Raw genomic sequence first — 72,089 nt, 5'->3', positions numbered from 1 at the left:
AAACTGTCGCAAAGCGGAAGGTCCCGATGGAGTACCTGGTAAGGCTTTGAAAACATGTGCCAACCAACTAGCGAGAGTGTTCAAGGACATTTTCAACCTCTCACTGCTTTGGGTGAAAGTTCCCACTTGCTTCAAAAAGGCAACCAGTGCTTTAGAAGAATAATGTGGGCTGCCTTAATGACTATCACCCGGTAGCACTCACATCGACAGTGATGAAATGCTTTGAGAGATTGGTCATGATTAGACTGAACTCCTGCCTCAGCAAGGACCTGGACCCACTATAATTTGCCTATCACCACAATAGGCCAACAGCAGATGCAATCTCAATGGCTCCCCACATGGCTTTAGACCACCTGGACAACACAAACATCTACATCAGGATTCTCTTCAATGACTATAGTTCAGCATTTAATACCATCATTCCCACAATCCTGTTTGAGAAGTTACAGAACCTGGGCCTCTGTACCTCCCTCTGCAATTGGATCCTCAGCTTCCTAACCGGAAGACCACAATCGGTGCTAACATATCCTCCTCGCTAACAATCAACACTGGTGCACCTCAGGGGTGTGCGCTTAGCCCACTGCTCTACTCTCTATACACATGACTGTGTGGGTAGGTATAGCTCAAATACCATCTATAAATTTGCTGACGATACAACCATTATTGGTGGAATCTCAGGTGGTGACGAAAGGGCGTACAGGAGTGAGATATGCCAACTAGTGGAGTGGTGCCACAGCAACAACCTGGCACTCAACATCAGTAAGATGAAAGAGCTGATTGTGGTCTTCAGGAAGGGTAAGATGAAGGAACACATACCAATCCTCATAGAGGGATCAGAAGTGGAGAGAGTGTGCAGCTTCAAGTTCCTGGGTGTAAAGATCTCTGAGGATCTAACCTGGTCCCAACATATCGATGCAGTTATAAAGAAGGCAAGACAGCGACTATACTTTATTAGCAGTTTGAAGAGATTTGGCATGTCAACAAATACACTCAAAAACTTCTATAGTTACACCATGGAGAGCATTCTGACAGGCTGCATCACTGACTGGTATGGAGGGGCTACTGCACAAGACGAAAAGAAGCTGCAGAGGGTTGTAAATCTAGTCAGCTCCATCTTGGGCACTAGCCTACAAAGTACCCAGGACATCTTCTGGGAGCAGTGTCTCAGAAAGCAGCGTCCATTATTAAGGACCTCTAGCACCCAGGGCATGCCCTTTTCTCACTGTTACCATCAGGTAGGAGGTACAGAAGCCTGAAGGCACACACTCAGTGATTCAGGAACAACTTCTTCCCCTCTGCCATCCGATTCCTAAATGGACATTGAATCTTTGGCCACTACCTCACTTTTTTTTAAATACGCAGTATTTCTATTTTTGCACGATTTAAAAAAAAATCTATTCATTATACATAATTGATTTACTTGTTTATACATTACTATTATTTTTAAAATTTTATTTATTATTATTTTTTTCTCTGCTAGATTATGTACTGCATTGAACTGTGCTGCTAAGTTAACAAATTTCATGTCACATGCTGGTGATAATAAACCTGATTCTGATTCTGATAGTATAGAGCAATGTCCTTCTTGTCTGTCACTTGAACAGACATCTTGAAGGTTCAGATAATCCTTTCATATAACCCACTTGTTGCTGGATGGTGAGGAGATGACTTGAAATGTCAGATGCCATTTTTCTTCATGAACAGTCGGAATTTTTTTGACATGTTTTGTGGTCCGTTGTCACTCACAGTTTGTTCTGGTAAGCCGTCTCTGGCAAAGGTAGTCCTCAGGGCGGAGACAGTCTTTGCTGATAGGGTTAACTCATTGGAATAACCTCAAGCCGCTTCGAATAAGCATCCATAGCAATCAGAAACATGGACTCCATGAATAGCCCAGCAAAGTCAATATGTTTCCTTTGCCATCGTGATGACAGCCATTCCTACTGGTGCAACAATGCCAGTGGGGGTGCATTTTGAACTTTTTATCATCCCAAACAGTTTTTGACCAAGTCTTCAATCTATTTATCTAATGCCAGCCACCACATGTAGCTCTGGGCAAGACTTCATCTTGGCTATACCCATGTGTCCTTCATGCAGATTCTCTGATACTCTGGTGCAGTTTAGAGGGAACCAGAAGAGGAGATCCACACATCAGTGTTCTTTGACATACCAACAGATGGTCTCATCTCACTGACAACTCTAGAAACATAGGATTATCATGAACTGGCCATCCTTGCATGGTGATTTCATAGACTTTTGACAATGTTCATCATTCCTTGTTTCCCTTTGTATTTCAGAATTTGTTACTGGCAATTGAATGTATTCAGAAAGGCTTTTATCTTTTGACTGGTTCCTTGTGTAAAATCTAAATCTCTCAGCAATTACCAACGGTTTAGGGCTCAAGTGATTTTGAAGAATTGCAACAATTTCATTAAACATCTTGCTTGCTGGCTTTTCAGGAGTTACTAGATTGCGTATGGGACCCACACAAAATACTGAAGGAACTCAGCAGGCCAGGCAGCATCCACGAAAAAAAGTATAGTCGACATTTTGGGCCAAGACCCTTTGGCAGAACTAGGGGAAAAAGATGAGTAGATTTAAAAGGTGAAGGAAGGGGAGAGAGAAACACAAGGTGATAGGTGAAACCAGGAAAGGGAGGGATGAAGTAAACAGCAGGGAAGCTGATTGGTGAAAGAGATACAGGGTTGGAGAAGGGGGAGTCTGATAGGAGAGGACAGAAGGCCATGGAAGAAAGAAAAGGGGGAAGGAGCACCAGAGGTAGTTGATGGGCAGGCAAGGAGATAAGGTGAGGGAGGGAAAAGGGGATGGGGGATGATGAAGGGAGGGTGGTCAAGAAATCGATATTTATACCATCAGGTTGCAGGCTACCCAGATAGAATATAAGATGTGTTACGTACCCCGTAACTGGGTTGCCAAACCAGCAGAAATGGATCACTCAGTTGGAGTCTGGAGTACTAGAACTAAGAAAGTTTTATTAAAGAAACAAGCAACACAGTAATCGAAAGGATAATAAATGCAACAATTCAATAATGATAACCACACATGTGCACAGAATTAAGATAACAGCATCAATCAAGCTCTATCGTTGTCTAGGGGGTAAATGACCAAATTTCAAAATGACTCAAAGTTCAGTCCAGTTCAGTTCGCAGTAATCGTTGCCATGGCGAGGGACAACGTGGGGGGAGAGAGAGATAGAATAGGAACAACTGATCATTCAGAACACTGCTTCACTCACAGACCAGCGAGATGGCTCACAGACCAGCGAGATGGCTCACAAACAGCTTTTGGGCGGGTCCTTGGTGATGTCACCTGAGGTCACCGACTGTGACCCCTCCTCCAGATGCGGTCGATCCTCTGCAGTGAACCCGGCACCCAGGCAAGGGCGGACACACACCGGGTTCCCGCTGATCGTACCTTTCCACCCTTGTCGTTGTCTGGTGCTTCTCACCCACTCGTGAGAGGCGCACCGCTTCCAGGGTCTCGTTACCTCGGGTGGCGTGTGTCCCTGTCTTAGCGAACCTGTCCCTTTTTATCCCCCTGCTGGGGTATCGCCTGTCCATCACTTCAAACAGTTCAGGGTTCAAAGGGGGGAGCCGCTCCAGACAGCTCTCTCTCCCACATCCCTTCATTACACATCTCCAGACGCTGCTCCATTGTTCCTTATCTCTCCTTCCCCTGAGGGCAGGTGGCAGACCAACTGCTGATGCCACTGATGCTAGCCCAGGCCAGCAAACATCTTAATTTTATGTGTATTCTCGTAACACTTCCCCCCTTTAAGGATTTTTACCGGGAGGTAAAAATTACAAACATGACTACATTATCTGACACATACACAATATACATCTTTATCAGTTATTTAGCTAATACAGAGAATTTGAAGCTGTCAACACCTTGACAGACAGTCATCACATTTTCTGTTCCTTTTACACGTGTTATTAATAATCCCTTAGACCAGGCTCCAACTCAGCAAACTTCATAATGGCCAAAAACACTGATGAATTGCGACCAATGTAACCTCTCATTTGGTTTTGTCCCGGACCACAATAACAAGGGTCGTCCCATTCCGACTCAGTCTTCTCTCGCAAGGGCTTAGTAGGAGGGGGACGGGTATTGACCGCAGAGTTATTGCAAAACTTCCTGCAGTACCCCACCATCTCCAAAAGCCTTCTGAGGGCCCTCTTGTCTGTCGGGGTTGGGAGGTCAGCGATAGCCTGCACTGTAGCTTGCATCGCTGCCAGCTGCCCCTGTGTCACCACAATTTCCAGGTAAGTGACCCTCGTGTGGCCGAATTCATTTTTTTCAAGGTTCACTATCAAGCTGGCTTCAGACAGCCGTATTAAATTGCCAATACACACCTCTGTGGTCATCAGCCCTTTAGTCACTGAATTACTCAATATATATGAGTGTTCTTTACTGGGCTGCCCTATTGTAACAGACATAACCCAACGTCCCAGTCCTTTGCATTTCCTCGGGACAATCAAACACATAGGTGCGAGTCGTTTAATTACTCCTTCTAAAGATTCGCTTTGTTCGGGGATTAAGGGAGAGACCTTATCAGTAGACCTGGCCAAAACAATAGCCTTCTCCCATCTGACCGATCCCATCCTAATCTTTTCAAAATGGTTCTTTTCTCTTATCAGGGGGCCCCTAGCTTCATTGATTTCCACGCTAACACCGACTAGGTTTGTTAGCATATCAAAAGCCGGTGACCGTCTCAGTTCGCGTCGGTCATGATCAATAACATTTTTCCCCCTGGGCAGCCGGTAAATCTCTTTCATGATTCCACCAACTGTTTCCTCCAGCACCGCAAGATGTCCACCGGGGGGTACCTCGTGGGCCATGTTAAAAACCTCATTCCCATAACTCTTTTGCACCACCCCCCATTCCTCATCTGCGGGTACTGTACTTGATTTCCCTTTCTTCCTTAGCACTTCCTCATCCGCACAATAGCTTGTCAAGGCTGTGTCAGAGAGAGCGGTCTCGGCAAAAACCATCAGCCCCTCGTCTCGCTCCTGCGTCTGCACAAATTCTTTCCTGGCTACTGCTACGTCCGTCCCAGCTCCCTCACTACCTCTTATCTCACTACACCCTGTCTCATACAAGGTTGGCAGAAATGTTTCAGCCAAATTCACCATCGCGGGCGGGGCCTCCATGCTGGCAGGCTGACCCGTCAATCTCACGACTGGGAACACGATTCCTCCGGCGATGTCATTACCGAGCAAGACTTCCACGTCTTTCATCGGTAATTCGGACCTCACCCCGATCGTGACTAGTCCAGAGACCAGGTTGCTCTGTAAATGTATCTGGTGCAAAGGGACTGACTCTGTCCCTTCCCCAACACCTTTGACCTCTACCTCCCCAGTCTGGGTCTCTGAGCTAAACTCTAATACACTCTTCAGTATTAGTGACTGACACGCTCCCGTGTCTCTCCAGATCCGCACTGGAACTGGTTTTAACCTCTCCTTCACTGACACCAGTCCGGCCGAGATAAACCTCTCGCGCCCTTCCTGGACTTTTTCAGACCTGTCCTTCCCTAGCGGTTCGCTTAACAGCTCAATACAGCCATTCAAAATTTCCGCTTTTCCTTTCCCCGTCTCCTTCCTTGGGGCAAAGCACCTGGACGCAAAGTGTCCGACTTTCCCACAATTATAACAGACGACCCCAGGAGACTTCCTACCAGACTGCTCCCGGTCTACCTTATCCTTTTCACTAGTCCCCAGCTTACTTTCTGACTTTTCCGGCGAACTCTCCCCTCCGTCCTGACTACCCTTCTGGTAGCCTTTACTCGGGGCAAACTTCATTTTATGCGTCAACGCATACTCATCCGCTAACTTAGCAGTTGCGGCTAACGTGGCTGCCTCTTTCTCATCGAGGTAGGGTCTCATACCCTCAGGGACACAACCTTTAAACTGCTCAATCAGAATCAGCTGCAGCAGTCTGTCATAATCCCCCTCTACCCCTTTCGAGGCGCACCAACGCTCACAATATGTTTGCATCTCATGAGCAAACTCCAAATACGTGCGGTCCCACCGATTCCTCGCATTCCGGAACCTCTGCCGGTATGCCTCCGGGACCAACTCATAAATCCTGAGGATGGCCTCTTTCACCACCTCATACCTCTGGGCATCTTCCGCAGACAAAGCTGAGTAAGCTTCTTGGGCCTTCCCTTTCAGTACACTCTGAAGTAAAACAACCCACTTATCCCTCGGCCAGTCCTGACTTATAGCCACTTTTTCGAAATGGAGAAAGTACCGATCCACGTCGGTATCGTCAAATGGGGGAACCAGCCTAACCTCCTGGGTCGCCCGGAACCCTCCACCTTGGTTCGGCACGAGCCCCTGCTCGGCCCTTATCTTTAACTTCTCCAGCTCAAATTCCCTTTCCCTCTGTTTCTCCTCTCTCTCCAACTGTCTGTCCCTCTCTCTCTCTTCTCTCTCCAACTGTCTTTCTCTCTCTTGCCTTTCTAACTCTCTCTCTTTCTCCCGCCTTTCTAACTCTCTCTCCTGCCTTTCTAACTGTCTCTCTTCGTGTTCTAACTGCTGTACCCGGAACTCGTGCTCGAGTCTCAGTTTTTCAAGCTGTACCTGTACCGCGTCTCCAGGTTTTTCAATAGACACCATCCCCAGCTCACCTTGGGGAAACACACCTTTAGATACATAGTGCTCTACAATAGCTCTGTGTATCTCCTCTCTCCTCATTGTCGACTTCACCTTAGCAAGATTCACCCGTTTGGCCACAGCTATCAATTCCGATTTCCTGGCATCCTCTAATGCCTCCAAGGTCGGCGCCTTTATAAATTCCTCAACCTCCATTTCTGCTGTTTGTCTTTTCTTTCTTTCGGGAATTTTAACCCAATCAATTTACTCCGTCCCAAATTTAGCGTTCAAAATCGCGGACGAGAACCCCACTTATGTTACGTACCCCGTAACTGGGTTGCCAAACCAGCAGAAATGGATCACTCAGTTGGAGTCTGGAGTACTAGAACTAAGAAAGTTTTATTAAAGAAACAAGCAACACAGTAATCGAAAGGATAATAAATGCAACAATTCAATAATGATAACCACACATGTGCACAGAATTAAGATAACAGCATCAATCAAGCTCTATCGTTGTCTAGGGGGTAAATGACCAAATTTCAAAATGACTCAAAGTTCAGTCCAGTTCAGTTCGCAGTAATCGTTGCCATGGCGAGGGACAACGTGGGGGGAGAGAGAGATAGAATAGGAACAACTGATCATTCAGAACACTGCTTCACTCACAGACCAGCGAGATGGCTCACAGACCAGCGAGATGGCTCACAAACAGCTTTTGGGCGGGTCCTTGGTGATGTCACCTGAGGTCACCGACTGTGACCCCTCCTCCAGATGCGGTCGATCCTCTGCAGTGAACCCGGCACCCAGGCAAGGGCGGACACACACCGGGTTCCCGCTGATCGTACCTTTCCACCCTTGTCGTTGTCTGGTGCTTCTCACCCACTCGTGAGAGGCGCACCGCTTCCAGGGTCTCGTTACCTCGGGTGGCGTGTGTCCCTGTCTTAGCGAACCTGTCCCTTTTTATCCCCCTGCTGGGGTATCGCCTGTCCATCACTTCAAACAGTTCAGGGTTCAAAGGGGGGAGCCGCTCCAGACAGCTCTCTCTCCCACATCCCTTCATTACACATCTCCAGACGCTGCTCCATTGTTCCTTATCTCTCCTTCCCCTGAGGGCAGGTGGCAGACCAACTGCTGATGCCACTGAGGCTAGCCCAGGCCAGCAAACATCTTAATTTTATGTGTATTCTCGTAACAGATGCTATTCCTCCAACCTGAGCATAGCCTCATCGTGACCGTAGAGGAGGCCATGGACTGACCCATCAAAATGGAACGGGAAGTGGAATTAAAATGGGTGGCCACTGGGAGATCCCGCTCAGTGAAGCAGTCTCCCAATCTACGTTGAGTCTCACCGATGTACAGGAGGCCACACTGGGAGCACCAGACGCAGTAAATGACTCTGGCGGATTCACAGGTGAAGATTTGCCTCACCTGGAAGGACTGTTTGGGGCCCTGAGTGGCAGTGAGGTAGGTGGGGTAGGGGCAGGTGTAGCACCTGTTTCACTCGGTGCTAGGTGGGAGATCAATGGGGAGGGATGAATGAACAAGGGAGTCATATAGGGAGCGATCCTGTGAAAAGCAGAAAGTGGGTGGGTGTGGTTGGTGAAGATATGCTTGGTGGTGGGATCCCGTTGGAGATTGCAGAAGTTCTGGAGAATTATGTGCTGGGCACAGAGGCTAGTGGGCCGGTAAGTGAGGAAAAAAGGAACCCTATCCCTGGTAGGGTGGCAGGTAGATGGGGCAAGAGCAGACATGCATGAAATGGAAGAGGTACAGTTGAGGGCAGCATTGATGGTGGAGGAAGGGAAACCCTTTCTTCAAAAAATGAGGACATCTCCTTCATTTTGGAATGCAAACGAAGATCAGATGTGGTGGAGATGGAGTAATTGAGAAAAGTGGATGGTCTTTTTACAGGTAACAGCAGAGGAAGAATTATAGTCCAGGTACCTGAGACAGTCAGTGGGTTTGTAATAGACTTCAGTAGATAAGCTATCCCCAGAGATAGAGACGGAGAGATCGAGAAAGAGGAGAGAGGTTTTGGAAATGAACCAGGTAAATTTGAGGGCGGGGTGGAAGTTGGAGGCAAAGTTGATGAAGTCAATGAGCTCCACATGGATGCAGGAAGCTCCACCAATGCAGTCATCGATGTAGTATAGGAAAAGTGGGGGACGGACGTGAGTGTAGGCTTATAATACATACCTTTGTTAGCGACCGTGACAGCCTTCTCTGTACAATTTAACTCTCGCTGTTTCGTCCTGCAATTGTGCTGTAATTGTTAGTGCAGTTCATGATATTTTCTGACGTTCATTTTCGTAGTGGTTCTCAATTTGTTGTGTCTGTTCTCAACTACATATCAATTAAATAAAAGTACACACGTGGGAGATGGCTTTAACTGGTGTGTTCACCTTGCTGAGAGAGAGAGAGATAGAACAACGTCTATGTGTAGACAACAGTGCATGCACAGACAACAGAACAATGCATAGTGTTGGGAAGGGGGTCATTCCTCTAAAGGAAACAAATCCAAACATTTCAAAGGTATAGTGAAATCCTGAGTTTGCAAGCAGTCTGTTTCACCAGAGATGGAGGCCAGGAGTGATATGGAACTTATGCCCAGTGAAGGAAATTCAAAGATTAACGATCTGAAAGATTAGCGTTACTTTGCACATGAACATTAGAACATTGAAACATACAGTGAAATGAGTCTTTGTGTCCATGACCGACATAGTCTGTGGGTGTGCTGAGGGCAACCCGCAAGAGAGGCATTGCAGTTTGGGAGGACCAACCAGCTGTTACATTGAAATTGTACAAGACATTGGTGAGGTCAAATTGTGTCCTGCTTTGGTTACTGCCTGCAGGAAAGATGTAAATAGCATTGAAAGAGTGCAGAGAAACAAGGATGTTGAGAGGACTGGAGGATCTAAGTAATAGGAAAGGTTGTCTAGGTTAGGACATATACCATTATTTATTCCGGAACGCAGAAGACTGAGGGAAGATTTGATAGAGGTATACAGAACTATGAGGAGTATAGATAGGGTAAATGCAGGCAAGCTTTTTCCGCTGAGGTTGGGTGAACTACAGCTAGAGGTCATTGGTTAAGGGTGAAAGGTGAAATGTTTAAGGGAACACCAGAGGGAACTTCTTCACTCAGAGGATGGTGAGAGTGTGGAATGAGCTGCCAGCGGGCTCGATTTCAACATTTAAGAGAAACTTGGAAAGGAATGTGGATGGTAGGGGTATGGAGGGCTGTGGTCTAGGTGCAGAGCAATAGGATAAAGCAGATTAATGTTTCAGCACAGATCAGATGGGCCTAAGGGCCTATTTCTGTGCCGTAGTGTTCTACGACTCTAAGTATTGCCATTCTTCCAGTGTCAACATAGCACCCCCACCGCTTCCAAACCCCCCACGTCTTTGAAAAGTGGGAGAAAACCCGAGCACCCGGAGGAAACCATTTGGTCAATGGCGGTATAAAACCGAATATCTATACTGTACATAAATACTTGGTGCTTATACTCAAAAGCAATTGTTATGTACTTTGAGAAAGAATGAACAAACTTTGGTTATTTTTAAATTCAGGGCACATCCCAGATTGTTCACAAGTGGGGCAGTACAGTGCTCCTGTGCACTAATGATTTGTGCATGAGTCATCACATCAAGCACACAGCTCATGCTGAAATCCTCAAGGCCACATTCAGTCCTATGTTTAGAGATCCAGAGTAAGAGGTATATAAACACTTATCAGTCAGCATGGAGAACAAAAATTGAGATTCAGTGTTTTACTTAACACTGAGCTGATCATCCAGAAGGCACATAGGCACTGCTCAATTAACCTTAGATGACACCCTTGGTATATTCAAGATGGTCAAATCAAGGTTAACTGCAGAATGCATGCTATCCTAATACATCACTGTAACATAGTTATTTTTGGTGGACTGAAACAGTAGATACACTTAAACAACATCAGTTTGAGTTATTAACAAGGTGAAATCTGACAAATTTCCTCAATTATAGATGAACATCCTTTCATTTCATTGTACACCCTGACCTAGTTATCATTTTGCTAGATTCAAAAATTCCATTTACACATAATCTGATGTTAGATTTTTTTATATTACAGTGAATTTATCTCAACACAATGTTGTTGTCTGTTTATTTATAATGGGCCTAGGAATTCTGCGCTGAAAACTGAATCTTTTACAGCTTATAAAGGCAGTTCCTTGTTCCACTGCATAAAGCATGGCATATGTTTCCTGTAACTATCACATTCATCCTGTAATCCAGTGACAAAAACAGCAGCCAGTATCAGAATTAAAACAAGGTATGCGTTCTGTACATTACAACAAGAAAAACACACAGTATATTCTTATCTGATGAAAAGTCTACAGTCTGAAGCATTAACTGTTTCATTCATCACAACATTCTCTGACCAGTGAGGACTTGCAGCATCATCTGCTTTTATTTAATACTTTCAGCACTTGCTGTATTGCAGAACTGACACAAAACTGGGTCCTTAATCCCCTACTATATTTTTATAATGACATTGTAGAAATGATGGGACACCACAGCAGCGTAGTAGTTAGCACGATGTTACTCCAGCTCAGGGTGTCGGAGCTCGGGACTCACTTCCAACATTCATAAGGAGTTTGTACACCCTTTCTGCAAACACGTGGGTTTCCTCTGGGTACTCTGGTTCCCTCACATAGTCCAAAGATGCACTGGGTAGTTGGTTAATTGGCCATTGTAAGTTGACCTGGGATTGTGTAGGTTTTCCGTCGTTTCCAACGATGGCGTAACCCATGTGGGAGGAGTTATATAGTGAAAAATCCGTTGCACTGGGGCAGTTCCCCTCAAAAACCTTAGTCCAATGGTAAGGAAAATCACCACGATTGGAGACCTCCTCAACTGCAGTGGATAACCACGATGCTTCTGTGTCCCGTCATGGCCTTTGTTCTCCAGGAAGGGATGCTGCACCGCCTTCTCAGCCCTTGGATCTTGTAGTTGATCTTATCCGCACAGTCCGCTGGAACTGGCTTCGCATGCTGGGGTAGGCGCGTCACTAACTCACCGGGGTTGAAGGCTCCCGGCTGCCCTCACCAGGTTTAGCCCACCTGTCGAAGCAATGTACCGGGGTGTGGCAACTGTCACATGCAGACAGTTACTTGGAGCCACAGGTGAGAGCTGCATGGCAGGTGGGGACCAAACTTAGATGAGCTGCCCCTCGGCAGAGCACAATAAACCCGCCACCAGAGGTGCTACCCCTCCCTGGACACTCCATACACCCTAGTCCTATGATTAGGCTAGGGTTAAAAAAGAGGATTACTAGTTGGGCTGGAAGGGCCAATTCCGCACTGTATCACTAAATAAAATAAATAGAAATTAGAAGTGTTGAGTTGGTTCATTGTTTCCATACTGGTTCTTCTGAAAATTAATCCAATTTTTCCCATTCCCTGTCTCCTTATTTCCATGCAACTCTCTCACTCATGCCTGCAAACACCCCTTTTTTGATTCTGTTTGCTATTAATAAACAGAGAAGTAATTTACAGTGCTCAATTAACTTACCAGCAAAAACACCCAGGAAAAAAAGCCCCAAAGTCATGGAGATAACATGCAAACTAATATTTGAACACAATTCCCTGGGTGCATGATGCATGTCTTAAAAGTCATGTTTAATTGCTTGTAGAATTATTATGTGAACATTTATCCTGCATATCAATGCATATAATGTATACATAATAATGCTTGATTGCAATATTCTATATAGGGTGTCAGAGCATGAAAGGAATTTAAACACACGTCTATGTTATCACTGCATGTTTAAGTAACCCTATGATTATTTTTGTTACTTTAATGACTGCTATCACAGACTTTAAAGCAAAGAGCCCATCACAAGAATGCATGGCACTAAAAACAGCTGATGTGGTCATCAAAAAATGAACTTATTTTATTCCATTCACAAGAAATTATATCGTTATGGCATTTGGCGGCACATCGAAGAGAATCAGGTGTTGTTAGCACTGGTTACCTTCAGATGTCAAATTAATTGCTGTCTCTGTGCATCATAAAACTAGCCCACTTGAATAGGTGAACATGATTGACACAGACTATCTTGACTATTGTCTAAGATAATCTCCAGCAGGGATCAGATATTTTAAGGGCTGAAATTATGTATCCAAGAAAGGAAGCATCAAAGCCCATCACTATCCATCTCCTTCCCAACCTTCCCTCTCACCAAAATAAGCTAAGCCATATTGCCCAATATGGATAACTAAAGAAGAGTAAAGAATTGAGATAGACGTGTACCATTGTAGCCGTACACTGAGACAGGCATTCCAATACCATGAAGGAACCTAGTTTAAAACAAAAAAAACCTCTTTCTTTGGTAGAGTTTTGATGTGTTCAGGAAGTCTGAAGTGGACGATAATTGCTACTAACTGCCTCACTGTCATAAGGAGGTGGCTGGGAACGAACTCAAGTGCAAGACACAGACACTGAAGTACTAGGGACAGGACTAGGATACAGGGCGATGACAAGGACATGGACAGGAAAACCAGGAACCTGGAAAAGGACTGAACAAGAGAGCTAGAAGCCCGGGCTTGGACTCTGAGCCAGAGACTGGACAAGGACCCACTACCTGGGTCTTGCCTCTGGCTCGGACCCCAGAACTAGACAAAGACAAGGCTTGGCAGGCAGGCAGGACGAGGCTGGAGTCTTCAGGCTTGAGGTTAGAGAGTAGAGGCAAGGCTTGGCAGGAGGCAGGAGGCAGGAGGCTGGAGTCTTCAGGCTTGAAGCTAGAGGCTAGAGACTTGGCTTGGCAAGAGACTAGAGGCTAGAGGCTGGAGTCTTCAGGCTTGAGGCTAGAGGTGAGACTTGGCAGGAGGCAGGAGGCTGGAGTCTTCAGGCTTGAGGCTGGGCAGGAGATAAGGCGAGGTGAGGCTGGAGGCTGCAGACTCCAGGCTTGAGGCTAGGCAGGCTCCTCTGGGGCAGGGCGCGGTTCAACTGGGCAGGGCGCGGATCACCACCCAACAGAGGCAAGGAACAGGAAGGGACAGAACCAACCACAGGTAACGGCGAGACGGCCTGGCTTACCTAACGGAGGCAAGGGGCAGGAAGGGAGCTAGGTACAGGATGGCTCCAGGACAAGACTGCAGGTGAGATGAGGCGAGAGTTACCAGCAAGATAAGGAAAGGTTTCAGGCATGGTAAGGCGAGACAAGAGCTTCAGGCGAGGTGAGAGTTATCAGCAAGACAAGGCAAGGCATCTGGCAAAGCAGGGTGAGACAAGAACTTCAGGCGAGGTAAGAGTTACCGGCAAGACAAGACAGGGCTTCAGGCGAGGAAACAGAAGGCAGGGGAAGGGATACAAGGAGTAAGGACAAGAACAATCCAGCCCCACACCTGGGTCTCTGAAGGTATTTATGCAGCCAGCCCCATCGAGCATCAGCTGCCTAAATTAGCTCAACAAGAACAGAAACAGGGTAGATAGGAAAACCTGGAGCAAGGGTCGATAGACCGGACCGTGAACTGGAATACGGACTTCACCGACTGGACCATGACACTCACTTACACAAGATAATCAATTCATAGAACATAGAATAGTACAGCACATTACAAGCCCTTAGGCCCACAAAGTTGTGCCGACCCTCAAACCCTGCCTCCCATATAAGCCCCCACCTTAAATTCCTCCATATATCTGTCTTGTAGTCTCTTAAACTTCACTAGTGTATCTGCCTCCACCACTGACTCAGGCAGTGCATTCCACGTACCAACCACTCTCTGAGAAAAAAACCTCCTTCTAATGTCCCCCTTGAACTTCCCACCCCATACCTTAAAGCCATGTCCTCTTCTATTGAGCAGTGGTGCCCTGGGGAAGAGGCGCTGGCTATCCACTCTATCTATTCCTCTTATTATCTTGTACACCTCCATCATGTCTCCTCTCATCCTCCTTCTCTCCAAAGAGTAAAGCCCTGGCTCCCTTGATCTCTGATCATAATGCATACTCTCTAAACCAGGCAGCATCCTGGTAAATCTCCTCTGTACCCTTTCCAATGCGTCCACATCCTTCCTATAGTGAGGCGACCAGAACTGGACACAGTACTCCAAGTGTGGCCTAACCAGAGTTTTATAGAGCTGCATCATTGTATCGCGACTCTTAAACTCTATTCCTTGACTTATGAAAGCTAACACCCCATAAGCTTTCTTAACTACCTTATCCACCTGTGAGGCAACTTTCAGGGATCTGTGGACATGTACCCCAGATCCCTCTGCTCCTCCACACTACCAAGTATCCTGCCATTTACTTTGAACTCTGCCTTGGAGCTTGTCCTTCCAAAGTGTACTACCTCACACTTCTCCGGGTTGAACTCCATCTGCCACTTCTCAACCCACTTCTGCATCCTATCAATGTCTCTCTGCAATCTTTGACAATCCTCTACACTACCTACAACACCACCAACCTTTGTGTCATCTGCAAACTTGCCAACCCACCCTTCTACCCCAACATCTAGGTCGTTAATAAAAATCACGAAAAGTAGAGGTCCCAGAACAGATCCTTGTGGGACACCACTAGTCACAATCCTTCAAGCTGAATGTACTCCCTCCACCACGACCCTCTGCCTTCTGCATGCAAGCCAATTCTGAATCCACTTTGCCAAACTTCCCTGGATCCCATGCCTTCTGACTTTCTGAATAAGCCTACTGTGTGGAACTTTGTCAAATGCCTTACTAAAATCCATATAGATCACATCCACTGCACTACCCTCATCTATATGCCTGGTCACCTCCTCAAAGAACTCTATCAGGCTTGTTAGACACGATCTGCCCTTCACAAAGGCATGCTGACTGTCCTTGATCAGACCGTGATTCTCTAAATGCCCATAGATCCTATCTCTAAGAATCTTTTCCAACAGCTTTCCCATCACAGACATAAGACTCACTGGTCTATAATTACCCGGACTATCCCTACTACCTTTTTTGAACAAGGGGACAACATTCACCTCCCTGCAAACCTCCGGTACCATTCCCGTGGACAACGAGGATATAAAGATCCTAGCCAGAGGCTCAGCAATCTCTTCCCTTGTCTCATAGAGCAGCCTGGGGAATATTCCGTCAGGCACCTCCTCTCCTTTAATACCAACATGCTCCAGAACATCAACCTGACTCATATTGTCCTCACCATCATCAAGTTCCCTCTAGTTGGTGAATACCGAAGAGAAGTATTCATTGAGGACCGCACTCACTTCCTCAGCCTCCAGGCACATCTTCCCACCTTCATCTCTAATCGGTCCTACCTTCACTCCTGTCATCCTTTTTTTCTTTACATAATTGAAGAATGCCTTGGGGTTTCCCTTTACCCTACTCGCCAAGGCTTTCTCATGCCCCCTTCTTGCTCTTCTCAGCACCTTCTTAAGCTCCTTTCTTGCTTCCCTATATTCCTCAATAGACCCATCTGATCCTTGCTTCCTAAAGCTCATGTATGCTGCCTTCTTGCACCTGACTAGATTTTCCACCTCACTTGTCACCCATGGTTCCTTTACCCTACCACTCTTTACCTTCGTCACCGAGACAAAGTTATCCCTAATATCCTGCAAGAGATCTCTAAATATCGACCGCATGTCCATAGTACATTTCCCTGCAAAAACATCATCCCAATTCACACCCACAAGTTCTAGCCTTATAGCCTTAGAATATGCCCTTCCCCATTTGAAAATTTTCCTGTCCTCTCTGATTCTATCCTTTTCCGTGATAATGCTAAAGGCCAGGGAGCGGTGGCCACTGTCCTCCAGATGCTCACCCACTGAGAGATCTGTGACCTGACCCGGTTCATTACCTAGTACTAGATCTAGTATGGCATTCCCCCTAGTCAGCCTGTCCACATACTGTGACAGGAATCCATCCTGGACACATTTAACAAACCCTGCCCCATCTAAACCCTTGGAACTAATCAGGTGCCAATCAGTAATTAGGGTTGTTAAAGTCACCCATGATAACAACACTGTTCTTTTTGCACCTTTCCAAAATCTGCCTCCCAATCTGCTCCTCTGTATCTCTGCTGCTACCAGGGGGCCTATAGAATACCCCCAGTAGAGTAACTGCGCCCTTCTTGTTCCTGACTTCCACCCAAATTGACTCAAAAGAGGATCCTGCTACATTACCCACCCTTTCTGTAGCTGTAATAGTATCTCTGACCAGTAAAGCCACCCCTCCTCCCCTCCGCCCCCCCCATCCCTTTTAAAGCACTGAAATCCAGGAATATTGAGAATCCATTCCTGCCCTGGTGCCAGCCAAGTCTCTGTAATGGCCACTACATCATAATTCCATGTATGTATCCAAGCTGTCAGTTCATCACCTTTGTTCCTGATACCTCTTGCATTGAGGTACATACAATTCAGCCCTTCTACCTTACTGTCTTTACACCGTTTATTCTACTTCTCTTTCCTCAAAGCCTCTTTATATGTTAGATCTGGCTTACTCCATGCACTTCTTTCACTGCTCTATCGCTCTGGGTCCCATCCCCCTTACAAATTAGTTTAAACCCTCCTGAACCATGCCAGCAAACCTACCTGCAAGGATATTGCTCCCTCTCGAGTTCAGGTGAAACCCATCCAATCTGTGCAGGTCCCTCCTTCCCCAGAAGAGATCCCAATGTTCCAAAAATCTAAAACCCTGCTCCCTGCACCAACTCCTCAGCCACACATTCAACTGCCATCTCCTCCAATTCTTACCATCACTGTCACGTAGCACTGGCAGCAATCCTGAGAACGCCACACTTGAGGTCCTGTTCTTCAGCCTTCTGCCTAGTTCCCGAAACTCACACTTCAGGACCTCATCCCTCTTCCTGCCTATGTCATTGGTACCAACATGTATCACGACTTCTGGTTGCTTTCCCTCTCGTACCAGGATGTCGTGCACCCGGTCAGAGACATTCCAGACCCTGGCACCTGGGAGGCAACAAACCATGCGGGTGTCCTCATGTCCACAAAATCTCCTGTCTGCTCCCCTGACTATAGAGACTCCAATGACGACAGCTCTCCTCTTCTCCGCCCCACCCTTCTGCACCACCGGGTCAGACATAGTGCCACCCTGGTTCACACCTGGTCGGTTGTCCCCGCAAACAGTATCCAGGACTGTAAACTTATTATTCACGGGAATGGCTACAGGGGTGCTCTGCACTACCTGTCTGCTCACCTTCGCTTTCCCCCCTCTGACTGTCACCCAACGACCTGCTTCCGACAGCCTAGGTGTGACTACCTCCCTGTAGCTCTCATCTATGACTGCCTCATTCTCCCTTATGAGTCGAAGGTCATCCAGCTGCTGCTCCAGATTCCTTACACCGTCTTCCAGATCGCCCAGCCGTATGCACTTCTGGCAGATGTGACTCTGCGGGAGAGGGGCGTTCCCCCAAGACTGCCACATCTCACATGAGAGGCACATCACTGTCTCAGGAGACATTGTAAAGATTAACTGCGAGCTGGCTTGTCCTCCACCTCTTCTCGTCAAAGCCTCAAAGCTCCACTCCTTCACTGGCCCACTCACTCACTGGCTGCTTTCCATGGGCCGCTTGGCTTGAGCTACCCCTCTATTTATCTGTTTGAGCTTTTCGAAATGTTTGGTCACCTTACCTCGATTGCCCAATCAGCTGCTTTCTGCTGAGTCTGAGCTATTCAAATCTTGATTGTCTAATCAATGGCTTTCTGCTGATCTATTCAAATCTTGATTGACTTGATTGCACAGACCAACTGCCAAAACTGCCAGAATCTCTCGAGTCAAAGCCTCAAAGCTCCACTCCTTCACTGGCCCACTCACTCACTGGTCGCTTTCCATCCCCAGCTATCACACAAATTCTATTTTTGCACATGTCTTAAGCCAATTTTATCTACAAGTCAGAAAATACTGTATACAAAAGTTAATCGTCCACCATATTGTAAAGTCTGGCATCAAGGGTTCCTTGGCCATCAACATCTATCCTGGGTCAAGCATATTGATGAAATTGTGAAGAAGGCATATTAGAAATGATCTTGCTTGTCTTAGCAAAGTGTTCCAAAAGTTAAATTCCATTTAGAAAAGGGAGAAAAACTATGCAACAATCATTGGTTCTCAGAACATCAGAAGGCTAGGAGGAGCACAGTAAGGATTTGTGGAGTCAGTCAGGTTTGCATGGAGAATGTATGTGGCAATCATAAGCTGTAGAAAAAGTGCAGATGCAAAATATAAATAACAATAAGATTAATTTGTTAATGGGACTGGATGATATGACAAATTACTCTGCTGCTTTGCTAAATCCTGGAAACCTATTCTTATTCACTTAAAGCCAAATAGGATAACATTTAAATTCTTCCATATTGGCTGTAAAAGATAGAGTGAGGTAATAACAAGGTCAGCCCTGCCGAGATATCTCTCCTGGCTGAAGGAATAGTAGTGTCATTGAAGAATGCTGGCAACAGATTCTAGGTCAGTCCTAATTGTCAAGTGGGATATATACCTGGCTGGAGAATAAATAATGGCAATGAAATTTGAAAACTGAAACAAGAGCAGTCAGGAGACAGATAAAAGCTAGTCTTCTTTTTACCGATTTTCTTCCCAGAACTCTTTCAGAAGAATCTCAATCCAAAACTTATTTTACTGTAATCTTCTGAACACAGATATGTAATTCCTACATTATCACAATAGACATATAAGGGCAGTATAATAAACTTTAGCTATTCCAAAGACTAGTTTATTATTATGTACTCAAGTGCAATGAAAAACTTACAGCAGTATCACAGGCACAGAGCATCATATAAACAGCATTCACAAGAAAAAACAAATTAAACACAAAGCATACAATTCTGTTACAAAACAAAAAAAAAGAGGTCCATTTTAGTGCAATATGGGCAAAGTGTTAATAAACTCTAGTGATTAGGATTTTGTCAGTTGATTTAAGAACTGAATGGATAAAGGGAAGTTGCTGCTCTTGAGTGGTGAAATAAAAGATGATGCAGGGCATTCGTGCAACAAGCACAATTAGAAACAATGTTGGATTAGAAAGTTACAGGGAAAGATCAAAGAACAAATGGGAGAAACTTTCACACAGACAGACAAGAAAGATGGAGGCCAAGTGAGGGGAAAAAAAAGAGACAAAGAGACACCTAGTCAGAGAAAGCAGGTGATAAACAGGGAGTCACAGATTCAGAGTGAACGGAGACAGAAAGAGACACAAAAACAGAGATTTGATGACAAATGTGATCTCCTTTTCTTTCTTTTTTTGGGATCATATTTCAAAATATTTTTTTCTGTCATGAATGAATGAAGAATGAAGTCCACTGAATTTTGCTCTTGACTTTGAACAGTGAATGACAAAATCTTCTTTCGGCCTCTTTTCTGACACTTTCATGCCTGCTTTAGACAAAAAGATTGATGAGTTTGTGCTTGTTATCACTATGCCTATTAAGGTGTCTGGAGCAGGAAAGGGAGGGTGATAATTGGGGGATTTTATATATAAGAGCAAGTAAACTTGTTAAATGATTAACTCAAAATCTAACCACATTATACTGTCAAAAAAGAATGAAATACCACTTGATCAATTGCAATGAAAAGCTCCACTCAGCAATATATGAATTGCTTAACAGATGGCTGATTCTAATGTGTATTTATTGCTGTTGCCTGATATGCATATAGCTGCCAGTGGGGAATAATTTAATGCCTGCAAGGAATGAGTGAGTCATAGTAAAATAAAAACTATTTAGTTGGATTGAAGGTGTCTTGAAAGCTGGTTCGACAACAACTGGGTAATGAGCCATCTGAAGCACTTTCTATTTTTTTAAATCTACTCTTAATCCTTGGATGAATAGAAGTGGCTATTGTGTGACACAATGAGTACACCTTTCAAAAGGAAGTATTTTAAAAACAGGGAAAGAAACACATGTCAAACCTTTGTTCTCAAAACATCAAAGACCAGGGAATAGTTCAATAAGGATTCATGAAAATAGACAAGCTTTTCTATACTACTACTACTACTGCCAAGAACAGAAGGAATCTGAGAGCAATATAAATGCTTCAATATTTTTCATTTGGAGTTAGTCAAAGCCTGGTACTTCTGTACCATGAATGTTTCTGCTAGTTTTCAGTTAAGTCTGGGTTTAGATGGGGCAGAGTTTGTTAAGTGTGTCCAGGACGGATTCCTGTCACAGTATGTAGATAGGCCGACCTGGGGGAATGCCATACTAGATCGAGTACTAGGTAATGAACCGGGTCAGGACACAGATCTCTCAGTGGGTGAGCATCTGGGAGACAGTGACCACCACCCCCTGGCCTTTATAATTATCATGGAAAAGGATAGAATCAAAGAGGACAGGAAAATTTTTAATTGGGGAAGGGCAAATTATGAGGCTATAAGGCTAGAACTTGCAGGTGTAAATTGGGATGATGTTTATGCAGGGAAATGTACTATGGTCATGTGGTCCATGTTTAGAGATCTCTTGCGGGATGTTAGGGATAAATTTGTCCCGGTGAGGAAGATAAAGAATGGTAGGGTTCAGGAACCATGGGTGATAAGTGAGGTGGAAAATCTAGTCAGTTGGAAGAAGGCAGCATACATAAGGTTAAGGAAGCAAGGATCAGATGTGTCTATTGAGGAATATAGGGAAGCAAGAAAGGAGCTTAAGAAGGGGCTGAGAAGAGCAAGAAGGGGGCATGAGAAGGCCTTGGCGAGTAGGGTAAAGGAAAACCCCAAGGCATTCTTCAATTATGTGAAGAAAAGAAGGATGACAGGAGTGAAGGTAGGACCGATTAGAGATAAAGATGGAAAGATGTGCCTGGAGGCTGTGGAAGTGAGTGAGGTCCTCAATGAATACTTCTCTTCGGTATTCACCAATGAGAGGGAACTTGATGATGGTGAGAACAATATGAGTGAGGTTGATGTTCTGGAGCATGTTGATATTAAGGGAGAGGAGGTGTTGGAGTTGTTAAAATACATTAGGACCGATAAGTCCCCTGGGGCCTGAAGGAATATTCACCAGTCTGTTCCACGAGGCGAGAGAAGAGATTGCTGAGCCTCTGGCTAGGATCATTATGTCATCCTTGTCCACGGGAATGGTACCGGAGGATTGAAGGGAGGCGAATGTTGTCCCCTTGTTCAAAAAAGGTAGTAGGGATAGTCCGGGTAATTATAGACCAGTGAGCCTTACGTCTGTGGTGGGAAAGCTGTTGGAAAAGATTCTTAGAGATAGGATCTATGGGCATTTAGAGAATCATGGTCTGATCGGGGACAGTCAGCATGGCTTTGTGAAAGGCAGATCGTGTCTAACAAGCCTGATAGAGTTCTTTGAGGAGGTGACCAGGCATGTAGATGAGGGTAGGGTAGTGGATGTGATCTATATGTATTTTAGAAAGGCATTTGACAAGGTTCCTCATGGTAGGCTTATTCAGAAAGTCAGAAGGCATGGGATCCAGGGAGGCTTGGCCAGTGGATTCAAAATTGGCTTGCATACAGAAGGCAGAGGGTTGTGGTGGAGGGAGTACATTCAGATTGGAGGATTGTGACTAGTGGTGTCCCACAAGGATCTTTTTGTGATTTTTATTAATGACCTGGATGTGGGGGTAGAAGGGTGGGTTGGCAAGTTTGCAGACAACACAAAGGTTGGTGGTGTTGTAGATAGTGTAGAGGATTGTCAAAGATTGCAGAGAGACATTGATGGAATGCAGAAGTGGGCTGAGAAGTGGCAGATAGAGTTCAACCCGGAGAAGTGTGAGGTGGTACACTTTGGAAGGACAAACTCCAAGGCAGAGTACAAAGTAAATGGCAGGATACTTGGTAGTGTGGAGGAGCAGAGGGATCTCAGGGTACATGTCCACAGATCCCTGAAAGTTGCCTCATAGGTTGATAGGGTAGTTAAGAAAGCTTATGGGGTGTTAGTTTTCATAAGTCAAGGGATAGAGTTTAAGAGTTGCGATGTAATGATGCAGCTCTATAAAACTCTGGCTAGGCCACACTTGGAGTACTGTGTCCAGTTCTGGTCACCTCACTATAGGAAGGATGTGGAAGCATTGAAAAGGGTACGGAGGAGATTTACCAGGATGCTGCCTGGTTTAGAGATGATTATGCATTATGATCAGAGATTAAGGGAGCTAGGGCTTTACTCTTTGGAGAGAAGGAGGATGAGAGGAGACATGATAGAGGTGTACAAGATAATAAGAGGAATAGATAGAGTGGATAGCCAGTGCCTCTTTCCCAAGGCACCACTGCTCAATACAGGAGGACATGGCGTTCAGGTAAGGGGTGGGAAGTTCAAGGGGGATATTAGAGGAAGGTGTTTTACTCAGATAGTGGTTGGTGCATGGAATGCACTGCCTGAGTCAGTGGTGGAGGCAGATACACTAGTGAAGTTTAAGAGACTACTAGACAGGTATATGGAGGAATTTAAGGTGGGGGTTATATGGGAGGCTGGGTTTGAGGGTCGGCACAATATTGTGGGCCGAAGGGCCTGTAATGTGCTGTAATGTGATAGACATGAAGGAAGGAAGGGGAGGTGGGGTGGCGTTGCTGGTTAAAGAAGAGATTAACGCAATAGAAAGGAAGGACATAAGCCGGGAAGATGTGGAATCGATATGGATAGAGCTGCGTAACACTAAGGGGCAGAAGACGCTGGTGGGAGTTGTGTACAGGCCACCTAACAGTAGTAGTGAGGTATTAAACAGGAAATTAGAAATGTGTGCAATAAAGGAACAGCAGCTATAATGGGTGACTTCAATCTACATGTAGATTGGGTGAACCAAATTGGTAAAGGTGCTGAGGAAGAAGATTTCTTGGAATGTATGCGGGATGGTTTTTTGAACCAACATGTCGAGGAACCAACTAGAGAGCAGGCTATTCTGGACTGGGTTTTGAGCAATGAGGAAGGGTTAATTAGCAATCTTGTCGTGAGAGGCCCCTTGGGTAAGAGTGACCATAATATGGTGGAATTCTTCATTAAGATGAAGAGTGACATAGTTAATTCAGAAACAAAGGTTCTGAACTTAAAGAGGGGTAACTTTGAAGGTATGAGACGTGAACTAGCTAAGATAGACTGGCAAATGACACTTAAAGGATTGACGGTGGATATGCAATGGCAAGCATTTAAAGGTTGCATGGATGAACTACAACAATTGTTCATCCCAGTTTGGCAAAAGAATAAATCAAGGAAGGTAGTGCACCCGTGGCTGACAAGAGAAATTAGGGATAGTATCAATTCCAAAGAAGAAGCATACAAATTAGCCAGAGAAAGTGGCTCACCTGAGGACTGGGAGAAATTCAGAGTTCGGCAGGGGAGGACAAAGGGCTTAATTATGAAGGGGAAAAAAGATTATGAGAGAAAACTGGCAGGGAACATAAAAACTGACTGTAAAAGCTTTTATAGATATGTAAAAAGGAAAAGACTGGTAAAGACAAATGTAGGCCCCCACAGACAGAAACAGGTGAATTGATTATGGGGAGCAAGGACATGGCAGACCAACTGAATAATTACTTTGGTTCTGTCTTCACTAAGGAGGACATAAATAATCTTCCAGAAATAGTAGGGGACAGAGGGTCCAGTGAGATGGAGGAACTGAGCGAAATACTTGTTAGTAGGGAAGTGGTGTTAGGTAAATTGAAGGGATTGAAGGCAGATAAATCCCCAGGGCCAGATGGTCTGCATCCTATTAAGGAAGTAGCCCAAGAAATAGTGGATGCATTAGTGATAAATTTTCAAAACTCGTTAGATTCTGGACTAGTTCCTGAGGATTGGAGGGTGGCTAATGTAACCTCACTTTTTAAAAAAGGAGGGAGAGAGAAACCGGGGAATTATAGACCGGTTAGCCTAACGTCGGTGGTGGGGAAACTGCTGGAGTCAGTTATCAAAGGTGTGATAACAGCACATTTGGAAAGCGGTGAAATCATCGGACAAAGTCAGCATGGATTTGTGAAAGGAAAATCATGTCTGACGAATCTCATAGAATTTTTTGAGGATGTAACCAGTAGAGTGGATAGGGGAGAACCAGTGGATGTGGTATATTTGGATTTTCAAAAGGCTTTTGACAAGGTCTCACACAGGAGATTAGTGTGCAAACTTAAAGCACACGGTATTGGGGGTAAGGTATTGATGTGGATGGAGAATTGGTTAGCAGACAGGAAGCAAAGAGTGGGAATAAACGGGACCTTTTCAGAATGGCAGGCGGTGACTAGTGGGATACCGCAAGGCTCAGTGCTGGGACCCTAGTTGTTTACAATATATATTAATGACTTGAATGAGGGAATTAAATGCAGCATCTCCAAGTTTGCGGATGACACGAAGCTGGGTGGCAGTGTTAGCTGTGAGGAGGATGCTAAGAGGATGCAGAGTGACTTGGATAGGTTTGGTGAGTGGGCAAATTCATGGCAGATGCAATTTAATGTGGATAAATGTGAAGTTATCCACTTTGGTGGCAAAATTAGGAAAACAGATTATTATCTGAATGGTGGCCGATTAGGAAAAGGGGAGGTGCAACGAGACCTGGGTGTCATTATACACCAGTCATTGAAAGTGGGCATGCAGGTACAGCAGGCGGTGAAAAAGGCGAATGGTATGCTGGCATTTATAGTGAGAGGATTCGAGTACAGGAGCAGGGAGGTACTACAGCAGTTGTACAAGGCCTTGGTGAGACCATACCTGGAGTATTGTGTGCAGTTTTGGTCCCCTAATCTGAGGAAAGACATCCTTGCCATAGAGGGAGTACACAGAAGGTTCACCAGATTGATTCCTGGGATGGCAGGACTTTCATATGAAGAAAGACTGGATGAACTGGGCTTGTACTCGTTGGAATTTAGAAGATTGAGGGGGGATCTGATTGAAACGTATAAAATCCTAAAGGGATTGGACAGGCTAGATGCAGGAAGATTGTTCCCGATGTTGGGGAAGTCCAGAACAAGGGGTCACAGTTTGAGGATAAAGGGGAAGCCTTTTAGGACCGAGATTAGGAAAAACTTCTTCACACAGAGAGTGGTGAATCTGTGGAATTCTCTGCCACAGGAAACAGTTGAGGCCAGTTCATTGGCTATATTTAAGAGGGAGTTAGATATGGCCCTTGTGGCTACGGGGATCAGGGGGGTATGGAGGGAAGGCTGGGGCGGGGTTCTGAGTTGGATGATCAGCCATGATCATAATAAATGGCGGTGCAGGCTCGAAGGGCTGAATGGCCTACTCCTGCACCTATTTTCTATGCTTCTATGTTTCTATTCTATGTTCTATGTTGTCCATAACTTGTTGCATTCCAACAAGGACAGCTTTACTATATAAGGAACTGTGGACAGAACAGAACACCATACAGTCCTTAATCTGATGCTGAAAGGACGGTCGCTGACGAAGAATCTTTGGTTAAATGGACCTAATTGGCTTTCACAAATTAGTCTGGAAAGAAATGAACCAATGACTCTAATGATTAGTCACAATCAAAACCATCTTCCTTCATGCCATTTGCAGATTCTACCTAATACAGCACAGATGCAACACTCACCACCAATTGTAGTATCTGCAGGAGCTACTGCCTCACGAAGGCAACATCTATCAAAGAGCCACACCATCTGGGCCATGCCATCTTTGCGCAGCTATAATCAGGCAGGAGGTACAGAAGCCTGAAGCTCCACACCATCAGTTTCAGAATAGCTACTTTCCTTCAAACATTTGGTTCTTGAACCAACCAATCAAACCCTAATCACTACAGTTTAGCAGCACTATGACCATTTTGCACTAAAAAGGACTTACTTAGCTTTAATTGTGTTATTTTTTATAATTTATTATACATTTGTGTATAATTTATGTTTTTCTTGTGAATGTGCCTATGAGCTGCTGCAAATAAGTTTTTCATTGCACTTGTGCATATGGTAATAAATTTGACTTTGATTGGTCACTTATTGGTATGTTTTCTCCCTGATCTTCACTTGGCTTCATTTTAACTAATGGTCCAATTTTTGGCCACTATTTATCACCAAAGAAGTTACGAAAAGAACATTTATTAAAGAGTAGGATTGTTCAACAACGACTTTATCACTAGATCATAGTCCAAGAATTAAAGGATCAATGCCTATCCAGCTTCAATTTAATACCTGCACTTCACCAGTAAAGTGCCGACTAAAAAGCCTTTATGTTGCTGGAGATGTTCAGAAACACTGGTGGATTTTGTCTGCTCACAAAACCATTCAAATATTTGGCAGTTCCTGAAGCGCCTGGCGATTTGAGCTGAACATGTAATTAAATTAAGTTATTGTACATATTGAGGACTAAAATCTATGAGGATGCAAATTCAAAATTATTTTTGAAAGCACGTTTTTTCCTGAGTGATAGTCTTACTAATGAATTATATGACACCCAGTGATTCAGAACCAAAGGAAGGCATTTAACCCACCTGTCCCAGAAGGTTCTCTGAAAATGCTTTCCAATTCAATTCTTTTCATTACTCTTTCCCTACTGCCTGCAACTTATTCTTTTTCAAACACTTAGCTGTTTGCCTTTTTAACACAGTAGTAAGTAAGCTTCTATCACCTTTTCAAACTGTACACCATATTATTTTGCTATATAAAAATTCTTTTCAAAATTTGTCTTGTTCGTTTTCCCTCAAGTCTTAATTCTTTGGTCACTGACCCTCCTGCCTTTGGAAACAGTTTCTCTTCAACACTATCAAAATACTTTTCTTGAATGTCTCCATGAAACCATTTTCTGCTTCACAGGGTTCCATAATCACAACTATTATTTTCACTGCACATTAAAAATAGCTCCATTACCCAACATGCTTTCCGGCAAGAGTTGTCAAACAAATTCTGGCCTCATGTCACATAGGGAGCTGATAGGATAATCAATAGCTTGGTGTAGGGACTAGGAGTTAAGGCAGGAAAGACTTAACAGAATCGAAAAGTTCAGGGGTAAATACTCTAGAACTTAGGACTTTCTCAATCAAATATGTGGCTACAAGAACACTATGTACATACATCTATTGATGCTTCTGGACACATCTTCAGTGATGTTCCTGGAATCATCTGGTGTTTCAGGTTTTTCAACATCATACACCCTCCTCCAGGTGACCCAGCCGGGGCTGATCAGACCCCAGCTTGTGTCCAGATGGCTAGCTACTTATGACTCCATGGCTCCCCTCTTTTGAGCCACAGCCATCGTGAGGCCCTCTCTGCCACATCGGTGGTACTGCGGATGGCCCTCCTCTTCCTCTCTCCCTCGATGCCCAAAATGCTGAAGGCTCTAACTAAAGAACGGGCTATGAATCCCCTACAACCAACCTCCACTGGGAGACACCCCGCTCTCCATCCAGCCTGCTGACAGTTGCTGACCAGTCCTGCGTACTTGGAGAGCTTCCTTTCAAAGCCTCTTCCAAGCTGTCTTCCCATGGGACTGTCAGCTCCAGCAGCACCATTTGCTTAGTAGACTCAGACACTAGGACAATGTCTGGTCGCAGGGTGGTGGCTGCGATATAGTTGGGGAACTTCAGCTACCCTTCAAGGTCCACCAACAGCTGCCAGTCTCTTGCAGAGGTCAGAATGCCTGCAGATGTTCTCTTGGCAGGTATTGGCTGCTCCCCAGCTCTGACAAAGGCAATGGTCTGCTTGGAGGGTCGGGACCGCTTTGCCCACTCAACTCCTGCGCTGACGGCTTCAGCGATGGTCTTCAGGACCTGATCATGCCTCCACCTGTACCGTCCCTCACCAAGTGCCCTTGCGCAGCCGCTGAGGATGTGCTCCAGGGTTCCTCGCTTGGAGCACAGTGGGCACGCAGATGACTCTGCCTTGCCCCATGTGTGCAGGTTTGATGGGCTTGGAAGCACATCGTGCACTGCCTGGACGAGAAATTGGATGCGGTGTGGTTCGGCTTTCCAAAGATTAGCCCAGGTCACTTTCTTCTCAACCGCATTCTCCCATCTTGTCCAAGCTCCCTGTTGCTTCATTCCCACCACCTTGCAGGCTCTCATCTCCTCCACTACTGCTATCACCTCCTTCTGAACTAGACGATGCCTATCCTTCCCTCTGGTGTCCATTTGGGGAGTTGGAAAGGATCCTAGCCCAGCTCGGCCTTGTGTGACCACTCCCACCAGCCTCCTGTGACACAGCCTCGCCTCTGCCTCCTGAACAGCTTCCTCTGCCCTCCACTTCCTGCCAGTACTTACTTGGATCCCTGCTTTAGCCACCTTCGGGTCACTTGAGTCCCTATACTGTAGCACTTCTCTGGCTCTTGTTACCTTGAATTCTTCCTCCAAGGATTTGAAGGGCAGTTGCAGTTTGTTGTGGTGTCCATAGAGTGCAATGCTGCTCAGGCTCTTTGGCAGCCCCAGGCATCTCCTGAGGTGGTTGCTAACCCTCCTCTCTAAGGTTTCGACTGTCGAGGTCGGAACTGCATAGACGAGGAGGGGCCACAGGATTCTGGGAAGAATGCCATGCTGATACACCCAGGCTTTAAACTTTCCAGGTAGGCCAGACTTGTCCACAGATTTCAGCCAGCCATCCAACTCAGTGCAGGTTGCCTGAATGGATGTTGTGTCCCTTAAAGAGCTGTCAAAAACTTTGCCTAAGCTCTTGACTGGCTTTTCTGTGATGGTTGGAATGGCTGTGCCTGCGACGCTGAACCGGAACTTGTTCTCCACCTTCCCTTTCCTCAGCACCATCGATCTTGATTTGGCAGGTTTGAAACACATCCGGGCCCACTCCACCAGCTTTTCGAGCCCTTGCAGAATCCTGCAGCAGCCTGGGACTGATTCTGTGGTGACTGTGAGGTCATCCATGAATACCCTGATAGGTGGTTGCCGTTGGGTGGAATTCATTCTGGGTCCTCTGCACTCTGGTTCAGCAGACTTAGTGAGCATGTTCATGGCTAGGGAGAACAGTGTCACTGAGATAGTGCACCCTGTGATGATGCCGACCTCCACCTTGTGCCAGGTTGATGTAATTGCTCCTGAAGAGACCCTCATCCTGAAGTTGCTGTAATAATCAGCAATAAGGTCTCTGATTCTGCTGGGGACGTGATAATTGGTCAGAGTGAGCTACACCAGCTTGTGCGGAATGGAGCCATATGCATTTGCCAGGTCGAGCCACAACACTGATAGGTTGCCCTTGTCCTCTCTGGCCTCCCTGATGAGCTGTGTCACCACACCGATGTGCTCCAGACAGCCTGGCATCCCTGAAATGCCACCCTTCTGGACTGATGTATCAATATAGGTGTTCTTTGCTAGGAAGGTGCACAACTAAAAGCACATAAGAAAGTAGAGCAGGCCACCAGGCCCCACTTTGCTGGCCTGCTCCTGCTCGTATTTTCTTGGAGCTCTGATGTAACCTGGAGACTGCCTGCATGGAACTGGAAGAGAGGAGGAGTAGGTCGGCCACGAACATACAGAGAACAAAATAAACCAGGAACCATACGCGGTCAGGATGCTTTTTTTTCATTTTCTGTATGTTTGTAGCTGCCCTGTCTATCTTCCTTTCCAGTCCCATGCAGACAGTCTCCAGGTTATGTCAGAGTTCTGTTCCAGAGCACTGTCTGCAACCCAAACAGTTCCTATGTTATCAGTGGACAAGTGTGTGTGGGAGAGGGCCACAGAAACGGTTCTGATAGGAGCGAAAGCACGTACAGGAAGAACAGCCACCAGCTGGCTTCACTGACTCAGTGAGTGAGTTAGTTCTACTTAGTTTGATCCAGCTTGGGAAAGGGGTGGAGGTTGAGGAGAGAGGCATACTGAAATGTCCCATTCCAATCTAGCCCAAAATGCCTGAGAACAGGCAAATCCATTCCCACCTATCCCACTAGTGTACCAAATGCTCATCTGCAGTGTCTATAAGTTGGGTTCGATAACCTGGAGAGGACTGTTATGAACCTCAGTTCCTCAGTGGAGCAATAACATTTGAGAATGTTGAAGGGACGGGGAGTAGAAGAGCAAGACCTTAGAAGTTTTATTGGATGCAGGAAATCACAGAGATCATGAGGAAAGAGTCCATGGTGCTATGTTTGAGACCAAGGATGGAAACTTGAACTGATTGTGTCATTCATAAATCAAGAACCATTACAGGTCAGCAAGCTTACTCTTTATTTTATTTTGAGATACAGCATTTAACAAGCCTTTCTGGCCCAACGAGCAGCATCGCACAGCAAACCTGCTAATTATCCCTAGCCCAATCACGGGACATTTTTACAATGAACAATTAACCTTCTAATCGATGCGTCTTTGGACTGTGGGAGGAAACCGCAGCACCCCTGAGGAAACCCATGCTGTCACGGGAAGAACATACAACCTCTTACAGACAACACCGGAAATGAACTTTCAACTTCAAATGCCCTGCGCTGTAATAGTGTTGCACTAACCGTTACTCTACCATGGCACCCACTTGAAGGGTGATAGGTGAATGAAGCAGAGGGTAGTGAACCAGGAGAGATTAATTGGTCAGCTCCAGAATAGGTGGAACAAAGACACAGGCAAGAATATCAGTAGCAGTGGACTGGAAGCAGGGAACAGTGCAGTTAAAGATATAAAATACAGTGGTCTTAGAGACGAAACAGACTTATTGCCAAGATAAATGATCTCAGGGTCATATGAAGCTAATCTCTAAGCTTAAGTGTTGTTTCCAAGGGGCAACAAGTAGATGAGAAATGGGAGGAGCCATAGATAATTCCTTGAGGGACACTAGACAAAACCATATGGCCATGAGAATAGAGACTAAAAATATTTGGCTACTGCTGGATCCCCGAATCCCAGATCTTGTAAATTCTCCACCTTAGCTCTGTATCTCTGATACCATCCTAGTAAATCACTTCTGCTGATCTCCAAGGTTGTGAAGACTTATTGAAAATATAACATGCAGAAAGCCAAGGAGAAACCTCAAACTAGACCGCAAAGCTATGACTTGGACACACTTAAGAGCTGAACTGGGAGGTTACCTAACATATATGTGCATAAAATGGAAGGATAAGGATAAATGTAGGCAGAAGGAATCAGTTTAGTGGGCAGTTGACAACTAATTTCAATAGATTGGTACAACATTGTAGGCTGAAGGGTTTATTCCACTGCTGTACTGTTCTTTGATTGATGTTCCAACTTTATTTGATGCTCTTTCACCATGAGTGAGAAGAAATAAACAGAAACCTTAAAACCTTATAGTGACACAATTCTCACGGTGGCAACTCTGCTATGGATCATCAAATGCTCCCTACTGCACAAATTATGAAAGTCAAAAGCAAGCAAATAAATATTCATTAACTAATTGTCAGTGTTTAAACTTAACATGAAAACAAATTATATAAAACAAATACATTACATTAACATGTTTTTCAAATGCATTAAAATGCATACAAAATATTCTTCCTACTGTACATGATGAGCTATGATCTTAATGGGTTGTGCAAGGCATTGGTGGTGAACAGTGGGACTAAAGCAATGGTGATGTATCCTGTCAGTTTATTCAGAACTTCCTGAACTGCTAACCAATCATCTATGCCATTTCCCCTCCTACACCAGCCAGCACATTTCATCTACTTCCCCAAAGTGAGGTTCATGAAAAATAATCCTTTGAATATTCAGATCTTTTAAATTTACTCCTCATTTTTTTCCTCCAGTCCTGCTGAAGGGTCTCAGCCCAAAATGTCGACTGTACTTTTTTCAATAGATGCTGCTTGGCCTGCTGAATTCCTCCTGCATTTTGCGTGTGTTGCTTTGGATTTCTAGCATCTGCAGAGTTTCTCTTGTTTGTGCTTGCTCCTGGCATTCAGCAGTACTGGGCCATGTTATTGCCGTTTCAGCCATGCAGAAGAGAATGTCCAGAAACAATGACAAAGTGACGCAAGGACCCTGCTTGGTCTCAGCAGTCATCCAATTTGTATTTCCTAGACTCCACACAGCTTGTATTACAATTGTATTTCAAAAGAGCAAATGTTTGAACTCTAGCAACCCCTGAATTAATTGTATATGATGTGGTAGTTCTAATAAAAAGGATTCCCAAGTCTCACTTCAGTCTGGAAACATTGAAACATAGAAATCTACAGCACATTACAGGCCCTTCAGTCCGCAATGTTCTGCTGACCATGTAACCTGCTCTGGAGACTGCCTAGAATTTCCCTACCGCATAACCCTCTATTTTTCTAAGCTCTATGTATCTATCTAAGAGGCTCTTAAAGAACCCTATTGTATCTACCTCTACCACCTTCGTTGACTATGTATTCCATATACCCACCACTCTCTGTGTGAAAAACTGACCTCTGACATCCCCCTTATGCCTACTTCCAAGCACCTTAAAACTATACCCCCTTGTGTTAGCCATTTCAGCCTTGAGAAGAAAGTCTCTGGCTATCCACATAATCAATGCCCCTCATCATTTTATACACCTTTATCAGGTCACCTCTCATCCTCCATTGCTCCAAGGAGAAAAGGACTAGTTCATGCAACCTGTTCTCATAAGGCATGCTCTCCAATCCGGGCAACATCCTTGTAAATCTTCTCTGCATTCTCTTCTGAATCAAAGATTCAAAGTACATTTATTGTAAAAATCTGTATGCAGTATACAACTGTGAAATTAATCTTTCTCACAGCCAGCCACAAAGCAAAGAAAACTATGCAACCCAATTCAAAGGAAAACGTCAACTCTCCCCACCTCCCACACATGCAATAAAAAACAAATCATGCAATAGGGCAACAAAACAAAGAGCAAAAAGCAAAGAATAAAAACACAAAATTGAGAGAGTCCATGTTCAGTTCAGCTCAGTTCATTGTCTGCAGGCTGCAATGATCAAAATTGCCCAAAATAGTAACAAAAAAAAGGAGTGGCCAGAAACCAGATAGACATCATAGCGTGAACCACAGAGTCCAATCCACAAACCGCATCAGTTAAACCTTACCCAAGACCCAGCATTCAGGCACTATCCTCGGACAGCATCAAGGGAGAGAACATCCAAATATAAGGACCTTCCTAAACGATAGCACTGTGAGACTGTGACATCATGTTGATCTTCACCAATCCAAAACACCATCAATGGGGCAAATTTGAAACCTGCATTCTTTGGTGTATCCAATGAAATTAAAATCACAAGTGCTAGATATTTTTTCAATCTCCTGACAGCACCTTTTTTTATGCATCCAATCTGGATCATATAGTCAATATTAATCACCTTTGCACATTCACCGTGCCTGCCCCCCACATGCTTCTGACCACACTACCACATCTTTAATGTGTGGTCCCTGTGGCTGTAGCTCAGCTGGTAGATGGTTGCTTTCTCTTGACATGGAGCAAGTTGCAGATGGCCCGGAGCAGACCGTCCAGTTCATCTTCTCGGCCTTTTGGCTAAGATCAAGTGTAGTATCTGTTCTTATCAGACCAGAAGGGGGAGGAGAAGAGTTCGCGCTGACACAGGGGAGGATCCTAATGCTGATTGGCCTCCAATCTAACATCCCATACCAGCGACGACAGCAGTGAGGAAGAAGATGGCAGCAGCGAGCAGTGCATCGGCTCGAGGCCCGGGTATCAAGAACACTGTCAGGCTGACAGTGCGAGACCGGAACAGGGGCACTGGCTTCACCCAAGAGACCTTCATCCGGAAGGTCTTGATGGAATGCTGCGGATTTATGCTCGACGACATCTACTGCGTCCAGGACTTCGCAGGTTTCTTCGATGTCACTTTCCGGCAGGCTGCAGGGTGGCAGAAGCTGTACCAGCAGCTTCAGCTGAAGGGGACAGAGGTGCCGCTGTCGCTGCTGAAAGCACAGGCCCTCTTTTCAACAGCTACGCAACAGGAACGGACAATCACGGTGCATATGTTCAACCCGCACGTGCCAGGGGTGGACGTTCTTACATTCCTTGCTCGGTATGTGGAGAGCGTAGGAACACCAGCGGACGTGAAGGACGGACTGGGAATCTGGACCAGCAAACGGCAGGTCAAGGTGAAGCTGAGGTTGGATTCCAACGGCGGCGTCATCCACCCCCCCTCCGTCTTCGCCATCGGAGGGAACCGAGGGTACACGGTGTACGCGGGGCAACCCAGGGTGTGCCGAAACTGCGGCAAGGCAGGGCACATCGCAGCCCAGTGCAGGGTGGTGATGTGCAAGAACTGTAAAAGCGAAGGCCACCTGACCAAAGACTGCACGCAGGCCAAGTCCTGCAACCTTTGCGGACAGGCTGGCCACCTGTACAGAGCCTGCCCGAGGCGTGGGGGCACCTACGCACAGGCGACCAGGGGAGGTGCTGGCCCTGAAAGGGCCCAGGCAGTTTCGGACGTACCCGCCAGCGCTGTAGACGAGGCATCTGACAGGACGGATAACGAAACCAGGGAGGAAGGTGCAAGCAGCCCAAGACCTGCCACCCCCCTGCAGACATAGAAACATAGAAACATAGAAAATAGGTGCAGGAGTAGGTCATTCGGCCCTTTGAGCCTGCACCGCCATTTATTATGATCATGGCTGATCATCCAACTCAGAACCCCGCCCCAGCCTTCCCTCCATATCCCCTGATCCCCGTAGCCACAAGGGCCATATCTAACCCCCTCTTAAATATAGCCAATGAACTGGCCTCAACTGTTTCCTGTGGCAGAGAATTCCACAGATTCACCACTCTCTGTGTGAAGAAGTTTTTCCTAATCTCGGTCCTAAAAGGCTTCCCCTTTATCCTCAAACTGTGACCCCTTGTTCTGGACTTCCCCAACATCAGGAACAATCTTCCTGCATCTAGCCTGTTCAATCCCTTTAGGATTTTATACGTTTCAATCAGATCCCCCCTCAATCTTCTAAATTCCAACGAGTACAAGCCCAGTTCATCCAGTCTTTCTTCGTATGAAAGTCCTGCCATTCCAGGAATCAATCTGGTGAACCTTCTTTGTACTCCCTCTATGGCAAGGATGTCTTTCCTCAGATTAGGGGACCAAAACTGCACACAATACTCCAGGTGTGGTCTCACCAAGGCCTTGTACAACTGCAGTAGTACCTCCCTGCTCCTGTACTCGAATCCTCTCGCTATAAATGCCAGCATACCATTCGCCTTTTTCACCGCCTGCTGTACCTGCATGCCCACTTTCAATGACTGGTGTATAATGACACCCAGGTCTCGTTGCACCTCCCCTTTTCCTAATCGGCCACCATTCAGATAATAATCTGTTTTCCTATTTTTGCCACCAAAGTGGATAACTTCACATTTATCCACATTAATTTGCATCTGCCATGAATTTGCCCACTCACCCAACCTATCCAAGTCACCCTGCATCCTCTTAGCATCCTCCTCACAGCTAACACTGCCACCCAGCTTCGTGTCATCCGTAAACTTGGAGATGCTGCATTTAATTCCCTCATCCAAGTCATTAATATATATCGTAAACAACTGGGGTCCCAGCACTGAGCCTTGCGGTACCCCACTAGTCACCGCCTGCCATTCTGAAAAGGTACCGTTTATTCCCTCCAGGACCAGGCAAACGACGAGCAGGAGTCCATGGAGGAGGGGAGAGCTGAGGTGGAAACGGAATGGAAGGTCGTGAAACGCAAGAAGACCCAAAAGGCGGCGGCCAAGCGACAGAAGGCGGAGCAACACAAGAAAAGGGCAGGGAACCACACGGCCTCTGGTACCCTGTCCTCTTCAGAGGAGGAATGAGTTGGGGGAGGCCAGCAGCCCCAGCGGAAGAAGCGGCTGGCAGAACAGGTGGAGAGGAGGAGAGAGGAGGGAGAAAGTCTGCTGGCCACCCCCCAAGTACAGGAAGCGGAGAGCAGCAGACACACAGAGCTCCGGAAATCCAGGAGCAGAGCCACGGCTGGCACCCAGCAGCTGGAAGGGGAAGTAGCCCAGGAAGTCAACAACCCCCCCGGGCCCAGAACCAGAACGGCCACACCCGGAGGAGTACTACCAGCAGTACCTGAGCCCACAGAAGGTGGAAAACTTCACAAAGGCGGTGGGAATGAAGGCTCAGGATGGCAAGGGTGAGGACGGAGAGCAGCCAAAATAAAAGACTTACAATGATGGCAGACCTTAAATTGGCATGCTTGAATGTGCGAAGTTTGAAGAGTACCGGGCGATACGTCGGCACGCTCCAGTACCTGGACACTGTAAAGACCGATGTGACCTTCCTCCAGGAGTGCGGACTACCACATCTCCGTAACTACCGGAGGTGGTCACGGTGGTGGAAAAAAGGTTTGTCTGTGTGGTCGGGGGGCAACGATTGTCGCGCTTCCGGCCCGAGGATTCTGCTGCGGGGAGGCAACTTCTCAATCACCCAAGTTAAAGAGGTGGTTGCGGGGCGCCTCCTGGTAGCAGACGTCAAATACCGGGGCACTCCGCTCCGGCTGATCAACGTGTACGCCTCCCCCGTGCGGAGCGAGCAGCTGGCCGTCTTCGAGCAGCTCCCACAGCTGCTGGTGACGTCCCAGCCGGTCATTCTGGCCGGAGACTTCAACTGCACCATTGATGCGGCTGGAGGTCCCGGCAGGCTGGACAGTACCTCTAGACTCCTGAGGGAAACGGTGAAGACAGCCAAGCTGCGCAACGCCTGTGGCACCCCCACAGGTGGAGCACAGCTGCAAGCCACCTGGACACGATCGGACGGCTCAGCCCGCTCCCGGATCGACTTCCTCTTCCTGCCTGAGTCCCTCAAGGTCAGGTCCACCGACATCACGCCGGTGTTCTTCTCTGACCACTGCCTTCTGAGAGCCACCTGTCACTTACGGGAGGACCAGAAGGCCAGACAGAGTTGCAGCAACTTCTCCTTCTGCAGTCGAAGGGGGTGGATGTCAGGGAGGAATTGCGAGAGGTGAAGAGCCGGCAAGCCCAGCACCTCACCGCTGAATCCTCCAAGATCATCTTCCGATCAAGGGTCCGAACCGTGGAGCAGGACGAGACGTGCTCACGCGTCTTCTTCCAAAAGGTGCACAGGGGGAGCTCTGTGAACCACAATCTTAAGGAAGAGGACGGCTCAGTCGCATCCTCACAGACCGACATACTGAGGATCTGCAAGTCCTTCTATGCTGGTCTGTACGACGAAAAGGCCACAGCCTCCCGCAACTTCCTGTCATCTATCACGCAGGTCTTAGACGATGGCAAGCGGGAGAGTCTGGATCAGCCACTGACCCTGGACGAGCTGACAGGCTCCATCCGTTCCTTTGGGTCGGGTAAGACTCCCGGAAGCGACGGCTTTCCGGCTGAGTTGTACTCGGCTCTGTGGAACTGGATGGGCCCAGACCTGCTGGAAGTGTACAACGCTATGCTTCTGGCCGGCAGTATGTCTGAGTCCATGAGGAAGGGCATCATCACCCTCATCTATAAGCAGAAGGGGGAAAGGGAGGACATTAGAAATTGGAGACCCATCTCTCTCCTGAATGTGGATTACAAGGTCCTGTCCAAGGCTATCGCCAACAGGGTCAAGTCTGCTCTGGGACAGGTGATCCACCCAGACCGAACTTGTGCTGTACCGGGCAGGAAGATCTCAGACAGCCTCGCGCTGCTGAGGGACACCATCGCCTACGTGCAGGACAGGGGGGTGGACGCCTGCCTGGTCAGCTTGGACCAGGAGAAAGCCTTCGACAGGATATCGCACACGTACATGGCAGACGTGCTCTCTAAAATGGGATTTGGGGAGGGAATCCGGAATTGGATTAGACTGCTCTACACAGACATCCGTAGTGCAGTGCAGGTCAACGGGTGGAAAACAGACAGCTTCCCCATCAGGTCTGGAGTCAGGCAGGGCTGTCTCCTCTCCCCTGTCTCGTTTGTCTGCTGCATAGAACCCTTTGTGGAAGCCATCAGGAAGGATGAGGGCATAAGAGGGGTGACGCTGCCAGGCAGTGGAGGGACCCAAGTGAAAACCTCCCTGTACATGGACGGCGTCACCGTCTTCTGCTCTGATCCGAGGTCAGTTCGCAGGTTGATTGGCACCTGCGAACAGTTCGAGCTAGCGTCGGGGGCCAGGGTCAACCGCACAAAGAGCGAAGCCATGCTCTTCAGCAACTGGCCCGACCGATCCAGCGTCCCCTTCACCATCAGGTCTGACCACTTGAAGGTGTTGGGGATCTGGTTCGGAGGGGCTGAGGCGTGCAACAAGAACTGGCAGGAGCGGACTGCCAAGGTGAAACAGAAACTGGGACTGTGGGGAGGGCGCTCCCTGTCGATAACAGGCAAGAACCTGGTCATCAGGTGTGAGGTGCTCTCAGGGCTGCTGTACTTGGCACAGGTCTGGCCCGTCCCCCGCTCCTACAACTCGGAAATCACCCGGGCTGTCTTCAGATTCGTCTGGGGATCCACGATGGAGCGGGTGAGATGGACCGTCATGCACAAGTCCCTGGACAACGGGGGCAAGAACGTCCCCAATGTCGCCCTCCCCCTGATGGCCAGCTTCGTATGTGGCTGCATCAGGTTGTGTGTAGAACCCAGGTATGTGGGCACCAAGTACCACTATGTGCCCAGGTTCTACCTGTCACCCTGGATATGAAGGATGGGTCTGGCCCCACTCCCGCGCAACGCCCCAGTCAGCTGGTCGTTGCCAGCATACCTGTCCTACGTAGCAAAGTTCTTCCAGGAGAACGTCTTTGACCACAGGGCCATCAGGCAGTGGTCAGCACGTAGTGTCCTGCAGGCACTGCAGGAGAAGGACGTGATGGACACAGTGGGGTGGTTCCCTGAGCAGACTGTCCAGTTCATCTGGCAAAATGCCTCATCGCCAGATCTCACCAACAGGCACCAGGACCTCGCCTGGCTGGCGGTGAGAGGGGCCCTCCCAGTCAGATCCCTCCTGTACATCCGGAACGTCGTCTCCACACCCCACTGCCCACGGGAGGACTGCAGTGAGGAGTCTGTGACCCACCTCTTTGCACACTGTCAGTTTGCAGAGAGGGTGTGGAGGAGGATGGACGGACTAGTGTCACGTTTCATCCCCAGCAGCTGCGTAACAGAGGACTATCTTATATATGGGCTGTTCCCCGCGACGCACACGGAGACAAACATCCGGTGCTGCTGGCAGATCATCAACTTGGTGAAAGATGCTCTTTGTTCAGCCCGAAACACGATGATCTACCAGCACATGGAGATGTCCGTGGCAGAATGCTGCCAACTGGCACATTCTGGGCTGCAGGAGTACGTGCTGAGGGACGCACTGAAACTTGGTGCAGCCACCACAAGGGCCCGGTGGGGAAGGACCACGGTACAGGTTTCTTCACCCTCAGGAGTGGGAGGGGTCAGTGGGCGGGGAGTATACCCCTCAACAATGATGTGGTAAGGTGAACAACTGGAGTGCCACGTGGGTGGCCATAAGTATGGATATGGACAGACTATAATGGAAAAGTATGTAAAGGATGGAAAGTTATTGAATGGTTTATTGTATATAATTTTATTTTTGAATAAAGTATATTTTGAAATAAAAAATTTGCTTATTATGGGCTCCTAATACTCACCCCATGGAAGCACAGGCAGAGCCCCAGAAAAGCAACAGCTGTGCCAAAATCTGTAACAATCATTGGGTTTAGTACTGGCAGCATGATGTGAGTTAACAGATTATTCTCAGTTGGTGCACAGTATTCCTGAAATCGATGACAGTCCACATGCCCTCTTCTCATTTCTATCATCAGACACAGGAGCCTGAAGACCCGCACTCACTCGCTTAGGAACAGCTTCTTGCCCTCCACCATCAGATTTCTGAATGATCCATAAAATGCTAGCTCATTATTTGTTTTATTGCACAATGTTTATTTCTTTAATTTATAGATTTTTATGTGATTCTGCCACAAAACAACAAATTTCTTGTGATATGCAGTATTAGTGATAATAAATCTGATTGAGCTCCCCCTGAACAGAGCTGGCACACAAATGACATAGCTTTTCTGGTCCAGTTTTAGATCACTTTTGACTTAGCACACTACCATACCTGGTATGATGCCATACCTGGACTGACGAATGTTATCACCCAGGTGCTGCCACACCTGGACTGACGAATGTTATCACCCAGGTGATGCCACACCCGGACTGGTGAATGTTATCACCCAGGTGCCGCCACACCCGGACTGGTGAATGTTATCACCCAGGTGATGCCACACCCGGACTGGTGAATGTTATCACCCAGGTGCCGCCACACCCAGACTGGTGAATGTTATCACCCAGGTGATGCCACACCCGGACTGGTGAATGTTATCACCCAGGTGAGGCCACACCCGGACTGGTGAATGTTATCACCCAGGTGATGCCACACCCAGACTGGTGAATGTTATCACCCAGGTGATGCCACACCCGGACTGGTGAATGTTATCACCCAGGTGATGCCACACCCGGACTGGTGAATGTTATCACCCAGGTGATGCCACACCCAGACTGGTGAATGTTATCACCCAGGTGATGCCACACCCGGACTGGTGAATGTTATCACCCAGGGGCCGCCACACCCGGACTGGTGAATGTTATCACCCAGGTGATGCCACACCCGGACTGGTGAATGTTATCACCCAGGTGAGGCCACACCCGGACTGGTGAATGTTATCACCCAGGTGATGCCACACCCAGACTGGTGAATGTTATCACCCAGGTGATGCCACACCCGGACTGGTGAATGTTATCACCCAGGTGATGCCACACCCAGACTGGTGAATGTTATCACCCAGGTGATGCCACACCCAGACTGGTGAATGTTATCACCCAGGGGCCGCCACACCCGGACTGGTGAATGTTATCACCCAGGGGCCGCCACACCCGGACTGGTGAATGTTATCACCCAGGTGATGCCACACCCGGACTGGTGAATGTTATCACCCAGGTTCGCCACACCCGGACTGGTGAATGTTATCACCCAGGTGACGCCACACCCGGACTGGTGAATGTTATCACCCAGGTGCTGCCACACCTGGACTTGTGAATGTTAGCAGTAGATGAATTGACTCTGTACATTCTTTTCTATTTTGACTGCTCAGCTGGAGCAACCTGGGCAGGTAATATTTTTTTGATTCTGGTAAATGAGAAAGGCACAAAAGTATAGTCATGTGAGTTGAAGGAGCTCAGGTAAGCCAAGAGGGCACAGAATGCGATGAAAGTGGAGAGTAAGCGGGAAGACATCATGAACTTCCACAATCTCCATTCCGCGGCCAGAAATGGCTCTATGAAGATACGCCAAGAACAGCTATCAGATTCCACATTCAATGGCTTAGCTTGTGAACCTAAGGGTGACAGAAAATGTCAGATATTTTGGAAATTATTCCTGTTTCTATTAATCTTCATCATATGTGTAAGGTCCCTGATGACTTCCTGAGCACACAAGAATGCTAGTTCTCTACACAAGTCCATGTTTTTGAGTACAGTGTTCAGATTTGTGTCACTGAAATGGGCCCTAAATTCTTTGCCTTCATATCCCTCATCAGTACTCTCCATGTCAACATTTCATCAACGTTAGAATTTATTGCGCATTTCTGCTTTAAGAATTGCATATTGACATGAATCAGTGAAGGCTAGTTTCAGTAGGTTAGCGGAACGTGATTAGCTCTTGAAGAGTAAATACACAGCTGGGTCTCCTAAATATTTCAAAGTTCAAGGTAAATATATGACATTATATACAACCCTGAGATACGTTTTCTTGCAGGTTTACTCTGTAAATCCAAGAAACATAATAGAATGAATGAAAGACTGCACTCAACAAGATTGACAAGCATCTAATGTGCAAAAGACAATAAACTGTGCAAATAGAAAAGGAAAAAAGAATATAATAATAGTAAATGAATAATAAATATCAAGACCATGAGATGAAGAGTCCTTGAAAGTGAGTCCATAGTTTATGGGAACAGTTCAGTGAAGGGCGAGTGAAGTTATCAGCACTGGTTCAAGAGCCTGATGGTTGAGGGATAATGACTGTACTGGGAAGCCGAGTGGACATGATTAACACACACCAGACGTAGAGAAATGAGGAACAAAACATGTTGCTGTTTATTTTACATGGAAGTCATCTCCCCAGAATGCCCTCTCACATTATGTTCAGTACGTAACACACAGGGAAGCTCAACAGGGTCAAAATATACTTGAATCCACTACTTATCTCTCCCCTTCCCATACACAGATTAGCTGTCATTATCAAATTCAGCCAACAGCAAAAACATGTTTCTTTCTCTAAACTAGGGAAAGAGGGTAGACTAGCTCTATCTTCAAACATAATCCTGGGATTGTTCTGTCCCATGTGTTGAGGGTTAGTCACTAAACTAAAGATTCACTCTGCCTGGAGTCTGCCTATTCCTGTGAGAGTACCAGTCTCTTGGTGATGTATAGGCTTTGGCTTGGATACTGTATTGTCAGTAAGGGACACCTCAGAAAGCATAGGTGACAGAGGATGAATGGCCTTGCCAATTAAGGACTGGCATATGATGATTTTGACTGCAAGGCAGGTCACCTAGAATATCTGGGTATGGAGGCTGCATTACAGAGGATGGTAGAATTTCTGGGCATTTTGATCTTTGTCTTTGCCATCCAATTAAAGGCTCTTGCTGTTATTATGTGCCTACATCAATTTCTGCACTGGCAACCCAATCCACACACATTTTCATTCCCTTTTTGCTTTCCACTGACCTTCATACTGTTAAATAGCTTATTGAAAGTAGTCATATCTGTGTTTTTTTTTGCATTTGTTTTAGGATCACAAGATGCAGTTAGAGTCTAGTATGGATGTTCCACCATTAACAGGGTGGGAATCTTCCTCTCAGATTCTATTTTCACACCTTTCAGTTCTGATTCCACCTCTTCCGCAGACAAACACTACTCCAGTCTGTCAACTCTCCATTAGTTTCTCCTTGTTGGCAAAGAGACTGGACAGCAGTGGTTTCACATTCACATTTGCTTTATGCGGTATTCCTAAAATATAAACCTTTTTTAAAAATCTATTTACTACTTTCTCCTGATGGAATGGGATCCAACTAGTTTCCAAGCTGTTTGACAGGGATTGGAATCCTCAGCTCCGGACCAGCAAGTCTGTCAAGTTCTTCATGTGGGATAGGCCATGGGCTACTGGAGTGACTACCTGATCTACTTAAGTTTCTTGCAAACCATTGACTGAACCAGTTGATTGACACTGATCATTCACCAAGCACCAATTCAATCATCGATGCTAGTCCAGGTACACTTTTCTCCATATTGAAGAACTTATTGAAGTCAAAGTCCTCCAATGAGGGTTCAGGTAGTACTGCTTCCTGGGGAATTTCTTAGTCAGCTTCTGATGCAGAAACTGTAGGTAACTCTGCTTGGGCAGCACCATTGAATTCTACACTTTAAGAGTTTCTGTTCACTTGTGCCATCTCTTTGCCCATCTTAGATCCTCTAATAGCACTTTATCATCAAACAATACTCTATGTATTAACTCTGCTGTTTTCGATTGCTGAATGGGGCCAGCAGAAAACTATTCTGGTTCCACTTCACATCGCCTCCACTCACCAAAAATGTGTTTGACATCACCAGACTCTTCCATAAACCACCTTTTCCTTGTAGTCTCCTTTCCTTCCTTAGCATCTCTGTCATTCAGGTCTGTCTCTGCCATCCTGATCTAAGATTCTTTATGTTATTATATGCATATTTCCACTTCTCTGCTGGCAACACAAACCAATTTTCATTCTCTTCTGTCACAAGGGGGTGCTGGGAACAGACCCAAATGCAAGACACAGACACTGAAGTACAAGGAACAGGATTTGACTAGAGTAGGGACATAACATGATTCAGACCAGGAGCATGTACAAGAATGCAGACGTGGGCTAGGGAAAACTGGACCAGGACTAGGAACCATGGACTAGGAGACAAGGCCTGGACTCCGAGCCCGAGACTGGACAAGGACCCAGAACTTGGGCCCTGCCCCAGGCTCAGACCCCAGAACCAGGCAAGGACATGACATGGCTTGAGGCTGGGGTCTTGGGTCTTGAGGCTTGGCTTGAGTTCTTGGAGCTTGGCTGCAGGATCGTGGAGGCTTGGATTCTTGGAACTTGGCTGCAGGATCGTCGAGGCTTGGGTTCTCGAGCTCAGAGACAAATTGGGAACTAAACATCAACATAGAGCCAGGACTTATCCATCAACAAGCCAGGACTCACCTTTAACACGACACTAACATGAGACAGGACAGAACATAGACATAGAGCCAGGACTTATCCTAAGACAAGCCAGGACTCAACTTCTCCACACCAAGGTGGGACAGGTCCATCTGTTGGGTAACAGCAGGACAGCCAGACTTACCCAACAGAGGCAAAGACAAGACATATCCCCCCACAGGGCAACATCAATACAGCCTGACTTACCACACAGAGGAGAGGACAAGACAAGATATGACCCCCCAGGGGGCAACAGCAAGACATCCTGGCTTACCCCACAGTGGCAAGGACAAGAGACAAACACCAAAGAACAACAGACAGTTCCATCTCTGCTCCAGGGTAGCTCCAAGTCTCAGTTCAGCCAGCAACCTTAGCTGGCTACAGAAACAGCCAGATCCCTACCTAGCTCAGAGTGGCTGGCAGCCACTCAGCTGACCAGCAGCCACTCAGCTGGCCCAGGAAACAGCTAAATCCATACCACAAACACCACTCCTACAAGTGGCAACAAGGCTCCATGAAGCAGTGGTCCTCCAACCAGGCCTTGAGATCACAAATAGTTTCATCAGCAGGTTGCTCTAAGGGGGGACTGACAAGACAAAGCAACAGCCCACACACAATCCCAAGGCTACTTATATTGCAAGCCCAAAGATGGGAATCAGGTGCTTTTGATTTAGTCAAACAAGGGACAGCTGGAAGACCCGGAGTCCTGAGTCCATGGACCGGAACGTGAACTGGAATACAGACGTCATGGACCGGACCATGACATCTTCATTTTCCAATGAGCTTCCAGATTGTCAACTATTGGAGGTATTGGTCACATGACAGTCACTGCTAAAGATTCAGCACTAAGGACTGAGTACATCATTAAGATCTTCTTCCTTTACTCTCTCATGGATCTGCAATTCTTCACTTGAGGATTGTTTTCTCCAAATCTGAAGCATAGGCCTTCTTAGTTCCATCCAGCGGCAAATTCCTGTCATAACTGTGATACAAGGACCACTTTTCAAGGTCGCAGATATTTTTCACTGTCATATTTTTCCAAAAGATATGCTGGTCTCTGCTTTGCATATGGGTACTCTTTAATTTCCTTGGAATATCTGTATGGTTTCTTCATGCCACACATTTTTATTATATCATTTAATTGTTCTTTTTCTTCAGTTCATTCTTTTTTATCCATGCTGCCACTGAGGCTCATCAGTCACCTCCACCACTCCACTAAGAACCCAGGCTTAAGAGACAGCTTAATTCCTGAATTCCTTTCATACTGTCCAGTTCTTCATTGAATACTTCTGCATGTTTCTTCAATACCTCTTGTAGACCAGTGCTCCCTTCAATCAAGTACACTTTGTGTCAGTCCAGTTTGATATACTCCAACCACAACTGACCTAGAATTGCGGGATAACTACCTTTAACAATGTACAGTGCAAGTTTGTCCCCCTGTCCATTAGACTCCACTGTAACATGTTCTAGTGCCCCCACTACCTCACCAGTGTAAGTCTTTAAAGTCAACCTTGCTCCCTCTGGGGTGAGATGCTTCAATTTCTCCTTGTAATGTATCTGGCACCAGCAATATATCAACACCCGTGTCTACTTGTATCTCCAATGTGGCCCCATCCAGCTGTGGGGTCACCTAACAGCCATTTTTGTGCACTGAAAAGATTAAAAGTGCAAAGCGAGAGTGAGAGTCACTCAGTCTTCCCTCGGTACACAGCTGTCCTCATATAGCTCTTTATGTTTTTTCCAAAAATCGTTTTTTTGTTGATAGTGTCTTTTTATTTTAACCTGCACGTTCAATGTGTCCCTTATTGCCAAAGCTTCAGCAGTCTAAATCCTTATACTAGCATTCTTTTCTGAATTACCTCAGTACACAGACCCCAGAGGAGTTTATGATGTATCATTCAGTGACTGCCCAAAAACAAAGTCCAGGGAATTGCTTCAGCACCTCCACAAACTGTGACATGGACTCACCTTCTTCTTGATTCCTATTACAAAATCCGAATCTCTCAGTAATAATAAGCAACACACACAAAATGCTGGAGGAACTCAGCAAACCAGGCAGCACCTATGGAAAAGCGTACAATCGACATTTCAGGCCGAGATCCTTCAGCAGGATGAGAGAAAAAAGGTGAGGAGTAGAGTTAAAAGGAGGGAGAAACACAAGGTAATAGGTGAAACCAGGAGGGGGAGAGAGAAAGTGAAGATCTGGGAAGATAATTGGTGAAAGAGATAGAGGGCTGGAGAAGGGGGAATCCAATAGGAGAGGACAGACGGCCATGGAAGGAAGGAAAGTGGGGAGGAGCACCAGAGGGAGGCAATGGGCAGGCAAGGAAATAATTTGAGAGAGGGGAAAGGGGATGGGAAATGGTGAAGGAGAGTGGTAGGGAGAGGCATTACTGGAAGTTCAAGAAATTGATCAGGTTGTGTTTCCTTGTGTTTCTTTTTCCCCTCCTCCCTCCTTTTAACTCTGCTCCTCATCTTTTTTTCTCCAGTCCTGTTGACGGATCTCAGCTCGAAATGTCGACTGTACTCTTTTCCACAAATGCTACCTGGCCTACTGAGTTCCTCCGAGATTTTGCATGCGTTGCTTGGATTTCCAGCATCTGCAGGTTTTCTCTTGTCTGTCTCTCAAGTCAAGTCAAGTCAGGTCAAGTCACTTTCTGTTGTCACTTCAACCATAACTGCTGGTACAGTACACAGTAAAAACAAGACAACGTTTTTCAGGACCATGGTGCGACATGAAACAATACAAAAACTACACTAAACTACATAAGACAACACAAAAACTACACAAGGTTACAGACCTACCCAGGACTGCATAAAGTGCACAAAACAGTGCAGGCATTACAATAAATAATAAACAAGACAATAGGCACAGTAGAGGGCAGTAGGTTGCTGTCAGTCCAGGCTCTGGGTATTGAGGCTTCTGATGGCTTGGGGGAAGAAACTGTTACATAGTCTGGTCGTGAGAGCCCAAATGCTTCGGTGTCTTTTGCCAGATGGCAGGAGAGAGAAAAGTTTGTATGAGGGGTGCGTGGGGTGTAAACGTCTGTAATGGCAGGAAGAGAGACCCAGATGATCTTCTCAGCTGACCTCACTATCCGCTGCAGGGTCTTGCGATCCGAGATGGTGCAATTTCTGAACCAGGCAGTGATGCAGCTGCTCAGGATGCTCTCAATACAAACTCTGTAGAATGTGGTGAGGATGGGGGGTGGGAAATGGACTTTTCTCAGTCCTTGCAGAAAGTAGAGATTCTGCTAGGCTTTCTTTGCTATGGAGCTGGTGTTGAGGGACCAGGTGAGATTCTCCGCTAGGTGAACACCAAGAATTTTGGTGCTCTTAATGATCTCTATGGAGGAGTTGTCGATGTTCAGCGGAGAGTGGTCGTTCCGTGTCCTCCTGAAGTCAACAACCATCCCTCCTGTTTTGTTCACATTCAGAGACAGGCTGTTGGCTCTGCACCAGTCCGTTAGCTGCTGCACCTCCTCTCTGTATGCTGACTCATTGTTCTTGCAGATGAGACCCACCACAGTTGTGTCATCTGCAAACGTGATGATGTGGTTCGAGCTGTGTGTTGTAGCACAGTCGTGGGTCAGCAGAGTGAACAGCAGTGGACTGAGCACACAGCCCTGGGGGGCTCCCGTGCTCAGTGTGATGGTGTTGGAGATGCTGCTTCCAATCCAGACTGACTGAGGTCTCCCAGTCAGGAAGTCTAGGATCCAGCTGCAAGGGAGTTGTTCAGACCCAGTAGGCTCAGATTTCCGATTAGTTTCCGAGGAATGATGGTGTTGAATGCTGAACTGAAGTCTATGAACAACATTCAAATGTACATGTGTTTCTTGTCCAGGTGGGATAGTGCCAGGTGGAGGGTGATGGCAATGGCATCATCTGTTGAACGGTTGGGATGGTATGTGAACTGCAGGGGGTCCAATGAGGGGGGCAGCAGGGTCTTAATGTTCCTCATGACGAGCCTCTCAAAACACTTCTTGATGATGGATGTGAGTGCAACGGGATGGTAGTCGTTGAGGCAGGACACTGAAGATTACTTCGGCACAGGGTCGATAGTGGCGGCCTTGAAGCACGTAGGAACGATGGCGCTGCACAGGGAGATGTTGAAGATGCCAGTGAGAATCTCTGCTAGCTGGTCTGCAAACATCAAAGGTTTAGGTGAATAAAGGTCATTTAAGACTTTAACCGCTTAGAAAAGGTGGGACATGAATGTCATCTGAAATTAGATTTGCCAGTGCAAAATATTCAAATCTCTCAGTTTATGAACTCTGTTGCTTTGTCATTTTGTCATACGGCCCCATATTTCCAAACATTGTCACCATTTTCAAACACAATTACGTCCCAGAAAAGTTAACTCATCTTACCAATCTCTCTCTCCCTCTCTTACTTGCTTCAGTTAACTGTCCCATTCTCATTGTCTCCCCTCGGATTCTTCACTCACCACACTTCCTGCGGCTATTTTCTTTTCACTCACCCACATTACACAGCAGTATGCAGCCAGAGTTACACGCACTTTTCTTGCCGAAGGGAACAAAACAGTAAATTTTGCATGAGGATTTGTTACGTCATCGCCAGCTGTTGTGTATTGGGAAGTTGAGTGGACATGAATAACATACACGAGAGACAGAGAGGTGAGGAATAAACATGCTGCTGTTTATTTTGTTTGTAAGCCATCTATTCAGAATGTCCTCTCACATTATGTTCAGTATGTAACACACAGGCAAGTTGGACAGCAACCAGTAAGGGTCAAAATGTACATTATTACAGAGTGGGTCCTGAGGCTCCTGTACCTTCTTCCTGACAGCAGCAGTGTTAAGAGAGCATGTTCTGGGTGGTCGTGGTCCTTGATGGTGGATGCTGCTTTCCTGCATGATGGTTTGTGTTGATGTGCTCAGTGGTGGGAAGGGCTTTACCCGTGATGGACTGGGCTGTATCCACTACATAAGCAGGATTTTCCACTCAAGTGCATTGGTGTTTCCATACCATACCGTGATGCAACCAGTCAATATACTCTCCAGCACACATCTAGAGAACTTGTCAAAATTTTAGATGTAAACTTCAAAGGAAATAGAAGTACTGTCATGCTTTTTTTCATAATTGGACTTATATGCTGGCCCAGGACAGATTTTCTGAAATGATCACATGGAGGAAATTAAAGTTGCTAACCCTCTCCACCACCATTCCCGATGAGGACTGGCTCATGGATCTCTGGTTTCCTCCGCCTGAAGTCAATAATCAATTTCTTGGTCTTGCTGACACTGAGTGAGACGTTGTTGTTGTAGCACCATCAGCCAGATTTTCAGTCTCCCTTCTATGTGCTGATCTGTCACCACCTTTGACCTGATCAATAACAGAGCTGTCATCAGCAAACTTAAATATGGCATTGGAACTGTGCTTTGCCTCACAGTCTCTACATGAGAGAATCTCTTCATGAGGAGCTCACACAAAATAAAGTCATAAAGACACAGGGATAAATCAATGCATAAACTCCATGTCATCCTCTGCTACACCACTCACAACTCCAGCTCACAGCATCATTTTAACAATGTTCTTGATGAAATTATAACATTATATCTGCATGATTTTTGTTTTTCTTATAGAGGTCAGGATCTCAGAAGTATTTTTGGCCCTCACAAACTTATCTAAAAGTCAGCACATTGCAAAGTAAGGAAACCTCTCTCCAAGCAACACCTCACAGCAAAAAGTTCTATACAGTTTTACATAGGTGTGATAAAAATGTGCATTTTAATCAAATGCCTAGCAGTTCTTCTCATTATTACCAAGTTGTGTTGACAGCTTGTTCCACACTCAAAAAGAATGAGCCGCTTGCTGATTTGACTTCTACTGATGCCTGGTAGCCTTCACCATCTCTACCATCATTTATCATGAGCTGCAGCAATGACAATTGGTGAGCAATATGATTAAGTGTGGACACTAATTTTTGAAATGGCCTTTACCTCTACCTGCCCAAGCACCTCTGGCAGAGGCCATTTAGCGCTGGTCAAGATGAGGAACTTTGATTAGTGATGTTTTCCTTCTGTATCTAAATATAGCACCGCATCAACAGGGCACAGCTGTCACCTGATTAATAAATTAAGAACAAACCAGAGTTTAAGCAAAGAAAAATTATGAATTTGAATGTCTCAGTTATGCATCTGATAACCTCAACTACGTATCTGATAACCTCAGCAAAACCCAGTCAGCTGCCTAAAGGGGTTTAATACAAAACTGTCTGAATACTGCTTGACTGAGCAAGTTTTATGCAATATCTTCATTCTCATCCTAAGCAGCTCGTTACCCCATAATGCTGACCTGGTTTGTGTCAGACGGAAAATTCTCAGATGTGTCTAAATATGAAAGATGGTCAATAAATTCAAACTGTGAACATCTTTTCTCTGGTTATTTATATTTCCCAGCAGAAGTCTGTGAAATAAATTCTTCATTACAATGTTATGTATTGGCAGACGTTAATTTATTTAAACTGCAGATGGTAAGGGACATAAATCATCTCAGAAGGATAGTTCCACAATGCCTATGCAGTTCAAAGAGAAACATTAAGTATTTATACTGAAAGTTAATAATATTGTGGTCTAAATCATAAAAGACTAAACAATTAACCAATCATATATTAATATTGTTGCTCCAACTAATGCCAGTTAACCAATTTTAAGTCAGAGATTTTTGTCTGGATGCTCCATATGCAGGTACACAGCCAGAACTTTATTTGAGCAACACACTCAAAATGCTGGAGGAACTCAGCAAGTCAGGCAGCATCTATGGAGAGGAATAGAAGTCAATGTTTAGGGCCAAGATATTTGCCATTTTAGAATACGTAATTCAAAAGTGAGTCTGTAAATATGGCTGTTTTCATTTTGACAAGTTTCAATGAACAATATACCAGCTAACAATAATGTCAAAAAGAGCGGCTAGGCAGAGAAGCAGTCAGAACAAGCAACTGTGAGTTGCTTCCAGGGTTAGATTTTGAATACCTGAACTTCGTAGAAATTAAATATTGCAGTAAGTATGGAGATAAAGTTTTGAGGTTATGAATCAGGTTCAGGATTTTGTTTAGCAGCACCAGTGCAATGCAGGCATAACAAGTAAACACAGGTTACAATAGACATAAAGAAATAGTCCAGAAGAGGAATAGTGGAGCAGTGGACATTGGTTTATGGACATTCATAATTCTAATGGCACAGGGGACGATGTTTCTAAAACAATCAGCGCAGATCTCCAGGCTCCTTCTTAACAGTGGCAATGAGAAGAGGACACGTCCTGGGTGATGGGGGTCCGTAATGGTGAATGCCACCTTTTTGATGTGTCACCTTTTGAAGGTCTCCTCAATGCTGAGGAGGCTAATGCCCAGGATGGAGCTGAGTTTCTGCAGCTTCCTCTGATTCTCTGCAGCAGCCCCTCCACACCAGACAGTGATGCAACCATTAGAACGCTCCATGGTACACCTGTAGAAACCTGGGAGAGTCTTTGGTGACATACCAAGTCTCCTCAAATTGCTAATGAAATATAAACACTGATTTTGCAATTGCATCAATATATTGAGCTCAGGATAAATCTTTAGAGTTGTCTTCACCTAGGAACTTCAAACTACTCACCTTTTCCTCTGCTGATCCCTGGATGAGGATTGGTGTGTGTTCCCTCATCTTCTCCTTCCTAAAGTCCACCTTCAGTTCCTTAGTCTTAATTTCAGTGTAAGGTTATTATTGCAACACTGCTCAACCAGCTGATCTATCTTGCTCCTGTCAGCCTTCTCGTCATCACCTGAAATTCGGCCAAGAATAGTTATGTCATTGGCAAATTTATAGTTGGTATTTGAGCTGTGCCTAGCCACACAATCATGGCTATCGGGCTAAGCAATCATCCCAGAGGTGCTCCAGTGTTCATTGTCAGTGAGGAGATATTATTTACAATCCATACTGACTGTGGTCTCCCTATGAGGAAGTCAAGGATCCAATTGCAGAGGGAGGTACAGAGGCTCAGGTTTTGGAACCTGTTGATTAGAACTGAAGGAGTGATTGTATTGAATGCTGAGCTATAGTTAGTAAGCTGCCTGACATAGGTAGAACACCTGCAAGTTTATTAATCTGCCCTTCCACTTCCTCGCCCAAGACGTTTATAAAAATCACGAAGAACAGGAGTCTCAGAACAGAACCCTGAGGAACACCCATGGTCACATACATCCAGGCAGAATACGCTCCTTTGCTACTACACTCTGCCTTCTCTGGCAAACCCATTCTGAATCTATACAGCCACAGAAGGCTATTTTAAGAGCGAGAAAACAATTCTGATTGAAGTTAGAGGTGGAATTAGATGCTTGTCAGATATTAGTCCCCCTCAGGTTCAGATGTAAACCATCCCTTTTGTGCAATTATACCTTCCCCAAAAGAGGTCCCAATGTTCCACACATTCCAAAACCTGCCCCTGGACCAATGTTTCAGCCACACAGTCTTCTGCCACATCATTCTATTTTTACCCCCACTGGCACGTGGTATGGGTAGCAATCCAGACATTACTACCCTTGAGATCCTGCTTTTTAGCTTCCTAATCAGCTTCTTATATGCACTCTTCAGAACTTTTCCTTTTCTACTTATGTCATTGGCACTCATATGTGCAATGAATTCTGGCTGCTTTCCTGCCCCTTTAAGAACGCTGTGGACCCAAGCTGAGACACCCCTGACTCTGACACCTGGGAGGCAACATATCGTCTGGGTGTCTTTTTCACATCCACAGTATCTCCTGTCTGCTCCCTAACTATTGAATCCCCAATCACTACCACTCTCCTCTTTATCTCATTCCCTTCTGAGCTCCGGAGCTAGACTCAGATGCCAGAGATCTAACTGCTGTGATTTTCCTCTGGTAGGTCATCCACCTCAACAGGTCATCCACCTCAACAGTTTCCTAAGCAGTATTCTTGTTATTGAGGCTGATAGTACAGAGTATACTGTGTACTATCAGCCTATTCCCTTTCTCTCTCCTGACAGTCATCTAACTACCTGCCTCGTGCACCTTAGGTGTGACTACTTAGGCGTAGCTCCTATCTATCAACTCCTCATTCTTCCGAATGTGCTGCAAGTCATCCAGTTTCCTAACACAGTCTGTAAGGAGCTGTAATCAGGGGCACTGGAATTCTTCCAGATCTCCCACATCTTGTAAGAGGAGCACACCACTGACCTGGGATCAATTATCATTGCTCTAGTTAGACATTAATAAAAAAATAAATAGCAACCTCAACCAAGTCTCCACCTCTATTTGCCAAAGGTTCTTGAGCAAAAGCCTCAGTTACCCTCTCTAACTCTGACTATAGCCATTCCCACATTGATTCAACTTCATTTTATTGGCCCTTGCCAAGTGCTTATTGACCCAAATCATCTCAATCTCTGCAGAGAATCTGAATAGGCCAGCCTTTTATATGCTGTATACCTCTACCATTAACTGTGGGGTCTGTGGACCCCAGTTGGGAACCCTTGTGACAGGCTCTGTTTGCTTTTTAAATCTTATGCTACCCACCACAATTAATGGCACACGTGATCTTAAGCTCAGCAGAAAGACCTGATGGGCCCCACTCTCTTTTTAAATCTAGTGCTACTCACTGCAAGTAATGGTATCCGCAATCAGCTGGTACTTGAAATATTACTCATCAACAAGATTTTGGTACAAACTTGAAGTTGGAATAAGTAGCACACATGCTAGAAACCATAGAGAAGCATAACAAACAACATCAGAGTCAGACAAGGTGGTGTATCTTCCTAGGCCGTTATAGCATTAATTGATTCACAGGTTCTGTTGTAACCCTGTAACTTTTCTTTTCTCTCTGCATATAGAAGGAATATTTTATACTTTTCCCCTTGTGCCTCGTTGTCTCCATTATTCACATATTAACTTGCAATTAAAACAAAATCATAACATATAAACAAAAGATCTGACTTCTGAGTAGCTTCTGTATACAGCAGCCAGATCTTTTAGTATATAATTACCATTTTGTACATGTACATAGTTACCATTTATATAATTCAACAATTGCAGTGGAGTACACTTGGGTGACACTCTATGGTACACCTGTACACCTGCTCATTAATGCAAATATTGAATCAGCCAATCATGTGACAGCAACTTAATGCATAAACACATGCAGATATGGTCAACAGGTTCTCACCTGCCTATTACCTCCCCCTGGATCCGCTTCTGCAGCCCTTGAACTTCCCCACCCATCTAGCTTCATCTATTACCTTCCAGATAGCCTGTTTCCCCTCCCAAGAACAACAGGTTCAGTTGATGTTCAGACTTAAATTTTGTTGTAGGGTGGATGAAATTACCAGAGAGACAGAGTCACTGGTAGATACAAAGCAGCTTCTTTATTCGACACAACAAGGTACAGCAGGCATCTTACGGACGGAGACGCTTTCCGCAGAAAGGTCTGCTAGCTCAATGTGGGCTGGATATTTATATGCTAAACACAAAGGGAATCGCTACTTAAAAAGTTACAGACAATGCATAGACAATGCTTCCTTTTGAAGCTACATACAAAATATCACACCATCCTTTCCTTCCAACATCAACATGTTTGGGTTGGTATCCACAGCCTTTAGGAATATAAGTTAAATCTACGATACATTTATTTGGCATTTCCCGTGCTAACATAGTAGACAATTAATATTTATAATGTATAGATAATACTGTCTTCGAAACTACAGCATCGATCCGAATGGTAGATTTTTATTGGTTAGTGGTTTACTATTTAATAAAAAAGTAGTTTTGGTTAATGTTTATGCTCCTAATATGGATTGTCCGGAATTTTATAAATCATTGTTTGATCAGTTTCCGAATTTGAACGAGTTTTCATTGATTTGGGGCAGAGATCTTAATACCTGTTTATCTCCAGCTTTGGACCGTTCGGCTCCTTTACGGACTTTACCTAATAAATCTGCAAATTTGATTAATTTTTTCCTTTCTGATTCTGGGTCGACGGACATTTGGCGTTTTCTGCATCCTCAGGAAAAAGATTTTTCCTTCTTTTCACATGTTCATCATTCCTATTCAAGAATTGATTATTTTTTCATTGATTCTCGTCTCATTCCTTCAGTGATTAAATGTGATTATGATTCTATAACCATTTCGGATCATGCTCCACTTAAGCTTTCTATTAAAATTATGGCCAATATACCAAACAATAGACAATGGCGTTTTAATTCGCTGTTGCTTCAGGACTCGGACTTTGTTAATTTTATGAATGAACAGATTGAGCTTTTTTTTACAATTAACTATACAGAAGATATTTCGGTTAACACTCTTTGGGACACTTTTAAAGCCTATATTCGGGGTCAGATTATTTCGTATTCCGTTGCTTTGAGGAAGAAACAGAAGCAGGAGGAGATGGCAATTGTGGACAAGATTAAAGAAATTGATAAGAAATATGTTATGGCTCCTTCTGAGGAGCTATACAAACAAAGAACTGAACTTCAAATGGAACACAGTTTACTACTCTCGTCCTCGATTGTAAACCAATTAAAGAAAACAAGAAGTGATTTTTATGTTCACAGTGATAAAATTGGCAAGCTGCTGGCTAATCAATTGAAATCTAATTATGTTAAATCTCAAATCAATCAGATTTATAACCAAAATGATCGATTGATATTGGATCATGTGGGGATTAATCAAACCTTTTGTGATTTTTATTCTTCTTTATATCAATCAGAGTCTCCTCGAGATTCTAAATATATGAATGATTTTTTAGATAAGTTAGACTTCCCTCAGATTTCACGGGATATGTCTTCTTTATTAGATACTTCCATTACAATGGATGAGATTAAGAATGTTATTTTTTCTATGAATCTGGGGAAAGCTCCTGGCCCTGATGGGTTTACCGTTGAATTTTATAAATGTTTTGCTTCTTTATTGATTCCTTGGCTCTATAAGGTTTTTGAGGCTTCTTTGAAACTTGGTAAACTTCCGGAATCTTTTAATAGAGCATCAATTTCTTTAATACTAAAGAAGGATAAAGACCCTGCTCAATGTGCATCTTATAGACCAATATCTTTATTAAATGTTGATTCTAAAGTTTTTTCTAAGCAAATAGACTAGAAAAAGTACTTCCTTCTATTATTTCGGAAGACCAAACGGGTTTTATTAAAGGTCGTTACTCTTTTTATAATATTCGTACATTGTTAAATATCGTTTATACTCCCTCACAAAATGTTCCTGAGTGTGTTATTTCTTTAGATGCCGAGAAAGCTTTTGATAGAGTAGAATGGCCTTATTTATTTAAGGTGCTTGAAATGTTTAATTTTAGCTTGAAATTTATATCCTGGATTAAACTGTTATATTACTCCCCTGTAGCCTCGGTTCGTACTAACTCTTTAAACTCACCTTTTTTTCCTCTCTTTCGTGGTACTCGACAAGGCTGTCCTCTTAGTCCCCTATTATTTGATATTGCATTAGAACCTCTTGCAATTGCTATTCGAGAATCTTCAAATATTACTGGGATAACTCGGGGATTAAAGTCCCATAAATTATCACTCTATGCTGATGATTTACTTTTATATATTTCTAATCCTGAGAGATCCATTCCTGCTGTTTTAGAGTTATTAGCACAATTTGGTCTTTTCTCAGGTTATAAATTAAATCTTAGTAAGAGTGAACTTTTTCCGATTAATAAACATCTTCCCTTATATTATAAATTTCCATTTAAATTGATTAATAATTACTTTTCATATCTTGGGATTAAAATTACTTGTAAACATAAAGATTTATTTAAGACTAACTTTTTACCATTAATAGACCATATTACTCAACTTTCATCTAAATGGTTTCCCTTATATTTAACTTTGATTGTTCGTATTAATGCAGTTAAGATGTTTTTTTTGCCAAAATTTTTATATGTGTTTCAGGCATTACCAATTTTCGTTCCTAAATCTTTTTTTGATAAAGTTGACTCTAAAATTTCTTCATTTATTTGGCAGAATAAGAATCCGAGACTGGGTAAAATACATTTACAGAAAGCTAAGAGAGATGGAGGTTTAGCATTACCTAATTTTAGATTTTATTATTGGGCTATTAATATTCGACATATGAAATTTTGGTTACTTGACCGGGACATACTATCTATTCCTAAATGGGTAGCATTGGAATTACAATCTGTTCAGGGTTATACACTTGGTTCTATTTTAGGTTCCTCTCTTCCTTTTGATTCGAAACGCCTTAAGCAGGTCTCTAACCCGATAGTTAAATATGCTTTGCGCATTTGGTTTCAATTCAGAAAATTTTTTGATCTTAATCAATTCGGGTTAGCGATTCCTATTTTAGGTAACATATTTTTTCCTCCCTCTTTTACGGATCGCGCTTTTCAAACTTGGAAAACTAAGGGTATTTTACGGTTTTTGGATTTATTTTTAGATGGTTCCCTTATGTCTTTTGAACAATTATCTAATAAATATAACTTATCAAGAATACATTTTTTTAGATATTTACAAGTTAGAAATTTCCTAAGTACTATACTTTCTTCCTTTCCAATGCTTCCTCCTATATATATTTTAGATTCGATAATTAACCTTAATCCATGTCAGAAAGGTGCATCGGCTATGATTTATAATATTATTATGAAACTTAGGAAAGCTCCATTTGATAAGATTAGGGTAGATTGGGAACAGGAATTGGGGCTTACCATTTCTGTGGATGATTGGGGGCAGATTTTACAATTAGTTAATACTTCCTCTATTTGTGCTAAACATTCCCTAATTCAATTTAAAGTGGTTCATAGAGCACATATGTCCAAAGATAAGTTAGCGCGTTTTTACTCGCATATTAATCCTTTCTGTGATAGATGTTCGGGGCAGATAGCCTCTTTAACTCATATGTTTTGGTCTTGCCCTACTTTGGAAACTTTTTGGAGAGATATTTTCAATATTATTTCTAAGGTATTAAATATAGATATCTCTCCTCACCCTATTACTGCTATCTTTGGACTACCTAAAATTTCTAGTAATCTTTCCCCTTCAGCCCGTAGAATGATTGCATTTCTTACTTTAATGGCGAAAAGATGTATTTTACAACATTGGAAAGAGCTTAATGCTCCAACCACCTTTTTTTGGTTTTCTCAGACGATTTTATGTTTGAATTTGGAGAAAATTAGAAGTAACCTTTATGATTCTTCATTTAAATTTGAACAGATTTGGGGACCTTTTATTCGATATTTTCATTTAATGTAATATTTACCCTTCTTGTTTTTTTTTCACTGTTTTTAATGGAGGTCGGGATTGAGGACGTGATTTTAAGTTTAGCTCTGTTTGGTTTCAAGTTAGCCCATTGCTTTGCCTTGCTTTTAGTTAGCTGCACGGTGGGTTTTTTTTTGGGGGGTTTTTTTCTTTTTTTTTCCATTGATATATATAAAATTTAGTATACTATTATGTTATCTTGGTTTCTTATGCTTAAATTACATTGTTTGTAGTATTTTCTTTTTGGTATTGTTATCTTTTGGAATTTTATTATACTTTAACATTGTATTAATGTTTATATGGCTTACCTTTTTTGTATACTTACTCAATAAAAAGATTTAAAAAGAAAGAAAGAAACTACAGCATCAAGTCAAACTACGGCGCCCGAGGCATCTGGTATTCACACCTTTTAGGAAGCTCATTGTGGTGGACTCAATCCACAGTCCTTTGTCAAACAGTTAAAATAGAAGTCTGGTGGCCAAAGTCATTTAAGTGTAAACAAATCATCTACCAAAAAAATTCACTCTCACAGTCCCTCACCTTGGCCTTCCTGGACAAAAATTAAATTTGTATCAAGAAAGGCCAACCTAGGAGGATCTGCTCAAATAGGGCCGCAAATATGCCCTGTCTCCCCCGGGATCCCCCGGGATCAACAAAGTATGACTATGACTATGACTCGAAATTCCCCTCTAATTTTATGTACCTCGGTATCTATCCTAGCATTACCTACCAAATGTTAAGCAGAGAGGCTGTTCCAAGTCTTTAGGAATGCAGCTCCTTTGGTGTGCCTTCAGGCTGACTGCAGCTTAATTACATTCTTTCGTCTTCAGCCCTTTATCCTCTGGTCGCTGAAACTCTTCTTCCAGGAGCACCCACGGGCTCTCTCATCAATGTACAGGAAGGGGTTGGGGTGGCATCTATGTAAATGTCTGCAAGGATCTCTCCCCAGTGGCACCCCCTTCCGAACTGTTCCGTTGATCACTAGCTCAACTGCTGAAAAGGGCTCAGCTCCTCAGACTCGGGATGACTGCTTCCAGATGCCGTGTGCAGTCTGAAATGCCATCGAAGTGGTGGAACTTGCCATCTCTGCTTTAACTCAAAAATCCCTCCCCATCTATTTCCAAAATAATTTTCTATACTATGCTATAAAATTAATCATCTACCTTCAGCCTTCTTTACAGAGTACCATCGTCATCACACTTTAGCAGGCTATTCGTGGTTTTCCAACACGTTCTCAGTGTCTTCTGCCACGCTCTCAGCGTTTTCTGCCTTTGCGTTTTCTCCGGGTATGTTTTCATCAGCTGTGGTCAGGTCTGCCATGGCCGGCTGGTGTTCCTCTCTTAGGCTCTCTGTAATTACATGGTTACTGGGTACGCTTGGTTCCCCACTCCATCTGTGGGAGTAACAAGAGAGTGAGTTGTATGCTTTAACCTGAGTCCAGTGTTTCCACTGGCTGCCTCGCCGAGTCTGTACACAGACACACGTATCATTGGTTAAGAGTACCGTCTGTGGTCCTATCCACCTGGGGGCAAACCCTGGCCTTTCTGGCAGCACCCTCACCATAACTTGGTCGCGAGGCTGTGGAAGGACTATCCCCTTTCCCTCTGGCTCTCTCTGATCAGCGATTTGCTGTTGTTTTGCTCGGTCCTTTAATACTTTAAGTTGACAGTAACTTTTTCCCCTGCTTTTTGGCAGGGGCCCTGTGAAGTCTATCTGGCCGTTTTCCCAGGGTCCCCTCGGCCGAGGCTGATTTGCCAGCTGTAGCTTTCTGCCCTTACCAGGGATATACTGGGCACAAATGATACAACGGTGGCAGAATTTCTCAACATCCCCGCCCATCCCTAGCCACCACCAGTCCTGCCGGAGAGTTGTGATCATGCCCTGCCTTCCCTGATGCATCGCCCCATGATATAACTTTAGTACCATCTGTCTAATGCAGGGTGGGGCCACAGCGACTCTTTCCTCCCCGTGTGTCCAGCACCCATCTGGTCCCTCCTTGGCTCTTTTTCTCCTCCATTTTCCCTTCTCTTCTGCCTCTACCTCTCCATATAATTTTACTAAGCTGGCTTCTGGCGTTTCCTCCTGCACACTTGCAATTTCAGTTGCCTCTTGACCCCCTGCTTCCTTATTTGCAGTAATGTCTGCTCTCGGAGGATCTGGGAAAACTTTATGTTCTGGAGTGGCCACAGTCTCTCTGAGTATCCCCTGGTGTTTTTGTTCCTTCGCTATACCGTGAACAGTGGTCAGTGTGTCAGTTTGTATCGGGTCCTGCTTAGGGGGTTTATACAGACCCTCCTCTATTTTATCTGGGTTTATCTTCACCTACCCACAATCTTGCTTGTCTCTAGCCCACACAGCTGGGAACTGCTGACAAGGTAACCCATAGACACCATCCCGGCTGCAGTCTCTAATGATCGGTGCAGCTGCGCCCATGCTAGACAGGCCGTGTATTCTGTTGGTTGTGCGCGTTCACTGCCCCTGACTCGTCCATATTATTTCTCCTTTTCCTGAATCTATGACAGCTCCTGCTTCCCGTAGGAAGTTATTCCAAGGATCGTGCCCTTATTATTTGGACATACCCAGAAATACACTGGAAGCTGCACTCCCCCGATTTCTAGTATTTGCTTCTCGCTTCTTTCTGCTTTTACTGTTTTCCCTCCTACACCCCTGATATAACTGGCCTGTCCAGTTGTTGGTAAGGGCAAGTCTGTTATCGGTACAGATGCCCCTGTGTCCACTAACATACTGCATTGTCGTCCCCCTAACAATGCCGTTGTGTACATCCACGGGTCACCAGCGCTAGCAGTGGAGTTCGCTGCCACATCTTTTTCTGCCTTAAGAGGCGCTGTCACTAACTCTTTGATCTGATCCACAGTCAGACTGGTTGCTAATGGGGTGAGTGACTGGGTGTCTGTCGTGACCTTTGCCTGGGTTTTCCCCCTCCCTTTTGGACACTGTCTCCAACCATGTCCTGATAGGCCACAGCTGTAGCATATCAACTCCTTCACTGTTTTATACTTGGTCCGACAGTCCTTTGCTATGTGCCCTGGCTGCCGGCAAGCAAAACAAACTATCCGGAACATCACAGCAGCCGCATCCACTATACCCACTTTACGATTTCTCTTGCCTTTCCTTTGGTCTATCTCACTGGCCCATGAACCTATCTCAGAGTAGTTGGACCCTACTGTTATGCCTAAATCTAAAACTTCCTGGTGGGCTGAGTTCAGACCTTCCTTCAGCATTTTTAGGAAGACTTGGTCATCCCTCCCTCGATTATCCAACCCGGAATACTCCTCTTATGTTCGATATTTACGCTCTGCATAATCCACGGCTGTCTCGTCACCTTTTTGAATCACTGCCATTATCATTCCCCAGCTACTTTCACCTCCCTGCAGCCACTGCCTCACTTCCCCTTTAAGAGAGCGATATCTTTCTTCATTACTGGCGCTCCCGGTAGTTGCCTATGTACCATCCCGCACCCCTTGGGCCATCCTGTCCCACATATTCCTTGGGCACTTGGCTTTCACTAACACATGTACATCTTTAGGGTGCTTCTAGTGAATTTCAACCATTTTCTCGAGTTTACGTCAGAACTCTGAATTCCCACAGGCGACTTTAAGTGAGGGCAACTCGGACAAGATGCTCTCTTTCTCCCCTGGGGTGAAGGGTTTATGAATAGTTGTAACCAAGGTCAAGGGCTGGCTTGGATCGTCAGGGTTCTCAGCCTGATGTTGCCTGACCTCAATAGGTGCCATTCTGGTAGATCTCTCTGGGTAAAACCTCTCCCTGAGATATACCCACAGTAATTCCCACACTACGCAAAATATCATAGACAGGTAGCAGTTAAACAGTACATACTTAAAACCACAGAGTATGTATTCCACAATCTGCCACTTTTGAGTACCCGAACTCATGATGCCTGCTGTATTCCCTTGCATCACACTTACACACGCATACACTAAAATGCAGCTCCCCGAACGAGTATACACGCCCCTACTCTGGCGTCTCAAACCGTACTGTTGGTTACCATGTTTCGCAACTGGTGGTCCAAGTTAACATGCAAAAATTCCTCACACATAAACGCACATGCACATGCATACTCTATTTTAATATCTACCAGCTCAGTTCTCCACGTTCGTGATACCTCGTGTTCCCATGTATCCGCCGACTGAAAAGACCCAAGTGTGAGTGTTATTTTAGAAAAATACTCACCAACTTAAGACTGCTAGGAACGCTGACCTCACGACGGGTCACGAAGGTATCCCATTCCTGACACCAAATGTTGTAGCATGGATGAAATTACTGGAGAGACGGAGTCACTGGTAGATACAAAGCAGCTTCTTTATTCAACACAACAAGGTACAGCAGGCATCATACGGATGGAGACGCTTTCCGCAGAAAGGACTGCTAGCCCAATGTGGGCTCGATATTTATATGCTAAACACAAAGGCAATTGCTACTTAAAAAGTTAAAGACAATGCATATAAAATGTTTCCTATTGAAGCTACATACAAAATATCACACCATCCTTTCCTTCCGACGCCAACATGTCTGGGTTGGTATCCACAGACTTTAGGAATGTAAGTTAAATCTACGATACATTTATTTGGCATTTCCCGGGCTAACAAAGAAGACAATTAATATTTATAATGTATAGATAAGACTGTCTTTGAAACTGCAGCATCAGGCACCAGAAGCATCTGGTATTTACACCTTTTAGGAAGCCCATTGTGGTGTACTCAATCCACAGTCCTTTGTCAAACAGTTAAAATAGAAGTCTGGTGGCCAAAGTCATTTAAGTGTAAACAAATCATCTACTCAAAAAAACTCACTCTAACAAATTTGACCATGGAATGATTATTGGTGCCAGTCAGGGAGGTTTGAGTGTCTCAGAAACTGCTGCTCTCCTGAGATTTTCACCCCCAACAGTCTCTTGAGTTTACAGAGAACGGGCAAGAAACAAAGAAATAGTCCAGTGAGTGGCAGTTCTTGTGGGTGAAAACACTTCGTTTATGAGACAGGTCAGAGAAGAATGGCTAGACTGGCTCATGCTGACAAGAAGGCGACAGTAACTCAAATAACCACACATTACAACAGCGGTGTGCAGAAGAGCATCTCTGAATGCACAACACATTGAAACTTAAAGTGGATAGGCTACATCAGCAGAATACCATGAATATACACTCAGTGACCACTTTACTAGGGGCAAGAGGTACCTAATAAAGTGGCCACCGGGTGTATATTGTGCACAGCCTGGAATTTCAAATACAGGCATGTGGGTTGGAGTATCTTCTGCTCTCTTTTGTAGCAACTATATCATGTTGCTGAAAGGAAAGCAATGACTTACAATGTTCCTTGAAGCTGCAGAAGATAATGCTTCTGATGATTCTGCCTTTTGATTTATTCTAGCTTCCCTGAACTTGAACTTTCCAAGAGAAAAGGAAAGAAAAAAATATTTTCATCTCTATAACCAATAAAACGTCAGGGTGTTTAATGAACTTTAATGACAGTCAACTCAGTGTGATAATATAAATAGTCAATTTGCTCATTATCAGGCCCGACAAACAGCAATTTGACAATTATGAGATTAAGTATTTTAATCCATTGAGTGAAGAATATATTGATGATTGGAGCTAATTTACAATAGCACCAGGGATTCTTTAATCTGTGATGTCCTCAGTTTGCTATCTCCACTGAAATAAATTAAACTTTGTGAAAGATTCTGAACTGAGGGGACAACTTCTTTCACGTTTGCAAGATTCTCATTACCGTTACAACTAGTTGCTCCACTAAAGGTTGTAAATGATGTATTTCAAGGAAGTGCATTGGGGGCACAACTTTTCAGGATTAATACAAAGTGCGGTTGTGCTTGCATCTGTAACAGATGGTTACAGTTTGAAGCTCCAACCCAAAGATGTAAGAATAACATCTGAGTTAACTTCCCAGTGCAGATTCAAGGACTGCTGAAATTTCAGGTTCCATGTTTTGGCTGACATTTTAAGCCGAATCCTTCTTCCTGAATAGGATCTGGAAAGTTTCCACTGGTAGCCTGGCCATTATGTATACATGAACATATTCTTCTTTATTAGCAAGAGTTCAATTTCTTTCAGTATTGAAAATTGAAAAGTATTTAAGAGCTTTGATTCCAAACTATTACCTGTTAAATGGAACTTTGCTATGAATGGTCAGTAAAACTGGGTCATTTTATCAAAAGGAAAAGATTTATATCTTATTTCAGACACTTTTTGTGTTTTTTTTTATCTTTTCTTCATTGTGGAATTATTCTGAATTTTATACTTACGTGATCATATTTACTTGCTGTGACATAGTTTGTGATGGAGGAGGCTTCCTAAATTACTTGCATGAACAAGAATTAAAATGTTAAGACCTGTAAATGTGACCGGTGCAGGGTATTATCAAGAGTTCAAATTTCCTGGGCGGTGACTGACAAAACAAGAGAATTGCAAACCGAAGTGCAGGCGGGGGCTGCAGACGAGGGGTAGAGGTGAGAGGGGCAGAGAATGGATTCAGACAAGGGGGTAGGACAGGAATCACAGACCGCCAGGGCCAGGACTTGACTCAGAACTGGGAAGCCGCCAAGACCAGGACTTGACTTGGTGCTTGAATGCCGCCGGAGCCAGGACTTGACTTGGTGCTAGAATGCCGCTAGGGAAAGGACTTGACTTGGTGCTTGAATGCCACCAGGGCCAGGACTTGACTTGGTGCTTGAATGCCGCCAGGGCCAGGACTTGACTTGGTGCTAGGATGCCGCCAGGGCCAAGACTTGACAGTGCTGGAATGCCGCCAGGGCCAGGACTTGGCTTGGTGCTGGAATGCCGCCAGGGCCAGGACTTGGCTTGGTGATAGAATGCCGCCACGGTCAGGACTTGACTTGGAACTTGAATGCCCCTGGAGCCAGGACTTGACTTGGTACTTGAATGCCCCTGGAGCCAGGACTTGAATTGGAGCCTCCTGGTAGTGGCAAGCTCTCGACTCGGCCCGGGAACTGTAGACAGCGGTTCTTGATTCCCTCCAGCGGGTTAACTGACGGATCCACCTCGGTGAGGAAACTTCACAAGGTCTCTTTGGCGAGGTAACTTGACAAGGTTGCTCCAGTGAGGAAAGGCGAATTACCGGCACTCGCTTCGGGCGGAGACTAGGCTTGCTTCAGCCAGATGACATTGGCACACCGTACCTTGGTGACTTTGCAAACACTCCCGCCCCGAACGGCACAAAGCCGGAGATTATAAACTACCGGTTCAGCCGAGCATTAATTGCCTTAATCGCCAAAGTCAAGGGACATGGGGAAACAGGGAATCAACAGTCCGGATCGTAACATAAACAAGCTAAATTTAAAGGGACCCCGATCCGGACCATGACACACACACAAAATGCTGGAGGTACTCAGAAGTCCTGGCTGCATCTAGGAAAAGAGACCAGTTGATCTTTGAACCGAAAACCTTGGTCGACTGTACTATTTTCCTAAAAGCTGCCTGGCCTGCTGAGTTCCTCCAACATTTTGTGTGTGTTGTTCTTCCAAACAACTTTGGCCAGCTCCTCTCTCATGCCACTGTAATTCCCTTTACTGCACTGTAATACTAATAAATCTGACTTTATCTTCTCCTTTCAAAATGCTGTGTGATTGTTATCATATTATGATCACTACTTTCTAAGTGTTCCTTTGCCTTAAACTCCCGAATCAAATTTGGTTCATTATCCAAAATTCAATACAGAATTGCCATTCTTCTCATGGGCTCATCCTCAGGCTGCTCTTAAAAACCATCTAACTGACATTCATAAATTCCCTCTCTTGTGATACAATACCAACCTCATTTTCCCAATCGACCTGCATATTGAAATCTCCTATGACTATTGCAATATTGCCCTTTTTACATGCCTTTTCTGTCTCCCATTGTAATTGATATCCCACACCTTGGCTACCGTTTGGAGGCCTGTATACAAGTCCCATCAGTTTTTTTTAACCCTTGCAGTTTCTCAACTCTACCCACAAAGATTCTACATCTTCCAATCTTATGTCACCTCTTTCTAAGGATTTGATTTCATTTTCTGCCTTCATTGCCATTTCACCCCTACTGCCTACCTGTTGTCCTTTTAACATAAGGTGTATCTTTGGACGTTAAGCTCTCAACTTTAATCTTCTTTCAGTCACGACTCAGCAATTCTCACAACATTATACCTGTGAACCTCCAACTGTGCGACAAGATCGTTTTCCTTATTCTGTAAGCTGCATGCATTTGGGCATATCACCTTCATTCCTGTATTCATCACACTTTTTGATTTTGTCTCCTTGTTACACTTCAAATCATCCTACGGACTACCCCAGCATTTTCCTGTCCTTCCTCACAGTCTCACTACACACTGCATCTACTTACACCAACTGCCCCATCCTCTGCTCTATCTTTCCTGTTCCCATAAATTCAAAGATAGCACACAGAAACATGGCGTTTGGTAAATTGGGTCTGTGCCAACCAATTACCCACCTATTTATACTAATCTTTTATTCCTATCAAGTCCTCCCTCAGACATAGTGGCTCCCAATTTCCACTATTACCATTGTCAATTGACCTACCAATCCACATATCTTTGGGATGTGGCAAGAAACTGGAACATCTGGAGGAAATGCACACAGTAACAGAATGTGCAAACTTTATACAGACTGAGATCAAGATTGAATCTGGGTCTTTGGTGCCGTGACGCAGCGGCTCTACTAGATGCCCTTGGAATAAACTGATAGCAAAAGCATATTATCCTTCCAGGTGAGGCAACACTTCACCTGTGAGTCTGCTGGTGTGATGTACTGTGTCCGGTGTTCCCGGTTCCCGGTGTGCCCTTCTATATATTGGTGAGACCCGACGCAGATTGGGAGACCGCTTCGCTGAACATCTATGCTCTGTCCACCAGAGAAAGCAGGATCTCCCAGTGGCCACACGTTTTAATTCCACATCCCATTCCCATTCCGATATGTCAATCCATGGCCTCCTCTACTGTCAAGTTGAATCCACACTCAGGTTGGAGGAACAACACCTCATATTCCGTCTATGTAGCCTCCAACCGGATGGCATGAACACTGATTTCTCTAACTTCCATTAATGCCCCTCCTCCCCTTCTTACCCATCCCTAATTTTTATTATTTTTTTTTCTCTTCTCTCGTTCCCTCTCACAATAACTCCTTGCCTGTTCTCCATCTTCCTCTGGTGCTCTCCTCCCCCTTTCTGTTTTCCAAGGCCTTCTGTCCTATGATACTCCCCTTCGCCAGCCTTGTATCCCTTTTAGATTATGGAGACACGTAGTCCTCTTTTATTGTCATTTAGTAATGCATGCATTAAGAAATGATACAATATTTCCTCCGGTGTGATATCACAAAACACAGGACAGACCAAGACTGAAAAAACTGACAAAACCACATAATTATAACATATAGTTACAACAGTGCAACAATACCATAACTTGATGAAGAAGTCCATGAGCACAGTAAAAAATTCAAAGTCTCTCAAATGTCCAACATCTCATGCATTCGGGAGAAGGAAGAAAATCTCTCCCTGCCATGCCGACCACAATCCGACTCTGAGCCTTCCGAAAACTTCGAGCTCTGATCAGCTCTCCGACACGGAGTACTGAGCGCCATCTTTGTCCAAACGAATCGACCTCAACCTCGGTCGCCAACAGCAGGCAAAGCCGGGGATTTTGAGGCCTACCCTCCGAAAGATTCCCGACCACGCAGTAACGACAGCAGCGAACGAACGTTTCAGAAATTTCTCCAGATGTTCCTCTGTGCTTTCACGTCCATTCTCCATCAAATCAGAATTGTCCACGGCCCCTGTTTAACAGATACAATATCATTTTTCACCGGACGGCTGCGCATGCGTGTGGTGCGCTGCCTCTCTCTTCCCGCCTTAACTTTGCCGATCAACTTCCCAGCTCTTAGCTTCGTCCCTCCCCCTCTGTCTTCTCCTATTATTTTGGATCTCCCTCTCCCCTTCCCACTTTCAAATCTCTTACTAACTCTTTTTTCCATTAGTCCTGACAAAGGGTTTCGACCCAAAACATTGACTGTACTTCTTCCTATAGATGCTGCCTGGCCTGCTGAGTTCCACCAGCATTTTGCGTGTGTTGCTCAAATTTCCAGCATCTGCAGATTTTCTCTTGTTTGCATTTTTATCTTTGCCTTTTTCAGTTTATCAAAGCATCAACAGTTTGCAGCTTGTCCTCTCATTCTTAATTCACAAAGTAAGTCTACCTAATTTTTTATAACCACTCCATGTAAATGTCCACACATTCATATTTACCCCTTTGACTCCCAGTTTACATGGCATCGGTACTCTCATCATCTCCACCACAAATATGGCAATCTGCAATTATTTTCCTGTATTGCTGTCCACATTCATTCCCCCACTCAACCAAATTTCTGTGTCCACACCTCAAAAAAAATTCACTAAGCAACACACGCAAAATACTGGAGGAACTTAGCAGGTCAGGCATCATCTCTTCCACCTGGAAGAAGGGTCTCAGCCTAAAGCGTTGACTGGTTTTTCATTTCCATAGTTGCTGCCTGATCTGCTGAGTTCCTACAGCATTTTGTGTGTGTTGCTTTGGATTTCCATCATCAGCAGGCTTTCCTGAGATCCCTGTTCACAAAATTCTACAACAGTCCATTCATCAGAACATTGCTGCTGTTATTAAACTTCCAGTGCCTTCTGGCTAACTCACAGCTACATTAGGTAGCCCACTATGATCTATTATTGCCCCCCCTCCTGTCCCTCATCCAGAAACGTGATGAGCTATATCATCCTGGAGAAGGCCCAGCACCTGGAATTAATGACAACTGAACCTACATTCACATGGACCTGCGCAGAGAACCTCCTGAATATGATCTTAAAAATTCCCATGAGATCTTTGCCACCCAAGGCCACAATTTTTTTCAAAGAGTGGATTGCATGGTAGAATAAATCCAGATTGAAGAATACAATTTTAACCGATTTAGAAAGATCCTGAATTTAGCCATGTGACCAAGTATGTATCCCCCCCTGTATGGGTAAACCAATGATTTCTATTTAAAAATCTTGGAAGGAACAAAGTTCTTTTTTTTTTGCTCATGGCTGAAGTTCAGTCATTGACGTTTTGATTCATTCGGAGAGGCACAGTGTTGTAGCAGGTGATCTGTGGTGTTGTTGATATGGTGTGTGCACTTTCTCACCGTGCTCTGGCTGCTTAGGGCTCCCCCTTGTTCCAATGATATGCTGGCAGGTTAACTCACTGCTGTAATCCAACTTTGGAGTGGATGAGTGATAGGAAAATTAAGGTTAACAGGCATATAAAAGAGAATAAAAACTGGAGGATGGCTAGGGAGAAGGTAAGACCAGTCATGACAAAGAAGGGAACCTGTGCCTAGAGTTCGACGAACTGAGTGAGGTTTTGAATGAGTACTTTTCATCAGTATTCAACAAGGAAAAAGATGTGGAGGATAGTGAGATCACAGTGAGGTACTTTAATTGTTATGTTTTGTAACTTCAAAACATTAAACTGATTCAAAGGAAGAACGTGAGTCCTAATATGTGAGTCTAAATGCTGGCTTACTTTAATCGACGTGTACGTATCATGTGTTAGCATGATGATGTATGCAATTAATGTAGTTTTATATATAACCCATAATTAATTATTTAAAAAAGGAAGAATGCTTAATCAACCTATATGTACAAGATTACTCAAATATTACTGAAATATTAAATGCACAACACTGTGTGTTTAATACTGAATGCTGGGGTGTGGTGATATATACATAGAACATAAAATGTGGTGTCATGGTAACATAGTGGTTAGCGCAACACTATTATAGCTTGGGGCGTTGGAGTTCAGAGTTCAATACTGGCATCCATGTAAGGAATTTGTACATCTTCCTGGTGGAATGCATGGACTTCCTCCAGGTGTTCTGGTTTCCTCTCACAGTCCAAAGAGGTACCGATAAGTAGGTTATTTGATTATTGTAAGTTGTTCCATGATTGGGCTAGGATTAAGTCAGAGGTTGCTGGTGGTACAGCTTGAAAGGGACAGAAGAGCCTATTCTGCACTGCATCCCAATAAAATAAACAGTAGAGAATAGGGACAGAACATTTGGTCCACAATCTCTGTGCCAAGCATAATGCTGTACTGAACTAAATATTTCCCGCTTGTACATGACCCATATTCCTCCATTCTTTGCATATTTGTATGTCTATCTAAGTGCTGTAAGTGCTATTATTGTAAATGCTTCCACTACCCCGGAAGCCATCTCCAGGCACCTTTCATTCCCCATGTAAAAACAGAATTTGCCCAGACGTCTCTTATATACTTTCCCTATAAACAGTATAACTTGTCTTCAATCATTTATCTCTGTTTTGCAATTGATCAGGTTCAAAATCCTCTTGTTTCTTCTATGGTTTTTTTGAGCTCTGGCTGACTGTGTTCGATGACTGTGATCTCCTCGTGTGCACTGACATTATCTAAACACCTCACCTACCCTTTGGAACTCCCACTTTGTACCTCGATCTCCGTTATTCTTCAGAGTATTACTTCTAATTCTACTACTTTCTCTATTTCTCTCTTAAGTGCAGTGGTTTGGGGCTCTCATATCTTTTGACTGTACAATACAAAGACAGATTGTTGTTTTATTGATAAAAGTATTTTCTTTTGGAAGATACAGAACCAAAAAGAACTTATAATCCTAAATCCAACAGCTATAGTTATTGATTTTTTAAGAAATTGAATCCACTTCCACCCAGCACTTAAATACTTTTGCTAATGAAAGATTTATTCCAAATTGAAATGAAAACAATTTATTCCCAAATGTCTTAATATTCTACTACATGGGTGTATTAGAATGGTGCTAATGACTATCTTGAGCACATGCCTGCCACATGCAGCTTCAGATCACGTATTGTTGTAAACTGGCTCTCTAGGCTTGGGAATTCCATAGTCACAAGCCCAGTCAGGCTTGTAACTAGGGCAGAGGTGGAGTTGAATTGGAGGAGGAATGTGCTGCCAAATTTAATGTTGAAGGGTATCCACTGGAACAACTGAAGCCCCTTCACCAGGTTCATTAGAAACTTGGCTCGTTATCCAGCCTTGCCAACAGGCACCGGACTCAGCGATGAGAAGCCCATCTTTCTTAAACAATATGTCTAGTGTCAGTATGATTTGGGTCCAACCAAGAAGGAAAGTTGGGATGTTTCAATTAACAGAACCTTGATTTGAGTGAATGCTATGTAAAT

The 72,089-nt window shown here is 44.8% G+C and overlaps 2 pseudogenes; one reads left to right on the top strand and one right to left on the bottom strand.

Moving 5' to 3' along the window:
- Nucleotides 1-33,867: 33,867 nt before the first annotated feature.
- On the top strand, nt 33,868-33,999 carry LOC134346028 (U2 spliceosomal RNA; annotated as a pseudogene).
- An 8,839-nt stretch (nt 34,000-42,838) lies between these two features.
- LOC134345958 (eukaryotic translation initiation factor 4E transporter-like) lies at nt 42,839-45,773 on the bottom strand (annotated as a pseudogene).
- Between the last annotated feature and the right edge of the window lie 26,316 nt (nt 45,774-72,089).

The sequence above is a fragment of the Mobula hypostoma genome, chromosome 4 (genome assembly GCF_963921235.1).
Source record: "Mobula hypostoma chromosome 4, sMobHyp1.1, whole genome shotgun sequence".
In the NCBI taxonomy this organism is placed as follows: Eukaryota; Metazoa; Chordata; class Chondrichthyes; order Myliobatiformes; family Myliobatidae; genus Mobula; species Mobula hypostoma.
Note: the sequence above shows the minus strand (reverse complement) of the source record. Positions and strands in the feature narration are given on the sequence as shown.